Source organism: Lactuca sativa, chromosome 9 (assembly GCF_002870075.4).
Source record: "Lactuca sativa cultivar Salinas chromosome 9, Lsat_Salinas_v11, whole genome shotgun sequence".
Classification (NCBI taxonomy): domain Eukaryota; kingdom Viridiplantae; phylum Streptophyta; class Magnoliopsida; order Asterales; family Asteraceae; genus Lactuca; species Lactuca sativa.
The window spans coordinates 198005000-198077088 of record NC_056631.2 but is presented as its reverse complement, the minus strand read 5'-3'; the positions used below and the strand labels follow the sequence as shown (position 1 = coordinate 198077088).

At 35.9% G+C, this 72089-nt stretch overlaps 2 protein-coding genes across 2 annotated transcripts; both read left to right on the top strand.

Moving 5' to 3' along the window:
• The first annotated feature begins 50109 nt into the window (after window positions 1-50109).
• LOC111918246 (serine/threonine-protein kinase HSL1) lies at window positions 50110-51241 on the top strand. The gene has a single exon (XM_023913927.3). The coding sequence runs from the start codon at window positions 50276-50278 to the stop codon at window positions 50990-50992; it is 717 nt and encodes a 238-aa protein (XP_023769695.1). The 5' UTR covers window positions 50110-50275; the 3' UTR covers window positions 50993-51241.
• Window positions 51242-67969: 16728 nt separating this feature from the next.
• LOC111918191 (uncharacterized) lies at window positions 67970-68827 on the top strand. The gene has a single exon (XM_023913848.2). The coding sequence runs from the start codon at window positions 67970-67972 to the stop codon at window positions 68825-68827; it is 858 nt and encodes a 285-aa protein (XP_023769616.2).
• The last annotated feature ends 3262 nt before the right edge of the window (window positions 68828-72089 follow it).

Genomic DNA, 72089 nt, shown 5'->3' with positions numbered 1-72089 from the left:
GAACCTGCTAATGTTTCCACAAGACTATCTAGAAAAGTCCGTGGTCGTCATCTAAACTCCGCTAGATGACTAAATCAAACAACAACGAGGCCTCTCATCTGTTTATTACACACCAACTATCTACCCAACATATTAGTAGATAAAAATATACATTTTTATACATAGTTTAAAAAACCTGTATAACATGCTTTAATCAATACATATTCCACATAACAGATGAGGCACACACACACATAACACGTATTTCATAGAGAATAAATCATATCTATGAGATAGAAGAAAGTGAATACACATTCACACACATAACCACAAAATTATACACATAATACGTATTCCGTATAAAATACTTCATAATTATGCGTTAGAAGAAAGTAACTACACACTCACACGTATAAACAACAATATACTTAATACACTCAAACCATACTTGTATTATTATCGTGTTTGTGAAAGGTAGTATACACTCACTTGATCAGAAGATGATCGGACAGCACTACGACTTGCAGAAGTAGTAATCCTCAGCAGATCTGGAAGATCTTCACAAAAATTGAACTTCTCTCGGGCAGAGTTTCGGCTCGGGAATCGCACTTCTCGGGATCTTCGGGATCTCGGGACTTGCTTCGGGGCTCGAGAATATTACCGGGGCTTCGGGGTACTTCTGGCACGCAAATCAAGGTAAAACGGGAGAGAGAAGAGAGAAAAATAGCAAAGGAGTTGGCTGCCTTCGGATCCTATTTATAGAGGCTGGAACCTCGGAGTATGTGGGGCGTACTGCTCTGAAACGTCACTGCTTACGTATCTGAAATACTCGAGTGCAAATGTCGACATACCTCGGTGTACGCGGGGCGTAGGCTAGTAGGCAGGGCGTACTTCGGATGAGTCTGATGACTCGTCTTCGGATAATACCGGGATTTAATAATTAAATTTAATTATTAATTATTTAATAAACTTCGAAAATTCATATCTTCTTCATAAGAACTCCATTTTCGACGTTCTTTATATCCACGCGAAGGTGAGAATACGCTCTACAACTTTCGTTTAGACCCCGTCGGCTAATTTTAATTTTATTTTTATTATTTATTTTTAATAGGCCGGGACAGAAAAACTTCGTTATAAATTCATAACTTCTTCGTTTGACGTCCATTCTCGCCTAACTTTTCATCGCTTCGATACCAACAACGAGATCTTCGATTCTTGTTTAGATGGCTTCGGCTAAAAACCACTCGATCTCAAATCGAGTATTTCAGACTGCATACCGTTAAGCCGAAACTTCGATAAATCATAACTTCCTCATACGAAGTCAGATTTGGGCGTTCTATATATATTCGGAAACCTCGTTTCAACTACTACAACTTTAACCAAAGATATCAAGTTTATTTTACACTTAAATTTTGACGCTTATTTTTATTCTTAATTAAGCAATTAATCACAAAACACATAATACTCAAATAATACAATCTTATTATTTCAAAACGGGTTACAAAGGTTAACCTAGACTATTACATTGCTAAAAATGGCAAGCCCGGGAACACAGGCGTTACAATTCTCTCCACCTTAGAATGATTCCGTCCCCGGAATCACACATCAACAAACAAATGTGGATAGCGACTCAACATGTCACTCTCTGTCTCCCAGGTGAGATTCGGCCCATTCATGTGTTTCCATCGGACAAGCACTAACCCAACCATTTTGCGTCGCAACTTCTTAGTCTTTCGGTCAACAATTGCCTCTGGTTCTTCAATCAACCTTTTGTTCTCATCAATTCTCAATTCAGAAATTGGAATTATATCAGGAACTTCTCTCGTGAACTTCCTCAAATAACACACATGAAAAGTGTTGTGAATTCCATTCAGTTCTTCGGGTAATTCGAGCTTGTAAGCTTGGTTCCCAACCCTCTGAAGAACTTTAAACGGTCCAATAAACCTTGGACTCAACTTTTCCCTTTTACCAAATCTTATAAGTCCCTTCCATGGCGAGACTTTAAGCAAAACCGAATCTCCAATTTCAAAAGTCATCGGTCTTCGCTTTTTGTCAGCAATGCTCTTTTGACGATCCTGAGCTGCTAACATTCTTTCCCTAATTATTTTCAACTTTTCAGCAGTTTGATGAACCATCTCCGGTCCCATAAATTGCTTTTCCCCAGCCTCAAGCCAACAAGACGGCGTACGACACTTTTGTCCATACAAAGCTTGATAAGGTGCCATCTTAATGCTCGAGTGAAAACTATTATTATAGGAAAATTCTACCAATGGTAAATGTTCATCCCAATTACCTAGGAATTCCAAGGTACATGCTCTTAGCACATCTTCAAGTGTTTGTATCGTTCTTTCACTCTGACCATCAGTCTGCGGATGGTAAGCTGTACTTAAACATAACTTGGTACCCATTTCCTCTTGTAGACTTTTCCAAAATCTTGAGGTGAAACGGCTATCACGATCCGATACAATCGTTAACGGAACACCGTGAAGCCTCACAATCTCCTTTACGTAAGAATTTGCAAGCTTATCCATAGACCATTTCTCCTTGGCTGCTATGAAATGCGCACTCTTAGTGAATCGATCAACGACCACCCAAATCATGTCGTGACCATTCTTTGTTCGGGGCAGTTTAGTGACAAAATCCATAGCAATGTCTTCCCACTTACCCATAGGCACAGGCAATGGTTCTAAACTCCCGTACGGTTTCTGATGTTGTGTCTTTACTCTCGCACAAGTCACACACTCAGCCACATACTTTGCAACATCAAGCTTCATCTTCGGCCACCAGTAGTAGGGTTTCAGGTCCCTATACATTTTAGTGCTACCAGGATGAATCGAGTACATCGTTTTGTGAGCTTCTTCCATCAGAAGATCCCTAATTCCTCCTGACTTAGGTACCCAAATACGATCTTGGAATACCTTCAGTCCATGACCATTTGTACCAAACACCAACATTTTACCCAAACGTTCCTCCTTTCGGTCATTTTTCTCAGAAGCTTCCTCTTGAGCTTTCTTTATACTCTCCACAATTGTCGAGACCACTTCTATTCTCAACGCTCTTGGCCTTTTCCTTTCAAGATTGACTTGCCGACTGAGAGCATCAGCAACAACATTAGCTTTACCGGGGTGGTAAAGTATCTCGTAGTCGTAGTCTTTAAGTAACTCCAGCCAGCGTCGTTGCCTCATATTCAATTCTTTCTGATTAAAGAGATATTGGAGACTCTTATGATCAGTAAAAAGTTTGCACTTCGTGCCATAGAGGTAATGCCTCCATATTTTCAGAGCGAAAACTATCGCTGCCAACTCCAAATCATGAGTCGGGTAATTCTTTTCATGCCCCTTCAGCTGTCGAGACGCATATGCTATCACCTTTTCTCTTTGGGTTAAAACACCACCCAATCCAACCCCAGACGCATCGCTATAAACAACGAAGTCTTCAACTCCGTCGGGTAAAGAAAGTATCGGTGCCTCACATAGCTTCTTCTTTAACTTCTCGAATGCTTCTTTATGCTTATCACTCCAAGCATAAGTAGCTCCTTTGTGGGTCAAAGCTGTTAATGGACTAGCGATCGAAGAAAAGCCTTGGATAAACCTTCGGTAAAATCTGGCTAATCCTAAAAAGCTTCGGATCTCCGTGGGACTTTTCGGTTGCTCCCACTTCATTACAGCTTCAATCTTTGCTGGATCAACCATTATCCCTTTTTGGTTGACCACGTGACCCAAGAATTGGACTTCACGAATCCAAAAATCACACTTAGAAAACTTTGCATACAGCTTCTCCTGCTTCAAAACTTCTAACACTTCTTGCAAGTATCTTCCATGCTCCTCCTGGCTTTTCGAGTAAATCAGAATGTCGTCTATGAACACTATCACGGATTTATCAAGGAAAGGATTACAAACCCTATTCATTAAATCCATGAATGCTGTCGGAGCATTGGTTAGTCCAAACGACATAACCAAGAACTCGTAGTGTCCATATCTAGTTCTGAATGCAGTCTTCTCGATATCTTGCTCTCTTACTTTTAGCTGATGATATCCTGACCTAAGATCGATCTTCGAGAAATAGCTCGAACCTTGCAATTGATCAAACAGGTCATCAATCCTTCGCAACGGATATCTATTCTTTATTGTTGCCTTGTTCATCTGTCTGTAATCGATGCACATTCTCATACTTCCATCTTTCTTCTTTACGAATAACACCGGACCTCCCCAGGGCGATGAACTAGGTCTAATGAAACCTTTGTCCAATAATTCCTGAAGTTGCATCATTAGCTCCTTCATCCCTGTCGGTGCTAATCGATAAGGTGCTTTTGCTATTGGCCTGGTTCCTGGTAACAAGTCAATTCTGAACTCCACTTGTCTATCAGGTGGTAATCCAGGAAGATCTTCGGGAAATACTTCCGGATAATCACACACCACTGGAATACTCTGCATCACCTTCTTTTCCTTCTTAGCATCGATCACGAATGCTAAATATGATGTACATCCCTTGGTCAAACACTTCCTGGCTTTCATTAGAGAAATGATTCCAGAATTTACTCTGCGTTTGTCTCCATACACCATAAACGAATTTTTCCCAGGCGGGTTTACTTTAACTATCTTCTTCTTGCATAAAATTTTGGCATCATTGGCGCTAAGCCAATCCATTCCCAACACGATGTCGAAACCATTAAGTTCGATAGGCAATAATTCCTCGTGAAACTTATTCCCATTAAGGTCAATTAAGATGTTTTTCATACGATGGCTAACAGGTACAAACTTGCCACTAGCAACTTCGACTAATAAAGCATTATCTAGCATATCAACAGGCAAAGCTAGTTTTCTACAAAATTCATGCGAAATAAAGGAGTAGTTGGCTCCAGAATCAAACAAAATTTGAGCAGGTAATTCGTTTACGAGAAAGGTACCTGAAGCGACATCAGCTTCATCTTTCGCAGCTTCAAGTGTCATCTGGAAGGCTCTCGCCTTCGGCTTTGGTGGAATGTTGGGCCTAGCCGCCTCCTTCTTTTTCGGACAGTCTTTCAAAATGTGCCCCTCTTCATTACAACCAAAACACATCCTTTTGTTGTTCGGACACTCATTGGCAAAATGTCCAACCTTTCCACACTTGTAGCAGGTTACATCCTCGCTACATTTCCCAAAGTGCTTTTTCTTACACTTATCACACCATTTCGCTTCGCCTCCTTTTCCTCCACCAAACTTTTTCGAATCAGATTTCGAAAATTTGTTTTTCTTACCGGAACCAGATGTTCCCTCAAACTTTCTCTTATCACCAACCTCAACCTTGTCGGTGGTTCTCCCCTTAATCATGTTCTCAACAGACTTGGCAGCCCAGATAGCTGCCTCTAGAGTATGTGCCTGACGTACTGGCACCTCGTACCCCCATGGGAGTCCCTTCGCATACCGTTCCACCTTTGTCAACTCGTCTGGGACGATACGCAAGGAAAACTCCATCTTATCGGTGAAGTTATTGGTGTATTCATCAACTGACATGCTGCCTTTCGTCAATGTCAGAAACTTGTTCTCTAGTTCTAACAGATTTTGAGCCGAGCAGAACTTGCGCTTGAACTGCACCAAGAACTCTGCCCATGTCAATTGTAGTGGCTCATTAGGGCTTAAAGTCTTCCATAGAGTGTTACACCAACGAACAGCTCCACCTCGGAATTGACGCACTGCATAGATAGTCTGCAACTTGCCTATGCAGCCACAAGTCATGAAGGCCAATTCCATTTCTGAGATCCAATCCATAACTCCAATCGGATCCTCCTTACCATTGAAGGTCGATGGTTTGCAAGTTAGAAAGTCTTTGTACTTGCATCCCATTCCATCATTCCTTCCATCATGGTTGTCTTGCCTAACTATCGGTGGGTTGGCTTGAACAACAGACCCACTGAAGTTTCCACCTTCTGAGTGCCCTTCATTTAATTCAGGCTCTTCCACACGAATAGACAGTTCTTCACGATTCTGTTGAAGCAACCGTCTAGTTTCATCCATCTGGCGATCCAACATTGTTTGAATCATCATTTGCACACCATCCATGGTTATTGGCTCAGGTGTTGCTGCCACGACAGGTATTTGTTCAATCACTGGTGGTTGATTCCTGTTTTCATCAGCATTTCCAACTCCACTTCTTGTTCTCACCATTTTTGATCTATACGCCGAATAAGGTGAAATTAGATCCTCAATCACGATAGATATTCAAATCATCCTTATCACTCCGAACGTTTACATGCTAGTTCTAATATCGTAGACGTACTCTTAGAATCCTACACACATAAGGTTTCTAGATCCGGTCGGCAACAGACCATAGATCCGAACAAATAATATCATATATGACAACATATAACATTTAGCACATAAAAGCATTTTAGGCAACTTCCCTAAAATAAACTAGTGCTCGTGTCTAAAACATAACAGACACACATCTCAAAACTTCACTTAGCATTCTAAGTTTAAGTCTAGAAATCATTCAAATTCCTAGTTCGCTTAAACAAATGCTCTGATACCAACTGTGACATCCCCAAAATCTCGGCCAGAAAAGACCGATTTTCATTTATGCTTTTAAAATAATTTCAGAGTAAATTCTTTTGATTTGAAAGAGTTGCGGAATTTGTTCCCAAAAACAAAACGTGATAAAATAATATTTACCAAAGCATTTCATAAAAGAAATGTATTTTCATTATATAATCAAAACTCGGGATGTCATGTTCCGATACAGACCATAAAGCATAAACGATAACATTACAAGTCATTCAACAAATATATACATATACAGACTTGTAAACAAAACAACTTGATGGTTCATCCATCTTATGCCCTTACGCCACTTCCTGTAATACAAATAAAACTGAGTGGGTCAGGCTTGGGAGCCTGGTGAGCATATAGGGTTTTCAACCCACAATAAATAATTATATTTAATTTCCACCAACCAACAATAACCCAATTACCCATTCCCGTTATTCTCACTTTATGTCCCTAAGACAACTAACATAAGGGGCCTAGTCTAAGAATATTTCATCGGGGCGACAACACATGCTTCGGGGGTTCCTCAGCAATATAAGTCAAATAAGGCAACCATGAGGGGGATGGAGTACAGCGAATGAACACCCAAGTTCATTAACACCTACAGGTGGCGAACCTGCTAATGTTTCCACAAGACTATCTAGAAAAGTCCGTGGTCGTCATCTAAACTCCGCTAGATGACTAAATCAAACAACAACGAGGCCTCTCATCTGTTTATTACACACCAACTATCTACCCAACATATTAGTAGATAAAAATATACATTTTTATACATAGTTTAAAAAACCTGTATAGCATGCTTTAATCAATACATATTCCACATAACAGATGAGGCACACACACACATAACACGTATTTCATAGAGAATAAATCATATCTATGAGATAGAAGAAAGTGAATACACATTCACACACATAACCACAAAATTATACACATAATACGTATTCCGTATAAAATACTTCATAATTATGCGTTAGAAGAAAGTAACTACACACTCACACGTATAAACAACAATATACTTAATACACTCAAACCATACTTGTATTATTATCGTGTTTGTGAAAGGTAGTATACACTCACTTGATCAGAAGATGATCGGACAGCACTACGACTTGCAAAATTAGTAATCCTCAGCAGATCTGGAAGATCTTCACAAAAAGCGAACTTCTCTCGGGCAGAGCTTCGGCTCGGGAATCGCACTTCTCGGGATCTTTGGGATCTCGGGACTTGCTTCGGGGCTCGAGAATATTATTGGGGCTTCGGGGTACTTCTGGCACGCAAATCGAGGTAAAACGGGAGAGAGAAGAGAGAAAAATAGCAAAGGAGTCGGCTGCCTTCGGATCCTATTTATAGAGGCTGGAACCTCGGAGTACGCGGGACGTACAGCAGTACGCGGGGCGTACTGCTCCGAAACGTCATTGCTTATGTATCCGAAATACTCGAGTGCGAATGTCGACGTACCTCGGTGTATGCGGGGCATACTTCGGATGAGTCCGATGACTCGTCTTCGGATAATACCAGGATTTAATAATTAAATTTAATTATTAATTATTTAATAAACTTCGAAAATTCATATCTTCTTCATACGAACTCCGTTTTCGACGTTCTTTATATCCACGCGAAGGTGAGACTACGCTCTACAACTTTCGTTTAGACTCCGTCGGCTAATTTTAACTTTATTTTTATTATTTATTTTTAATAGGCCGGGACAGAAAAACTTCGTTATAAATTCATAACTTCTTCGTTTGACGTCCGTTCTCGCCTAACTTTTCATCGCTTCGATACCAACAACGAGGTCTTCGATTCTCGTTTAGATTGCTTCGGCTAAAAACCGCTCGATCTCAAATCGAGTATTTCAGGCTACATACCGTTAAGCTGAAACTTCGATAAATCATAACTTCCTCATACGAAGTCAGATTTGGGCGTTCTATATATATTCGGAAACCTCGTTTCAACTACTACAACATTAACCAAAGATATCAAGTTTATTTTACACTTAAATTTTGACGCTTATTTTTATTCTTAATTAATCAAACCACATAATTAAGCAATTAAGCACAAAACACATAATACTCAAATAATACAATCTTATTATTTCAAAACGGGTTACAAAGGTTAACCTAGACTATTACATTGCTGAAAATGGCAAGCCTGGGAACACAGGCGTTACATTTGCTATGAAGGACCTAGGAGAAGCTGCCTATATTTTAGGAATAAGGATTTTGAGAAACTGGAGTAAAAGACTAATTGGACTTAGTCAGAGTACATACTTGGATAAGGTGCTGAAGAGATTCAGCATGTAAGATTCCAAGAAAGGAGAGTTACCTATCCAGAGTAACACTAGACTGAGTAAGACTCAGAGCCCGAGTACTGAGGATGAGATAGCAGAAATGAGTCGGGTACCTTATGCTTCGGCAGTAGGCTCGATCATGTATGTTATGACCTGTACTCGTCCTGATGTAGCCTTTGCTTTAAGCATGGTTAGCAGGTATCAGGGGAATCCTGGTAAGGCTCACTGGACAACGGTAAAGAACATTCTCAAGTACCTGCGGAGAACTAAGGACTGGGTCCTTACCCTCGGTGGGAGTGATGACTTGAGAGTTGTAGGGTATAGTGATGCTAGCTTCCAGACTGATAGGGATAATTTCCGCTCTCAGTCGGGCTGGGTCTTTACCTTAAACGGAGGAGCAATCTCTTAGAAAAGTTCCAAGCAGGGGTCAGTGGCTGATTCAACTTGCGAATCAGAGTATATAGCGGCAAGCGAGGCGGAAAAAGAGGCTATGTGGCTAAAGAACTTCATCAGAGAACTTGGAGTTGTTCCTTCTATATCGAAGCCTATAGAGATTTTCTGTGATACTGAAAGTGTTTTTGCCTTAGCCAAGGAACCAAGGGATCACGGGAGATCCAGACACATTTACAGAAAATATCATTTCATCAGACATCGTATAGAAGAAGGACTTCTCATGGAAAAGAGGGTGTCATCGGATGAGAACCCGGCAGATCCCCTCACGAAGGGACTGGGTAGGGTTAAGCATCTCCAGCATGCTAGGAGCATAGGGCTGAAGGATGATATTAGTCTTAGTAGTTAGATAATTTTGAAATTTGTAAAATGTAATTGACATTTGATGATGAATAAAAGTTGTGTTTATTTATGAGTAAAGTGTTGCTATCTCTTTTCAATTGTTTAATAGTATTTCTTTTGCATGTTTTGACTTCCAGAATATTTATGTTGTTTTACATATTATTCAAATTATCCACAGTCAGTAATATGTTGGAAGTAGATATGAAGTAAGACTGTCATGAGTTGGTTGTAGAGGTCTAAGTTGTTGGACATGGCCTCAACACTCATGAGTGCTCATAAGTTCTGAGTATTGGATTCAACCCACGCTCGCTGGTATCACTTCATGGAATTTATCTCGAGTGATGGTGAGACGGTAATATCATATAAGTCTTCAAACCTAGAGATATGACTTGTTAACTATGAGTTAGTTATGCATTGAACGTGCGAAACCGCATTGGTAACTCGATGTTATAAAACGTGTGTTTGTGTGTAATTTAACAAATAGTAGAACAAGCATATGAGTCAAAGTTTATCTGTTCCTTCTTGGATTAGAAGCTGATATATAGGCCCCTCGATGATTTTGTTTTGACCTATGTACCGGGCCCGGTCAGAATTAACTAAGTTGATGTGTTCAATTAAGTTCTATGTCAAACAAATCGGAAATCGGGAAACAAACTGCTGGACAATAAGTAAGACATTGTTCCATGTATTTGTCCGGCTGATATCTAAGAACAGAGGATTATATGATCCCTTATCTGAAATGGCATACCATCATCTTCTCAGTTCCGAGAAACCTTGAAAAGAGCTACGATTGCCGATCGGTTCCTGAAGTCATACTTGCAGTTATAGTTATTAGACTTATCCAAGTGGGAGACTGTTGAATAAGGTGTCTAAGTCCATAACTATTTCTGGTATGTACTTGACCCGACCCGGCATGGTCCATTTGGGTTGCATGGCACCATGCAATTGGATAGACTAAATGAGAGAAATAACACTTGTGGTTTATTAATATATTATAAGCTCTAATATATTAATAATATTATTTAATTAGTTTGATCAAGAATTAATTAAGTGATCAAAAGATAACTAATTAAATATATGGGTTGATTATGTAAATCATCCATAACTTATATAGTGGGCTAAGAGGCTCCATGGATAATCAAGTTGGTTTGAACCCATTGGATGCTCCATGGAGGCTCAATGGGAGTTATAAACCTATGGGTCATGGAAATGAAGAGTCATGACACATTAGGGTTTACATGGTATAACCCTAAATGTGTCAACACTATATAAAGCTCATGTTTCTCCCAAAATCGGTTACACATGCATGCGTGAGGGCTAGAGCCGATTTTTAGAGTGTTATACTTTCTCTCCAAGTTTACTCCATAGCATTTGGTGTTGTGTGAAGCATTTGAGGCATCACACTTGGGGTGCTAGGCTCACAAGGTTTTAAGGATCAAAATCAACAAGGTATGTAGTTCTATCTTTTATTCAAGTTAAAATTGTTCCCCATGTATGCTAGATAGGATCATAGCCTTGGAAATCAACTTTGCATGATAATTAGACAAACATAGATCCAAGGTTATTAGGGTTGCATGTACACTTAGGAAGTGTTAGAATGCTCAAAACCCATCATATTCAACAAGTGATCAAGCCATAAATGAAGAATGAGAATAAAGATCACAATAAAGTTAATAAATGAAGAACAAGAAGAATGTTTGAAAGGGGATTGAAGTAACTTAGTAAATGCCAAAATAAGTGAAAGATATGTCGTCTTAACATTGCATTAAAAGCTTTTATAAATAGGAGTGTGTGAAGCATGGTACAAACCGGTAAACATACATAGTACCGGATAAAAGTAATGATTCTTACATGCAGATTGTCCAATTTGACAAACATACTAAGTCCTATGAAATGTCTAATAATGCAAAGAGACAAAAGTAATTAATACACAAAGTGACAAAAACAGTGACTCTGCATTATCACACATTTCGGTCATAACGTCCATTCAGGAATTTCTTCACTTCTAAATTTCTCATCTTCTACTCTCCAAGTCCGGACAGATTCCGGACTACTCTTCACTTCGAAACACTTCCTGACTTCGGAATTGACGTTTGGACTTATGATTGCTAGAGGTTCATTTTCAGTTTCCAACACCTGAAACATAACCCAAAACTGTAAGCCCAAAGCTTGATGAGTTCCCCCAAAATACCAAAAAAAACAAATAACACATAAACATTAACAACATACTATGGGCTCAATTCCCCAGGCCCCTCAATCATCGGGTTGAATGCCAACTTACAATGGGTCCAATCAACCATCGGGTTGGAATACTCCATGCCCATAAACCATCGGGTTGGAATGTCACCATACTATGGGTCCAATCATCCTCGGGATGAAATACCCTAGGCCCTCAACCATCGGTTTGGAATGCCCCGGCCTGTTGGCTTACGCACAAACCAGTAAAGCCTCAGCCACCAACCAATCATGTGCACATAATACATATAACCATACTATTAACCAACTAGAAAACAAATAAACAGATCTTACAAATCACTAAGCATAGCATCATCCTATCTACCAGGATACCGATTTAACAGATCACTATAGCATAACATGCATAACATGATATCAATCCAAGGGCCGGTATTGGTGCCTTCGACCCGCCAGTATATTGAGGAAAACTCACCTCACACTGTTGAATCACTGAAAGTCTCCGGCTTCTAGCTCACTAAAATCCTCACACTAAACAACAAAATAAACATCTAATTAATAATTGGATTACAATCCTTGACTAACAAACCACACTTAGTGTAAATGGCCACTTTTACCCTTTCCGTAGATGGGCTAATACCTCGGCCCAAAACTTGATCCAATAGGCCCAACAAAAATAATCACACACAAGCACATAATTGGCCCAATTTTCCAAATTGGGCCCAACTCCTATTTGGGCCTTACTCCTAGGTTCAACGCTTCACTTGGCCCAAAATGCTTATAAACACATGGACCAATAAAGCTCCAAGCACTTAAGTCCAAAAGGTGGCCTAACACTTTGAAGCCCAAATCGAAAACCCAACATGTTGAGTACGCGGGGCGTACACAACTGTATGCTCAGCATACACTGCATTGACCATAAATACACCCTTGACCGCCTACGCCCAGCGTACGCCTTGGTACGCCCAACGTACGCGGTGGCCCTACAAGACATGGTTAAGGACTTATTCCATTTAGTCCAACGTCCAAATATCAGATCTAGGTCCAAAGAGGTGTTCCAAACCATAAAGTTTCCAACTTTATTGTCATGTGTGTCTTAATAAGGCCCAACATCAAGATTCTAGCTTGTCTTAAACACTAAATACCTCATGCAAGCACCAAAAGAAACAAGATAGCATTTTTAAGACTTATTACACCTCATTTCTTCAGAAAGGACAAATCATTTGGTCTCAGAGTAGCATATACTCATTAACACCAAGAAAAGGGGCCAAAAACACATATTTCCCCTATGGAAAAACGTTCCAAATGAGTGGAGGCTAAAAGGTGGAAAGGAAATGAGTTAAAATGATGCTTAAATACCCTCTAAACCCTAATACTTAGGGTTTCCTTCTGATATGAATACGCCCAACGTACATGAGTGTACGCCCTATGTACTAGAGCGTGCCTAGTACGCTAAACATACACACATGTACGCTTAAGCGTACTCTTCTAACTCAATTTACCAAAATGCCACTAGGGCTTCAAGGCATAATTCTTGGACTTAGGGACCAAATTGACTTTTAAACCAAGGGGTGTATTTGAAAATACCTAAAAACCGGGGTGTTACAACTCTCCCCCACTTGAACTAGACTTCGTCCTCGAAGTCTGCTGTAGAGAACAACTCCGGATAATGCTCCCGCATCTCAGCCTCCGGCTCCCAAGTCCACTCGAAGGCCCTCTGATGCTGCCATCGTACCTTTAACAAAGGTACTTCCTTGCTAGGAAAAACCTTTACTTTCCTCTCCAAAATAGCTACGGGCCTCTCGATATAATTCAGGAGCTCGTCAACCTGAATATCATCCAAGGGCACCACTGCATACTCATCCAAAATGCACTTTCACAGTTGCGAAACATGGAAAATGATGTGGATCTGACTGAGCTCCTCAGGAAGATCCAATCTATACGCCACCTTGCCAACCCTAGCAATAATCTGGAACGGCCCGATATATCGAGGATCCAATTTCCCCCTCTTCCTGAAGCGAATCACACCTTTCCAAGGTGAGACTTTCAGCAACACCATATCGTCGACCTGAAATTCCAACTCGGATCGACGTCGGTCAGCATTGCTCTTCTGCCGACTGTGAGCAGTCTGCAATCTCTACCTGATCCGCTGAATCGTCTTTATAGTCTGAAGGACCACCTCGGTCCGCCCCATAAACCTGTGACCAATCTCGCTCCAACAGATCGGGGTACGACATCTCCACCCATATAAGAGCTCAAAAGGCGGAGCACCAATGCTGGAGTGAAAACTGTTGTTGTAGGAGAAATCCGCAAGACGTAGTTAGGAATCCTAGCTCCCACCAAAATCGATGACACAGGCCTACAACATATCCTCAAGGGTCTGTATCGTCCACTCACTCTGGCCATCGGTCTGCGGGATGGTAAGTTGTGTTGAAGTGTAACCTCATGCCCAGTTCCTCATGGAACTTCTGCCAAAAATGGGAGGTGAGCCGAACATCACGGTCTGAAACAATAGAGACCAGAAATCCATGGCGAGCAACAATCTTGCAAATATATACATCGGCCAAATTCTCGGCCGAAGAAATCTCCCAAATCGCCAGGAAATGGGCACGCTTGGTTAATCGATCCACGGTGACCCAAATAACATCAAAACCCTTTTGCCGTCTTCGACAACTTGGTGATGAAGCCCATCAAAATATGCTCCAATTTCCATATGGGAACCTCCATAGGGTGCAACTTGCCATGCGGCCTATGATGCTCGGCCTTGACCATCTTGTAGGTCAAGCACCTCTCAACGTACCACGCGATCTCCCTCCTCATACACGGCCACCAGTAGCTCAATCTCAGATCCCGGTACATCTTGGTGGCCCCCAGATGGATAGAAAATCGAGACTTATGAGCCTCCTCCAACATAATTTGTCTGACCCCACAAGACATAGGAACCCATACCCGACCACAATGGTCAACAACCCACGACTATCTGGAATAAATCTGGTGATCTCACCATTGATCCTCTCAATCTTCCAATTCTCTTCCCAAACACCCTCGGCCTGAGCCTCCCTAATCAATCCTACAAGCAAGGAAACCACTAATATCCCCATACATGACACCCTATCAGAAGACCCAGCCGACTTGCGGCTCAAGGCATCCACCACTACATTCGCTTTACCCGGATGGTAAAGGATCTCGTAGTCATAATCCTTGACTACGTCTAGCGACACGCACTGCCTCATGCTCAGGTTCAGATGATCCATAATGTGCCTCAAACTCTTGTGATCCATGTAGACAGTACAGCGGACCCCATAAAGATAATGCCTCTAAATCTTCAGGGCAAAAACTACAGCCCCCAACTCAAGATCATGTGTGGGATATCTCGTCTCATGCGGCTTCAGCTGCCACAAATCATAAGCTATCGCTCATCCTCTCTACATGAGGACCACCTCCAAACCAGTGATGGATGCATCACAGAAAACCATAAAATCCTCAATTCCCTCTGGGATGGTCAAAAGTGGGGCCTTGCATAGTCTCTACCGAAGGGTCTCAAATGTTGTCTACTACTCAGGGGCCCATCGGAAATCCACCCCTTCCTCATCAGATGAGCGAGGGGTACTACAATCTTGTAGAAATTCTGAATGAATCTCCGAAAGTACCCTGCCAATCCCAAGAAACTCCTGATATCCGAGGGAGATTTCGGAACCTCCCGCTACATCACAACCTCGATCTTGGCCACATTGACCAATATCCCATCCTGGTTAACGAGGTGTCCAAGGAACTGAACCTCTCGCAACCAAAACTCACACTTCGAGAACTTAGCATAAAGTCGTTCTCGATTCAAAACCCCCAGAAGCTCGCGGAGATGCTCCTCATGCTGCTATCTGGTCTTGGAATAAACCAAGATATCATCAATAAATAGTATAACTGAACGATTGAGCATCGGCCTGCATACTCGATTCATCAAATCCATAAATACCGAAATCGCATTGGTGATCCCAAATGGCATCACCACGAACTCGTAATGACCATAACGAGTCTGGAACGCAGTCTTCTCCACATCCTCCTCTCTTACCTTGACCTGATAGTACCCGAACCTCAGATCTATCTTGGATAACCAAGATGCACCTGCAACTGATCAAATAGATCATCAATCTGTAGAAGGGGATAACGGTTCTTTAACGTAGTTTGTTCAAATCCTGGAAATCAATACACATCCGGTGTGAACCATCCTTCTTCTCGATGAACAAAATCGGCGCTCCCCACGGAGAACTACTCGGTCTGATGAATTGCATGCCTAGCAGTTCCTGCAACTGAGATGACAAATCCTGCATCTCAAGCAATGCCAAACAGTGCGGTGCCTTCGCAATCGGGGCCGCACCTGGCACGAGGTCGATCTTGAACTCGACCTGTCTCTCAGGAGGCACACCGGATAACTCCTCCGGAAATACATTGGCAAACTCCCTGACCATCGGGACCTTTGAAACTGAAACCTGATCCCCAATACGCGTATCCACCACATAAGCCAAATAACCTGCACACCCGTGCTGAATATAATGTCGAGCCCTGGCTGCAGAACAAAACCCTAAACCCATCCTAGTGCCTCATCCATAGATAACTAGTTATCCCCCATTTGGGGTTCGAACTACCACACGCTGACCCTCACAATCAATCATAGCACCGAAAACGGCTCATCCAATCCATGCCCACAATCACACAGACATCCCCCATGGGGATAGGGATCAAATCAATCGGATAAGGCACCCCGAAGATCTCCAAAATACAACCCTGATATACTGAAAACACAGAAACCCCATGTTCATTGGCGATAGAGACCCGCAATGGACACTCTAACTCCCCAATGGGAATATCAAACTTCCTACTGAACGATCGAGATACAAAAGACCAACTCACACCTGAGTCAAACAACACTAGAGTAGGCAAAGATTTCACTAGAAACGTACCTAGTAGAGGTACAAACATAAGCATAACAAAAAACATGATCAACAGGATAAGGGATGGAAACATGTTGGTCACAACATCTGGTGCTGCTCTGGCCTTCTCGACGGTAAGATGGAAAGTGCGACCTCGAGCCCTCGGGGGATCCGCCCTGCCCTGACTCCTATCTATGATCCTCAAAGTAGCCGGCGTTGGAACCTGCGTCGACCTGACAACAAGAAAGGGACATTGGGTTGTCATAATGGCCCACCAGATCATAATGGTAACAAAGTTTGATGCCAGAAACTGGAGTCTGCTGCCGACAATCCCTCATAATGTGCCCCTGCTTACCACATTTGTGGCAAACCGAAGAAGATCGAAAAGCTCCATCATGCACCTTGTCGCACTTCCCACAAGTGCGGATCCTATGACTTCCCAACCTAGAGTCAGTGGCCCTGAACCACCTCAACGCAAGTTGCGACTACGTCGGCGCCGGTCTCAACTCCGTCGTTTGCAAATCAGTCTCGATCTCACGCCGCCTGGAGGCCTCCTACATCTCCAATAATGAATCATAGCACTAAGTAGAAACAAACTGTATGATCTTTGTCTTGATCATGCTCAAGTAATGGGTCATCTGAGCCTGCTCGGATGCAGCAAAATCGGAACAGAACATAGCCCTCTCCGTGAACATCTTGGTGATCTCCGTCACCGTCTCAGAACCCTATCTCAATTCCAGGTACTCATGAGCCAACCTCTCTCGCTCCACCAGCGACACATATTGGGAGCGAAACATCTCAGAGAACTGCTCTCAAGTCACAGTAACTCTGTGCTCAGCAGAACAGGAACTGGTAGCGAGCCTCCACCAATCCTTCGCTCCGGTCCTCAGAAGGTTTAGAGTGCACCTGACCTTCTGGTCGGCAAAGTATAAACAAGTGAAGAAACATCCCTCCACATCAGATAACCACCTCATGGAAATGATCAGGTCATGCACTCCATCGAAAGTTGGGGGCTTCATATTGTCGAATTCCTGATACTGAAAAACCCGACCTGGTCCAACACTTGTAGCTATCACGGCTCTGGTGGCTGCAGTAGCAGCAATCTCAGCAACGACTGCAAATCTGTCATCAAAAAACTCCATCATCGCGGTCTTAATAGACCCGAACAACTCCAGTATCTGATCCCGAACGATGGCCATAACATCCTTATTGAGAATCTCCCTAATCCTGGCATCCAACTCATCTGATCCAATCTGCCTGGTAACTCCTGATCCCGATCTAGATCCCGTCTCAAGTCATCTCGTAGTCACCATAGTGAAAATACATCGGGGATATATCAGATAATACACATAACATAACAGGGGAACCAATTCCCAACAAAAACCTAGGGGTTGTGACTTCCTTGCTACGCATACGGGTCCGATGCTTTCAGTAGTACGGGCCCATACACCTTCCACACCTACCCGTATTTGTCTCATAGGATCATCACAACACCCTAACAATACTCACAAGCATAACCATACACTCAATCCTCAGTCCCTATAGGAAAGGCTAAACATCTCAAAACTGGCCGGCTGACCCCACACGACTCATCCATGAAGCTTCCACCAACCCTGCAGCACTCGTGTATGCTAGCCATACATAACGATAGACCCTATATAAATTCGAATATCTAATCCTACCCTAAGCCCTTCATTAAACAATAACAGGAAATGAATCCAAACCAAACATTCTCTGGCTATAAGATCTTAGTTATATATAACCATGATGCATACACTAAGCAACTACAGTAATGATGTCAATTCCATAAAAGAAAGTCCTAGGATATCAGGCATCATATAATCAGGAAATTCTATCATGCCGTTCCTGAAGATCCCTAACCTGTCACTAACATGATGTTCTAACATATCATGATAACAATATCATAGTGGTATTTTTGGATCTACTTAATGGCTCCGGTTGATCGTACACCTTGCTTCCTCCTCGTCCATTTTGAAAGTTGTTTTAAAAAATTTCTTTTGAAAATCTTTATCCTTAGTTTGAGACTGGATTCACACGAGTGTTCCTCCAATTCACTCAAACCAAGGTTCTAATACCAACTTGTAACATCCGTAAAAATTCATAAAAATTTAAACTTTTTCAACCAACCAAAAATCATAATTGTTTACATTGTAGTTTTTAAAACAGTTTAAACATCAGAGTTTTTCCCAAAATCACAAAACACAACATGAGGAGGTGCACAGTCAAGTCTTTGCCTTCCCACAATCATCTGAGGTACCTAAAATATAACCCAAATCTGTAAGCCCAAAGCTTAGTGAGTTCCCCCAAAATACCAACAAAACAAATATCACATACATAGTAACAGCATACTATGGGCCCAATCAACCATCGAGTTGGAATACCCCAGTCCCCTCAACCATCGGGTTGGAATGCCAACATACAATGAGTCTAATCAACCATCGAGTTGGAATACCCCAGGCACCTCAACCATTGGGTTGGAATGCTACCATACTATGGTTCCAATCATCCTCGTGATGGAATACCCAAGGCCCTTAACCATCATGTTGGAATACCCTAGTCAAGTCTTTGCTTTCCCACGATCATCTGAGGTGCCTGAAACATAACTGTAAGTAAAAAGCTTAGTGAGTTCCTCCAAAATACCAACAAAACAAATAACGCATACACAGTAACAACATACTATTGGCCCAATCAACTATTGGGTTGGAATACCCCAGGCCCCTTAGCCATCGGGTTGGAATGGCAACATACGATGGGTCCAATCAACCATCGAGTTGGAATACCCTAGGTCCCTCAACCGTCGGGTTGGAATGCCACCATACTATGGGTCCAATCATCCTCGGGATGGAATACCCCAGCCCCTCAACCATTCGGTTGGAATGCCCAACCTGTTGGATTACACACAAAGCAGTGAAGCCTCAGCCACCAACCAATCATGTGTACATAATACAAATAACCATACTATTAACCAACTAGTAAACAAATAAATAGATCCTACATATCACTAAGCATAACATCATCCTATCTACCTGGATACCGATCTAACAGATCACTATAGCATAACATGCATAACATGATATCCATCCAAGGGCCGACTGCCTTCGACCCGCCAGTACGGTGAGGAAAACTCACCTCACACTATTGAATCTCTAAAAGTCTTTGGCTGCTAGCTTACTAAAATCCCCACACTAAACAACAAAATAAACATCCAATTAATAATTGGATTACAATCCTTGACTAACAAGCCACAATTAGGGTAAATGGCCAATTTTACCCTTTCCCTAGATGGGCTAAGACCCAGGCCCAAAAATTGATCCAAAAGGCCCAACAAAAATAATCACACACAAGCCCATAATTGGCCTAATTTTCCAAATTGGGCCCAATACCTATTTGGGCCTTACTCCTAGGTTCAACACTTCACTTGGCCCAAAATACTTATAAAAAGATGGACCAATAAGGGTCCAAGAACTCAATCCCAAAAGGTGGCCCAACACTTTGAAGCCCAAATTGAAAACCGTACACTGCATTGACCAGAAACACGCCCTTGACCGCCTGCACCTAGCGTACGCGGTGGCCCTTCAAGACGTGATTAAGGACTTATTTCATTCACTCCAACATCCAAATTTTAGATCTAGGTACAAAGAGGTGTTCTATACCATAAAGTTTCCAACTTTATGGTCATGCATGTCTTAATAAGGCCCAACATCAAGATTATATCTTGTCTTAAACACTAAAGACTCCATGCAAGCACCAAAAGAACCAATATAGCATTTTTATGACTTATTGAACCTTATTTCTTTAGAAAGGACAGATCATTTGGTCTTAGAGTAGCATATACTCATTAACACCAAGAAAAGGGGCCAAAAACACATAGATTTCCCCCATGCAAGTTCTAAAAGAAATCAAGGCAAGACTGAAGCTTTATACCTTCTAGAGCTTCTCAAGAGGGTAGAAATCCCAGATCTACAAGTTGCTCCTTCACCAAAGCTTCCCCAAGGATCTTCTTCTTCCTCTAGCACACCAAAAATCACACACTAGAGCTCAAAAAGGCATACTAAAGGACTAGGGTTTGCAAAAATGTTCCAAAGGATTGGAGGCTGAAAGGTGGAAAGGAAATGAGCCAACATGATGCTTAAATACCCTCCAAACCCTAAAACTTAGTGCTTCCTTCTGATGTGAGTACGCCTAACGTATGTGCGTGTACGCTTTATGTACTAGGGCGCACCCTACTATGCTCAGCGTACACACATGTACGTGTATCATACTCCTCCACCTCACTTTACCAAAATGCCATTAGGGCTTCAAGCCATAATTCTTGGATTTAGGGACCAAATTGACTTATAATTAAACCAATTGATGAATTTGAAGATACTTGAAAACCGTGGTGTTACAAAAACTTAAAAAATGACTTAATCGACCCGACAAATATGAGTTCGTCTCTCATAAAGCCATGAAAATAATTTAGGAACTAAAATGACCAATGCTAAAAAGTTCGTAGGGAATTTGTCATTTCCCTTATTTTTATCATAACAAAAATAATATCTCATTATAATTTTTTTATTCTGGCATATTGTCGGGTAAAATAATATCTCTATTGGTACAAAAAATATATATATTATTAACATGTCTCTATCTGTACAAATATATATATATATATATATATATATATATATATATATATATATATATATATATATAGGCTTAGGTTATTCTATTATGACTAATTATTATGTGGTTGTAGGAATGATTGTGGGTCAATCATTTTACTTATTTTAAGAAAGTGAATAATACATATTATTAAATTAAAGAAAATTAGAAAATACCTTCTAATTTTATTTTAAGGGTATTTTAGTCAATTAACATAAATTTAAAAAAGGAAAATTGCATATTTTAAGGAATAGTAGATTCTATTAATTTTAAAAATCTGATTGTAGAGATGATAATTCTCGGATATTCTGACAGAATATGTTTATCAAGAATAAAAAAATTCTTAAACCATAAAATAATAAAAATATTATTGAACCTATTTCTTGATCATGACTTTAAAAACTTCTTGTAGAATAACAAATTCTTGAACCATCAATTGAAGAGTAAAAATAAAAATTACATTAATTCTTATAGAATACGGATAACAATTGCTAAGAATTATATTTATTGTTAAAGAATAAAATTAAAAAAAAAACATTCAAATCCGGAAAAAAAAAACATCAAAATCTAACAAAGACACTAATACATTCTAAAAGAATAATGTTGCTAAGAATCACTTTTAATTTCGTGATCTGTTCTTCAAGCATCAACTTCTGTGAAAACAAATCCAATGCATAAATCAGTGAGAAAATATTCATATTTCATTCCAACAGAATTGGAATTCGTGATTCCATTCCGATAGAATTGAAATTCAATATTCAGTTACTGTATGCATTCTAATGGAAAAATATCCAAGTAAAAACTGCATAAATCAGTAGAACAATGGAGATGAGATGCACAATCGGTAAACATTCGATAATAATTCCATCACTAACTAGGGATGAGCATAGGCGGGTATTCGCCTCATTTGGCAAGAACTGGAACTGACGGTTCTTAGAAAGTTAGAACCGGAACTGGAAACGCTCTAGGCAATTCTTAAATGTTTGGAATCAATTCTAAAAGCGGTGGTTCCGGTTCCGAGAGCGGGTAACCCGGTTACATTAATTTTGTTAACTTTTGTCGATAAAACCCCAATTAGTTCGATCCAAATCAAATCAATTCGGACCAAAGACAAACAAATATATTCTAAACCGGTCTAAGTAACACATATATTTATATGAAATAATATATATATATATATATATATATATATATATATATATATATATATATATATATATATATATATAAACCAGTTCCGGCGGGTACCCAACGGGTAGCAATTCCGAAAAAACGAGAACCGGAACTGAAACCACTTAAGGCGGTCCCATAACTTTAGGAACCGGAACCGCTTAAGGTGGTTCCATTTCCAAGACCGGCAGTTCCGAAGCGGTTCCGGTTCCAAAAGCGGGTACCCGGTTCCGATGTTCATCCCTATCACTAACCATAAATACAATTTGAGGTTGTCATGACATGCTAAAATTCATAAAACTGATGTTAGAATTATACATAATATATTTAGAATATACTTAAAAGATATAGAAAAATGAAAAAAAAAACATACTATTACATTACTTTATACAAAGAAATCACAGAAAAATTACATTTAAAACAACCGTGGAAAGTTTTATGAAACATATATGACACGGTCGATCTTTCACCTCGTAAACCTACAATTCATATTCAAGTTTTATGAAATAGATATGTAACAAAACAAACACATATTCATGAATTTTAAGAAATAAATGTGTAAACAACAAAAAGTAAAAAGTTCATATTCTTTAATAAGTGATTTAACAATTTGAGCCCTAAAATTTTATAGCACCCTAAGATATTTAACAATTTCCAAGGAGAATTAACAGTTCAAATAATTGAACAAAGTAACACCAAACCATGACATATTTTAAGAGACAATAACATATACGCAATACCCATGGACAAAAATACCCTTTCGGCAATACATTGAGACGATTTCAATTGGATTGATCAGCTAAATACTAATGGCTGCTAAATTTTTCTCCAATTGAACCAGATTGTAGCGACATTTTTCTCCAATTGAACCAAATTGTAGCGACATTCATCATGGCATACATGAGATACAAAATAACAAAATGATAAAAACTCAAACCTGAATGCAGAAAGCAAGTCCCAATGTTAGCCAACCAATGCTTCGTCTGTCCACGTTGTTGATTTTATTCAGAATTTCTGCAAATTCAGGCTGTTGATTCAGGGCTTCGTCTGTACATGTTGTGCTCCTTAATTTCCTTCAGCACTAGCCTCCAGTGCTTGGTCAATTTTTGTTGGTTTTTGCGCCTTCAACTTATGGAATCATCGGCGGAGATTATCTTCAGCTTCGATGTGTTGACAGAACAACACACGAACATGGAAGCGTTTCGTCGTGGTCTTCGGCAACGGTGGCTATAAGGAAGGAAGAGGGTAGTTGCGACGGTCGTTTGTGATGCAGATGATGGTGGTGGTCAGCAACCGGAATGACAAGAACATGGTGGTGGTCGTCGACGATGAAGACAAGATACAGATGGGCCGATGTTTCTTTAGGGTGGAATGGGTTTTTTTTTAAAGTGGCGGTTGTATAGTCAAGAGACTATAAATTAGGTAATTACCCTAGTGTAGGGAATATTTTTGGAAGTTATTAATCAAATTATTTGATTACCCTTATTTATTTATTTAATAATTTAATTTATTTATAATGTTTGAGGTCCACAATCATCATTACATCCATACAATACTTAGTTAGAATACCTGAACATATATATATATATATATATATATATATATATATATATATATATATATATATATATATATATAGGTTCATATATAAACACTATATACTGTGTGATTGTATAACCAATTTTTGACAAATCATTTAATAAAGGTATGAAAGTAATTAACATATAAATCAATAAATGCATTTTCAGTTATAATCTTGTAATTATTGTAACTCGTTTCATTTAACTTCGCTACTTTAATTTTGGTAAGTAGTTTAAATTGAATTCTTTAATATACGTATCAAGAAAGTTGGTGACTAAAACTCATATATAATGCTGAATTGAATGTTCATTCTTTCAGAATTTATACAAATAATATATTAGTTTATTGCATATTCTTCAAGATTATGTTACGCACTGTAAAATATTTCTATATGTAGAAATAATATTTTCTTATTCTTCTAGAATTTTCAGTTGATTGATAGTTTTAGTGAATTTGTGTAAAAAGAATATTGCATACACTTAAAAAAAATATGTTATAAAGTATTAATTGATCGTTCTTAAAGAATGAATTTTTTTTTACCTATATCAATAATTTTATGAAAGTAGTTCAAACTATTTATTAGTCAATGCATTCCTAAAGAATGAAATGTGATTCTTAAAGAATAAAATAAGTATCAAATAAATTCTTGATTTTTAAAGAATACAATCGCTCGATTCTTTAATTTTGTACTTTTCTGAACATTATATAAAAACATTGTCTTAATATTTTGTAAAACTAATAGTGAAATCGCTTAATTTTATAGAAAGAAATATGTTATCAAACTAAGTAATTCTTACAGACTTAAATCTATTTCGTTTTATGTGATTACCGTGTAAAAAAAATATTGAAAATTTTTCAAAAGATGATTTTCTATGGTTTGGTTGTAAAAATAATAATCTGGATTTTATTTATATATTTGGCTTGGTTTCCTAAAATATGGTTACTTCTTTTTTATCTCATTTAATAAAATGTCATAATTCCTCTTTAGTAACCTTAGAATTAAATGAATTTAATTAAATAGTAATTGTTATCCTACATTAATACAATGCACCCTAAAATCCTAGTCATTAGTTTTTATTAATCCAATGATCATAATTGGGTCACACATTCACACAATATTCGGAGTTCATATTTAATCCTAACCATATATATATATATATATATATATATATATATATATATATATATATATATATATATATATATATATATATATATATATATATATATATATATATATGGCTCATGCTAAAATGCAAATAATTTACGAAAACAAGGAAAACGTATGAAATTATGTCACTTTAACCTTATATTTTGGACAAAATCCATCTAAACTTTAAACTACATGATGATACTCGTTTATACATGATAAATTGTTTCATATTAGCAAAACATGTTTTTTGACATTTTTATTATAAAAACTTGAATTTATAAGTGGTTAACGATGTGAAAAAAAATGGTTGTTAAAACCAACTTTAAATATATATTATCATAACATCCTCCGATGTAAACTTATTATCTTAAATTTATTGCTAATAAATTAAATTTTAAAGTACATGTGTTTGATTTTTGTAACATAAAATCTATTTTCGCATTTTCAAAAATTATTTATGTTTTCGCATGAACATATATATATATATATATATATATATATATATATATATATATATATATACACACACACACACACTTAAGTTCAATTGAGAAAATAAAAAAATTTGAGAACGGAAGAATCATTCTCATTCACTCATTTATTTTTGCCACAACAACATCCGTCGTACCAACGGAAATGGGAAAAAAAAATACACATGTGTTTTCAACAAAAACATGTTTTCTTAAACTATGATAATTATTACCTTAATTTACACAAAACATAGTTTTTTATTTTTTTTAATTTTTAATAAGCTATTTTTATCGAAAAATGATTTTAGACATACCAAACTTCATGATTTTTTATTCTCTACAGATAGACATCCATATTGATATAGTTTTAAGATAAAATAATTTTTTTTTATTTCCATCTATCGTTATTTATAAGTGAATAAAAATGCATCTAATTTTTAGTACAGCACATTCGTTATTCACTTATGAATAAAAAATATGGTTACTTTTTATACAGATTAAGTATCACTCATACATAAATATAACATATAATAAAGACTTTACAGCTTACATCAACTCTCGTCACATTTTATATTCACTTATGAATAAAGCGTGTATTGACTTTCCTTACAAGTTATATTTATATACGAAAAACACATTTATCATAATTTTGTTACAATTCATTTGTTATTCCTATATGAATAAGTAGCTCAAATTTTCAAAGCATTTCATCTTTTTTTTAACATATTACTTATTTATATATGAATAACGACAATTAAAACACGTTTTATTCATATAAATATACCGTGTGACGAAAGATGATGTAAAAAAATATATTTTATGTAAGAAAACTTTATAGCGTGTTATATTCATATATAAACGATACTTAAACTGTAAAAAAGTTAAACATGCGTTTTATTCATAAGTGAATAACGAATGTACTGTAATAAAAATCTGATTCGTTTTTATTCACTTATGAATAACGATAGTTGAAACTCTAAAAAAATATTTTTTTTATTTTATCTTAAAACTATATCAATATGGATGTCTATTTATACAGAATAAAAAATTATGAATTTTGATATATTAAAATAAATTTTCGATAAAAATAGCATTGTAATAATTAAAAAAACAAAAAAATGTTTTTTTTTTGTGTATATTAAGGTAATGATTAACATAGTTTAAAAAACATATTTGGTTAGAAAAACAAATGTGTATCCATTACTTATTTCGCCGTTACACCTAAATGTTTTGCGAAAAAATAAATGTGTAACGTTCCCTCATTCTCAACCTTTTTTTCTCAATTAAACATTCATATATATATATATATATATATATATATATATATATATATATATATATATATATATATATATATATATATATATATGGTGAGGTTCAATAGAGAACCATAATTAACCAAGGAACCAAGGAACCAATCTTTTCTTTTAGCTTTTAGAACTTATTTTATATAAAAAAAAACTAAAAATACAGAAATTTATAACTTTTTATCATTTTTCAAATAATATCAAATTCGATTTTTTTTTATGTCAAATGCACAATGTGAATCTTTGAAAATTCACAATGTGAATCCGGATTCACACGGTGAATCCGAAAAATATTTTTCACATTCACAATGTTAATATATGAATTTAGATATTTTTAGATTCTTTTTTGATAAAGAATAAGCTCTAGAAATTAAAAAAAAAATTGGTTTCTTAAAAAACCGATAATTATGATTCTCTATTAACTTTTATATATATATATATATATATATATAGACACACACAAAAAAGCAGAGTCGGTCTTTCTTTCTCATCATTTAATTTAGCCCTAAGACTTTATTTAAGTCATTTTTGTCCTTTTATAAAATGATATTTTATGCTTTCTATTTTTTAAATTTATGCTGTTACCCCCTTTTATGTATAAAATTTTACTAAATTATCACATATATTTTTTCCCTATTCTAAACTTTTGTGTTTTAAAATTTATTAAATTTATGCTTTCTACTTTTTTTTTTCAAATTTACACCCCCTCCTCCATGCATAATATATATATAATTTGATTTTTTTATAGATAGTACCCCTCAATTTTATAAAATATCACTCTCATTCCTTGGATTTTGAAAGAGTTCATTTTCTTAAATACTTTATTCTCGCGGTACCTTGCACCTTCTTTATTTTTTAAAATTTCATGTTTACCCTCCTACTATATATAATATATGATTTTCTTATCCATTGGCTTTATCTATGTTTGAGCATAACTTTTTTAGGGTTCCTACTTATTTTTAAGTATTTTTCTTGACATGATTGTGGTCCTGACTTTTATGCTGTGACAACTTAAGCCCTCTTTTGTTTCTATGTATGTATGACTTTGATCCCTCACTTTTTTGGTTTCGCAACTTAAGTCCTCCTAAAATTATATTGCTATTGAAAGAGTTTTTCTATTTAAATCCATTAATGTGGCAACAACGTGTGGCGAGTAAAATCTTAATTTTAACGCAAAACTAGAAAATAACGTTGGAATATATAAATTACTAATTCTAATAAATATTTAGAAAAAAGATATTAAAAGTTGCTTTTTTAATGGACATAGTCAAAAGTTGCAGACAATAATAAGCAGTTGCGTGGCACTATAAACCTAAGTTTATACACTTACTAGATTATCCTTCGACTTTATTACAAGTACTCATTTTCAATTTTATAAGATTGTTTGGTATGGTTAATGGTAACGACGGCTAGATTTTTATTATTATTATTTCTTCAACTTGTTACTTTATCTTGTTAGATTGATTTGATGCATCTCCTCTTTGTGTAATTATCTATAAGACTACAATCTCTAGCTTTTGTTATTATGAAATTTTCAATTAAGGTTGTAAATAATTATTAAACTTGATCCTTTAATATTGGATTAAGGGGCTCTTTGGATTTGATAGCCTTTTCATTTTTATAGCATATTAATTTTTAAGAGAAAAGTTGTATCCGAGTAATATATATATATATATATATATATATATATATATATATATATATATATATATATATATATATATATATATATATATATATATATATATATATATATATATATATTCAATTAAGATTATAAATAATTCCAAAAATATCTTAATTTTCCAACAAACATTTTTCTTTCTTGTTTTTCTATTTCGCACGACCACACACATTTCCCACCCATTAATCTCTCCTACCTCTTAAAAGTTCAGCCTCTTTTAAAAATTCAAATTCTACAAAACAACTCCTAAACATAAGTATGGTCTAACCTTGTCATATCAAGCTTTTGTCAGCTTCGTTTACAACATAATTAAGGGGTTTAGGTTTAAATGTATAAGTCATATTATTTCCTTGATATGTGCATAAGTTTCAAAATAGAGATGATTTATATATAATAATTTTTCTTCATACAAATTGTTACGTATATCAAAAAATATTATATACAAATCATTTTCCTTTCAAATTACAAATACGGAAACCCTTTTAGACTAGAGGTAGTTCATATGCATAGTCATGTAAAGACATAAGTCAAATCTTTCTTTGAAAAAGATAAAGAAATTTTTTAGTTTAAGAAAAAAGATATTAAATTGTAAATGCCTAATTGGGAAGTTCCCTACACAGGCCCTTTCACAATATTTAAATGACACTTGGAAGAAAAATGTCTAAACTCCCTTATTGGTTGGTGGGAGTGAGAGTGGGTTGATTGAATTGTGGAGCAAATAATCTCTTTCAAATTTGTATGGTATCTCTTTATCAGTCGTAAACTTACTTAAGGTGTTTGTTTTTTTACTTAATATATGCAATATATAAAAAACTTACGGGGTTCAGTTGTTTTTTTTAATTAATATTAACGAAGGTTTAAGGGGTTAAGTTTTGAAATTGGGTCCTTAAATGTTGGTTTTATATATTTTTTTTTCTAGAATTACGTGTTATAAAATAGATTTTTTTATTCATAACGAGGATTTAACCTAATATAAATAGGAATACAAAATAGGCTATTGGCCTAACCCAGGCCGTAATAGGTATTAAGTTAGCTCTAATCACTAACATCCCCATCAGTTTGATCAGGATTAGACAATTTAACAATAAAAATATAAAAACATAGATGAAGACGGCAACAACGACTCTGACGATGGCGGGTAACAACGACTACTCGTTGGAGAAGAAGAGAAAAGAAGCGGCGGCCAAAGGCGGTTCTGTTATAGAGAAGAAAAGTGTTGTGACGACAAACGACGATCATGGAACTGACGACAACGGAGTCCAAAGAAAGGCAGTAGAAAAGAAAGAGGGTTCGTGCTACGGCGGACAAAGCTAAATTCGGCAAGGTGTCATCGGAGGAAGGCAACAGCAGCAACATCGGAAGAGGCTGACTCGGAAAGGAGATCCGAAGAAGAATATGCCAAACTAGGAGGAGATCAAAGGCTCGGAGGCAGGGGTCATCTAAGGAAGAGGTAGAAGCAGATAAGACAATAGAAAAGGCCTAGAAAGGAGCTCTGGTTTGGTGTGTGCGACTATTTATTATTTAGGAGGAGAAAGAAAAGGAGAAAAACATGGAGCATAATGAAGGAACTTCCTACAACTATTAGAAAAGATCGACGAAGGTGGAGGGCGGAGGCTACAAGTTGCAGTCATCAGTATGGTTTTAACTTAGAGCTTTTATATTATGTTATAAAATTGTAACATCCCAAAAACCAAGTATAAAATTTTGAAAATCAAGGTACAAGTTTTATCAAAAGGTTTCATTTATATTCATTACTAAATCATGAATAACTAACAATTCCATATTGTTGGCATTCTTTTACCCCCTATTGTGACATCCCAAGAACCAAGTATAAAATGTTGAAAATCAGAGTATAGGTTTTATCAAAAGGTTTCATGTATATTCGTTACTAAATCACAAATAAATAACAATTCCTTATTATGGGAAAAGTGGTGTTTCAGTATGTTCAACAATCATATTAAAGTGATATTGCAAATTAACATATGATACTAACGAGTCACACTAAAAACAACTTGATATAATTGATTATTCATTAGAAATTGGTTTTAATAAATTCTCAATAAACGCTCATAATTAAATTGGAAATTATTTATTTCTAGGAAATAATAATTTTCATTAGCAAGTAACGTTATAAAATTCATCTAGTAAGAATTAATAAGTCATGCACAACATTTTGGACTAGACAAATTCTTTTGTCTTTTACCAATAAGTTGAAGTTTATATTTTATAAATTTTGTTTATGAAATATAAAGGTTTTGTGTAACATACACGTTCAGTTCTCGTGTTTTGTCGTTTAAAAATAAATAATATTATAAAATATTATATGATGTTAGCGTTGAGTTCTAACAGATAGTTTTTACTAGAAATGAAGTAAACCGTGTTTAGAATCACTCGGAAAATATTGGAATTTAACGAAAACATAAAATTTGAAATAAGTACAATTTTATTATTGAAAGTTGTAAAGAATCTTGTTAGAAACATTTAGGCGAAAACCACATCGAAATCCGAGTTATAACGAAGAAGTTATGACCAATCGAAGATCCGCGACAAAACCAGCAAACACTATTTAGCGTAAAACAAACGAGTTTTTGATAAACTACTTTTTAGTCTTAGTGATCTAAATGAAAGTAGTAGTACTCGTTAAACTGAGAATTTTCAAAAAAAGAACGTCCAAACCTTGTTTGTTCTTTTGATAGATCCCATTTTGTAGAGTTTTAGGGCTTTTCTAAGCCATTTTGTAACCAACCATGATTGAAAGCATGGTTAGGGGTTGATGTTTCAGATTTAGGTCCTTAGAGGGGGTACAAGGCAGAAAGGGAGTGGCTTTTTCACTCAAAGAAGGCCCCATGCATTGTAAGAGCTTGTTTTAGGACCTTTTGAGCTCAAAGTCCCATGCAAGCAAGTAAAGGTTGTAACTTTACGTGCTAGATCGATTGTAGAAGCATAGATCTATCTTTTAATTAAGGGTTGTACGTCAGAAATCGAAGATTTAGTGAGAGGATGTGGCCGACTCGACTAGTCCATTCTTGGACTCGGCGGGTCCAAGGTTTCTATCCCATATCAGTTAAGGGTCAAAAGGACCCAGTTGAGTGTGGAAAGGTTTTAGGGAGTCCCGGGGAGTGACCCAACGTTCTGGACTAAGCCATTGTTCTGGAAGTTCATGGGACTCGGCGAGTGCATGAACAGACTCGGCGAGTCCAAGGCAATCTTCTAAGGATGAAGATGAACTCGACGAGTTGTTCATACAACTCGGCGAGTCGGATGAGGATTCAGTCGATGTTCAATTAGAAGGAAGACTCGTCGATTCATCGCCTAACTCGACAAGTAGAGACGGGTGTAAGGACAAATGGAAGGATAGGGACTCGGCGAGTTGGCGAACCAACTCGGTGAGTCAGGTCAACTAGAAGTTGACTTTGACTTGGTCAGGGGTAAAATGGTCATTTTAACCTAAGAACAATTAGCAGTGTATGACTAAGTGTTTTGTGGGAATTATAGTAGGGGGATTTCCGGAGCAGCGACGGCAGCAGTCGGAGGATTCCCACACAAATCAGCAGCTACTACGAAGTGAGTTACCTTCCAATAGCGGTGGGGCTACGACCACAATGCCGGTCCACCAGTAGGAGTTGTATGTTAGATGATTGTCTTTGTGATATCATCTAGGTTTGCTACTACCTGATATGTTATATGTTGGCATGACTTGATATATGTGATAGTGGTAGAGTTCGATTGTTAGGACCGAAGGGTAGGTCAGGCACCCCAGATATGTCTGACAGTATGTGATTATATGTTTATATGTTGACATGATGTGTTAAATGTGATAGCGGTAGTAGGAGGGGAATAGTCCCAAGTTCGGTTGTTAGGACCGAAGGGTAGTTTGGACACCCCAGATATGTATGATAGTATGTTTATGTTGTAATATATATATATATATATATATATATATATATATATATGTTTATGTTGTGATATATGTGACGGTAGCAATAGGGGTGGAATAGTCCCCGAGGGTCGGTTGTTAGGACCGACGGGTAGGTCAACACCCCATAATGGCTTGACACGGGTAGGTCGGTACCCCAGAATGGTCGTACCGGGTAGGTCGGGCACCCCAGAATTGACAGGCAGTATGTATGTTATGTGATTGTATGGTATGTGGTACGATGGGGGAACTCACTAAGATTTGTGCTTACAGTTACAGTTTTGGTTTCAGGTACCTCTTCAACGAAGGGGAAGGAGCTGGCGCGGTAGCGGCACAATAGACACACACATTGTTTTCCGCACTATGAGTTATTCTAGGATTTGTACTTTGACATTATTATGTTTTTACGTTTCGGTTTTCAGACACGAGACATGTTTTTATGAAATGATATGATCGGTTGATATTTTGTTACAAATGTTTTACAAATTACTTAATCAAAAATGAAATTTTTGGACGTGAAAATTGGGTCGTTACAGTCGCCCTTGCTCATGAGCCTGCCCCGTGTTTGACGTGTGTCGCATTCTTCTTGAGTCTTAAGCGCATCCCAATTAGCTTCTAACGCGTGTAGCGTCCGTGGAGGCGCCCGAAGATGAGGCGTGCCTCGCATCGCATCCACCACCTGCCCTCGCCTCGTTGATGCCGCGTGTTCTTCTCCTTCCTTTGGAACCGACCTCTCGCACACTATATAAGGGAGGGTGTGAACCCTCCTGATTTTGGTTGAATTTTTGCTTACTTTTACATCTTACACCCTCTTTCAAGCTACTTTTAATCCCCCGGAGCCTCGGGAACCTACCAAACACCCGAAGAACGTCCCGAAGTGCTCGAAGGCCCCAAGAAATTTATTTTTTTGGTTTGAAGCTCAACCTTCGCAAGGCCTGGTTTTCAATAAAGCTCCTGGATTTCATTGGAGAAACTTATTTATTAGAAAGAAGTGCTACCCAAATTACTATTTTAACCTCCGGTTATTTCACGGTGAGTTCCATATGTAGGAACAATTGTATGTTATGTGTTATATGTGCTATGTGCTTTTCCATGTTATTTTCCCATGTTATTATTTCATGCTATTTTGATAGCAAAGCTGTACCTTTGGCCGTGTAGAGCATGTCTCGTAAGAGAATGACTTCTACCACTATGGCATTGGCATAAGGTTAGATAGGGTTAAAAGCCTGAAATCTACCAAAATGTTAATCAGAAATTAGATGTCTTCTGTGCCATTTGGACCGAAGCTTTAGTTATGTATATCAAGTATTGAAATTGTTATGTCTCATTGATTGTATATCTTTGAATCAAATCATCGATTGATATGGAAAGCTTTTAACATGATTCACATATGCATTTGTTGTTCATTGTTCCTCTTTGCTTCTGCCACATTGATGTATATATATGACATAATGTAATATTGTATCTATTATTGAACTTACTAAGTGTCACTGCTTACCTTCTCAGTGTTTAAATTATTGCAGATGATAAGCATCCAATATAGTTAAATACTATTAGAAGATGTAGAATAGATAATATTATAACTTCTGTATTTAATGTATAAATTCCTGAGAAATTATGTAATATATATATATATATATATATATATATATATATATATATATATATATATATATATATATATATATATAACTTTATAAAAACCTCGTTAGTCGGCTTGTAATAAGATCATATATATGTATAAAATGTGTTTATAAATATGCATGTAACATGTTTTGGAGTAACTTGGAGTAATAATGTTAAATTGTGAAAGGGTTCCTTTCATTTTACTTTCTTTCTTTTATTATTTTATAAAAATAAGAGTAAAAAAGGAAGAGTATGGGTTTTAATTATTTAAATGAGAGAATGACTATTTGATTATTTAAATAAGAGTATGTCTTTTTGAATATTTAAATGAGAGAATTACTCTTTGATTATTTAAATAAGAGTATGACTTTTTGAATATTTAAATAAGAGTATGGTTTATCTTAAGAAGCATGGGTTTTTGACTTATTTAATCAAGAGTAATAAGAAGCATGAGTATATATATATATATATATATATATATATATATATATATATATATATATATGTGTGTGTGTGTGTGTGTGTGTATGTGTGTGTGTGTGTGAAAAGCTTTCACTTAGGTATGCTTTTGTTCTCCCCTCAAAATCGTAACACGCATGATGCATAGGTTTCTCTCTTAGTTTTGATCATCTTATGAAGATATCACTTGCTTTTATACTCTTTTGAAGTTCTACTTTGGTTATGAACTTCAAGCTTAAGAGTTAAGAGTTTTAGACTAGCATCTACATTAAGTTGGCTTGTTGTTGCTATCTCAAATGTTCCACATTCTCCATCAACTTCTAAGCCTCCCCTTGAGGATTCAAAATCTATAAAGGTTGTTAAACACTTCTTCCTCTTTGGTGCTTGTTTTGTTTCCAAACTTTGCAAGAAAATCATTGGTGGGTATAAACTTCGTTTATGTTTATTCTAATTTTAAAGTCTTCCTTTGCTAAATTTTATGTTTTTGAAACTAATTTTTGAATATTAAAAAAAAACCAACAATTGGTATCAGATCCACCTTGCAAGTTTAGTTAAATTTTCAATTTTTGGAAATCTTAGTTTTTGGATAATATGGATATTTTGATTTTGTATAAAAACAAGTTCATACCTATTTTCTTTGAAAACTTTTTTAATTGTTATTTTATGTGACAAAAGTTTCATGCATATTTTCTCATTTAAAGTTGTCTTAGAAAAACAAATGTTGTCTTATATGTATGTTGATATGTATGATGTGCATAAACTAGCCAATAATCATTGTATTTGTTTTGTTTTGTGTTGGTTGTTTTATAAAAATGGTTGTAATAATTTATTTATTCATATGGTACGTAGTACATTAAATAGGTTAGTTTTTTTGATTTATTTTTGTAATTAATAGATTAGTTAATATAAATAAGTTATGTGTACAAAAATGTAACAAGAAATGAAGTTGGAGCCATTTTTGAAGAGCAAATAACAATTTTCGTGATTAAGAAACATGTTGAAAGTTAGTGACAGTTTCTGAGAAGTGTCACTACTGTTATTTCTTAAGGGTTGTTGGACTTTTAGCGACAGTTGCTGAATTTTCACTTTCAAGAAGCTCTTCAAATCTTTTGTAAGCAAATGATGTTTACTCAAGTGGGAGCTTCTACACCAACATTACAAGAAATTTTTGGTCCCTTAAAATGTCCATTAAGGAATGGACTTGGCATTTTTTGTTGGCTCACAAAAAATATTATTAGTTGGCTATGTTTACGCACATATAATTTTGTGAATGTTTGTGTTGTTTATTTTATGCAATGATTATATGTGGTTGATAAATTAGTTTTTCACATACTAAAATAATTTTGGACAAAATAAACATCACATGGAGTTTGGTTTTCAAAATTTATAATGTGGACATAAGATGTAACAAGTTATTGTTTTAAAATAAAATTTGGTTTTATAAAAATGTTAATCACGTTAAATTTTGAAATATTCAAGTATAAGTTCTAAAATGGTGATTTTTATAACTTATACAAACTCCATATATATATATATATATATATATATATATATATATATATATATATATATATATATATATATATATATATATGGAGTTTGTATAAGTTCTAAAATGTATATATATATATATATATATATATATATATATATATATATAAGTAATTAAAGGAAGTTTTATTAAAGATATAAAAGGTTCAAATGCACTCAAACTTAATATCGGTTATTAAATTTGAATCGCGTCAAATTATATAAAAATCGTCTTTTTATGTAGAACCTTTAAAATTGATTTTCTTTTGAAAATTGGTATCATGGTTTATTATATGCATGTAATAACCATGATATCGTATGTTTTTAAAAACTTAAATTATAAAACATATAAAAGTCCTTTTTTTACGAACCTCAAATCTATGCAATCGCTTTAAAGAACAATCGCACATCTCTTGTATGCACTAGTGAGATAAAGGATACCTAACCACTTAGTGTTAACTTTTGATGGTCGGGGTGTCTTTGCAATTTCTAAAACCAAGTTATATGCCGATTACACATGTTTTTCAAATTGAACGATTTGATCGGAAATCTTTTGTGATAAGGGATATATAAGAAAGAGAGTTTTGAAGCATAGATGAGATCAAACATGTCAAATTAAATTTTTTATTAGCGATCCCATAAATCTAGGAATTATATAGTAAGATATAATTGATAATCGATATCTTCCTGGTTTAATTCAAGTGAATGAGATAAATGATACCTAACCATTTATTTGTTTTGCAACTTGGATCCTAGACTTTGATAATTAATGTTTTTGGAAACTAAAAGGGTGTAACATCCCCCTCTGGTACATATCACAATATTGTCTGCTTTGGGTCACTCAGCACGAGGACTTCCCAGGGGGTCACCCATCCTAGTACTAGTCTCGCCCGAGCACGCTTAACTGCAGAGTTCTTATGGGATCTGCTACCCTCACGACTTTAAAACGCATTGTGACAAGGAAGGTATCCACACCCCTTATAAGGAAATGTTTCGTTCTCCTTCCAAGCCGGTGTGGGATCAGGTGCAACCCACCTTCACACCCCCCCCCCCCCCCCAATTTTAGGGTTCGACGTCCATGTCGAAAAAATCGAATCGTGCCCTAGCTCTAATACCATTTGTAACATCCTCCTCTGGCACGTATCACAATATTGTCCGCTTTGGGCTCCCGACACGAAAACTTCCCAGGGGGTCACCCATCACTGGATTTCTCTCACCCGGGCATGCTTAACTGTAGAGTTCTTATGGCATATGCTGCCCTCATGACTTTAAAACGCATTATGTTAGGGAAGGTATCCACACCCCTTTTAAGGAATGTTTCGTTCTCCTTCCCAACCGATGTGGAATCTAGTGCAACCCACCTTCACCCCCCATTATAGGGTTCGACATCCCTGTCGAACGCATCGACTCGTTCCCCAGCTCTGATACCATTTGTAACATCCCTCTATGGCACCTATCACAATATTGACCGCCTTGGGTTTCCAGCAAGAAAACCTCCTAGGGGGTCACCCATCCCTGAATTGCTCTCGCCCGGGCACACTTAACTGCAGAGTTCTTATAGTATTTGCTTCCCTCATGACTTTAAAACGTGTTGTGATAGGGAAGGTATCCTCACCCTTTTATAAGGAATGTTTAGTTCTCCTTCCCAGCCGATGTGGGATCAGGTGCAGGTAACCTGCCCGCCTTCACCCCCCATTATAAGTTTCGACGTCCCCGTCGAACACATCGACCCGTGCCCCAGCTCTAATACCATTTTTAACATCCCCCGCCGACACGTATCATAATATTGTCCGCTTTGGGCCATTCGGCACGAGGGCTTCCTAAGGGGTCACCCATCCCGGTACTACTCTCCCCCGATCACGCTTAATTGCAGCGTTCTTATGGGATTTGTTGTCTTCACGACTTTAAAACGCGTTGTGACAAGGAAAGTATCAACACCCCTTATAAGGAAATGTTTCGTTCTCCTTCCAAGCCGATGTGGGATCAGGTGCAACCCACCTTCCTTCGTTGGATACCTTCCAAGCCAAAGAAGGTATCCACACTCCTTTATAATGGGGGTGAAGGCGGGCAGGTTAGCTGCACTTGATCCCACATCGACTGGGAAGGAGAACTAAACATTCCTTATAAAAGGGTGTGCATACCTTCACTATCACAAAACATTTTAAAGCCGTGAGGGAAACAGATCCCATAAGAACTCTGCAGTTTAGCATGTCCGACGCGAGAGCAATTCAGGGATGGGTGACCCCCTGGGAAGTCTTCATGTCGGAAGCCCAAAACGGACAATATTATGATATGTGCCATAGGGGGATGTTACAAATGGTATCAGAGTTGGGGCATGGGTCGATGCGTTTGACGAGGACGTCGAACCCTATAATGGGGGGTGAAGGTGTGTGACATCCCCATTTTCACGGCAAAAAAAGACCGATTTTGTTTACGCTTTATAAAAATCAGAGTACTTCTTTTCATAAAAATGTTGCGGAATTTGTTCCCAGAAAAATACAATAAATACTTTATCAAAACATTTTCGAAGAAACTTATTTTATTCATTTTAAAACGTTTGGGATGTCATCGTCAATACAGGAACATAAGTATAAACGGAACTTACATTTATTTACACTAGTGATCTACATCTCTTTAACCTCTCAGTGTAATGTCACTTCATATCGACACCTGTGATATAAATAAACTGAGTGGGTCAGGTTGGGAAACCTGGTGAGTACATAGGGTTTTCAACCCACAATAATATAATTATTATGTTTAATCATTAAATAGTTAACCCAATTACCCATCCCCGTTATTTTCTTTATTCTTAAGGATATACCCTAAGAATCAGCTATTTTCTTGTTCATTCATTCCTAAGGAGTATCCTAAGGAATAGGTACAAATTCCATCGTTGTAAATGACACATCTGTCAAGCACAACTGCTAGTTCTGTCACTTAGGCACAACTGCCAAAATTATGACATTCTCTATGGGGCGCATCTGCTGGAATAGTCCTTTAGGCGCATCTGTCAGGGTTATGAGGTTCTCTATTAGGCGCTTCTACCGGTAGAGTACTTTAGGCGCATCTGCCAGGGTTTTATTGACAGTATCGTTTTCAAGAGTCCACTCGCAATACATATCAATGAGTTTTTTTTAGAGTACACCGGTGAACACATCGTTCACAACACCGACAGGTTGCGAGCCTGCTAGTGTTCCACTGGAATGTCTAGAATAGTCCGTGGTTGTCATCCATACTCTGCTGAATGACGGGGCCATCATTTGGGAAAAAGGATTCTCACATCGTCCACCTCTCACCCTCACCTCACGGTCTATTGCACCTCTCAACTCATCATCCAACTCATATTTCATCTATTACATCTACCCATGTTTTACCCCAACATTTTCATAGATATAAAATACATATACAGTTTAAATCATTTAAAACGTGTATATAATCATTCATCCAGCATAGACAGCAAGTACTCAGGTAATATGCACACATAGCACGTAATTTATATAAAATACTTCATACGAAGTCAGATTTGGATGTTCTTTTTATGCACACTCTTGGTTTAACATATACTACGACTTTAGTTTAGATCGCTATGGCTAAATCTCACTCTATCGTAAATTCACTCTTTACGCCTCCCGGTATCGTGTCGGTTCCGTCGCAAAACTTCGACGGGTCATAACTTCTTCGTTATAACTCGGATTTAGACGCTCTTTATATGTACGGAAACCTTGTAACATATACTACAACTTGGTTGAGATTTATTCTTAATAATCTTTTGTCGAAAAGTCATTTTCGACCCCTATTGCCTCTAAATTGACTAGCCCGGATCTACGGGCGTTACAATTATCTCCCCCTTAGGATGATTACGTCCCGAAATCATCAACGAAATAGGATTGTATAATGACTCCATATGTTATCTCTTCATCCTAGGTAATAATTGTAACTTCTATGTTGCTTTGAACGAGTATCTAACTCTTAGACTCCTTGACTACAAGCGGTGCTCGAACTTACACCTGCTCGTTAGACTTTCAATCATGACCTTCATGTCACAACCTCATTCTTTATCAGAGACTCCTTCTTCTTCTTAACAAACTTAGGATAAGTTAATTTGATTACTACAATTGACCGATGTGTCATATTCTAATAGGGGTGAGCAAAAACCGCACCGCAACAAAAATTAACCGCAAAAACTGCAACCGATTAACCGCAACCGCAATAAAAACCGATGGTGAGGTTTTCTTTTTTCCAAAAACCGCAAACTTGCGGTGCAGTGCGGTTATTGGTTTTCAAAAACCGCAAAAAAAAAAAAAACCGCACCGCACCGTGTATATTATATATAATTTTTTTTTATTAATTATTAACATATTAAATATTAAAAATACGACAGGTTTCATGGATGAAAGATGGATAAATACTAGAAGACAAAAGTATTTTTTGTTTAACTTTAAAAAAGGGTGAAATTAGACAATTTTAAGATATTTATTGTTACTATTGGTTTGATGTTTTTAAGTTATTAGTTGTTTGTGATTTAAGTTAATTTTCTTTTACCTTAAGGTTTTTTATATTATTACAAGTGATATGTTTGAACTCTTAAAACCGTCTAAGCTCTAAACTGTGGTTAAAAACCACACAAAATAACGACACCAAATTTATGCAGTTAATAACGGCAACAAAAAAAAAAACAAAACTGCACCGCAAAAATTACCGCACCATGCGGTTTTGAAAATGGATTAACCGCATTTGCGGTTAGTGGTGAGGTTTTATCTAATAACCGCACTGAACCGCACCGCGCTCACCCTTATATTCTAATGACATATCATCGTATGTAGCAATGCTTAGACCCAGGTCTCTTAAAGTCAAATTCCGGAATGGATTATGCATTCTTTCATGGTCTAATGTGATATAATCACATTTTATCATGTAGCATTTCTAGCCACCAACTTCTTTAACAACAAGTGCAATACTTCTATTGATCGCTTTGATTTCAATCGTTTGGTTTAAGTCAGACGCTACATCAAACTTGGTTCTCTGAACCACGTAACCTACTCATCATAGTCGTACTCAATGTGATATGACCACTAGGGTCGGGATAACAACAATCTTCTTAGTCATTACCGAAACAATGGCGACATACTTGAATAAAACGAAATCAATTACTAGCTTCTTGGTAACCTTGTGACTTTCCCTGATCCAAGTGTGAGTCCTGTGCTTCCGGTAGTATAGGCCTCTACTACCATTCACACCTACTAATACTCGTCCCAAGTATTGTCTCGCAGCTTTCCAAGTCACTATACAAGAAAAATCACATAACAGTTTAACACATCAGATAACAAAACGAAGGCTTTATTATTTCTCAAAACTATTACATAGGTGTTCAAGTTCACCCTAGACTATGCCTCTAATAGGCTACATCATATGGTTCTATCTCTTTGGCTACCTCATAACTCGATCTTCGGGTATGACTTCCTCATCCTTGGTTCCTCGCGTTGTTTTCCGGTTCGTCGAGGATCATGTGGAATGCTCTCGCCTTTGGCTTTGGTGGCACATTTGGCTTTGTAGCCCCCTCTCTCTTTGGGCAGTCATGCTTGAAGTGCCCTTCCTTGTTACATCCGTAACACACCCTTTTGCTGAATGTACACTCGTTGGCATAGTGCCCATGCTTCCCACATTTGAAACAAGTCACCTCCTCATCGCATTTTCCAGTGTGTTTCTTTTTGCATTCTTCGCACCATCTTTCTTCACTTCCTCCTCCTCTTTCGAACTTCTTCGAGAATTTTCTCTTCTCCTTGGACTTTGAAGATCCTTCAAATTTCCTTTTCTCTCCCACCTCCGCTCTCTCCAGACCCTTCTCTCGTATCTGGGTCTCCACATTTTTAGCAGCCCATATGGCAGCTTTCAGAGTGATATTTTGCTTGACCATTGGACCAAAGTCCGCTGGTAATCCGAGGGCAAACTTGTTAACCTTGGAGAGTTCAGTTGGGACGAGGTGAGGAACAAGCTTCATTTTCTCAGTAAAGCTTGCAGCGTATTCAGTAACTAAAATCCAATGTTTTTAATAAATGGAATAAATTTTTTCAACAAATGTGTTTAAATCTTTATAATTTCTTTCGACCATTTGGTTAAAAAAAATAGATTGCAGTTTAAACAATATGACTTTTACAATAATATTATTATCACAAACAAAAAATCATAAATTAAGAAGATGGACGAAAATGTTGTCATCACAATAAAAAGGACCTTATTTGTTTAAAGTCATATGTTTTAATGTGTTTGTCTATTTTAATACCTTTACAAAACTTAGAATCGACAACAAGTCGAAGAAAACTTATGTTAAATGAGTCTTTAACAAGGTGATTCGCTATCTCTAATTATGTTTATTTTGGTTATAAAATGGTCGTTTTGATGTATGTCAGAGACATAAAAATATATCAAAGTAGATATGAGTAACCTTCAAATATCTCACTCATAATTTTGTAGATGATACAATCTTAATTTTTAAAAGCATGGTTGACAGATAAAATCAGAGGAATTCTTAGGTTATCAATATGTTTTTATTTAACTTTCGGGCTTCAAATAAATATTCTCAAAGTATATATAGAGTTGGTATTTATTTTGAGGTTTTTGGCACTGTAGCACATCAATGTTTGGTCAATTTGCACATTTAGTCACTAAAGTTTTTTTTATGCTCAATTGATCCTTAATGTTAGTAAATACCGGCTAATTACCCCCTTATGCACCCGGTAAACGGAACAACCGGTGATATTGCTTACGTGGAATAAGTTTACATTATATATGTAGCATCTGGTTCCTGGTACGTAAAATTTATCTTAGTGTTTTTCATTTTTAGCCTTGGACTCGGCGAGTTGTAGGTCCGACTCGCCGAGTAGAGACGGGATCCGGAACACGTTTAAATTGGCGACTCGACGAGTCCCCGCTGTCTGATGAAACCCTAAATTTCAAGGGTTTGCACCCTATTTAAACCCTCTTATCCGCCCCCAAGCTCGCCCCCTTCACCCTCAGAGCTCTATACTTCGTCCAAGCCTTGTTCCTTGTGAGTTTGAAGCATTTTGGTGTGTTTTCTTGAAGATTTGGAGAGGGAAGGAGAGTAGATCAAGAAGAAGAGGAGGAGGCCAGGCATCTTTGAGCTATCTCAGTGTTTTCCTTAAGGTATAACTCGACTTCCCTCTGCTTTCATGCTTATAGTCCCTTTTAGCTCCATGGAAGTCCTTCTTGAGTATTTTCCCAAGCTTGATTGTGCCTTATGGTTTGTAATAAGTTGCTAGCCTCTAGATCTAGGTGTGATTGAGCTCCAGGAGCTTAGACCTACTGCCTTTATGGAGCCATATTGCATGAAAGCCCTAGATCTACTCTTTTGGTGCATTTTGAGCCCTAAAACCTTTATTGGTGATTATTTACACGTAAAGTTGGAAACTTTACGTGTTATTCATGCTCTAGAAACCCAGATCTATGAATAGCATGAGCTGGATTCAAGCAGAGTCGCGTGTATAGTATTTGCATGTAGCCGACTCGGCGAGTCGTTCATCTGACTCGGCGGGTCGAGTCGTGAGTCCCTGAGTTTTCCCCCTTTTCGTGTTTGCGGGGTGGAGTGGTGAGTCGTGGGATAGGACTCAGTGGGTCTGAAGCTAGACTCACTCGCGAAGTAACTCGGCGAGTCAATGCCATGACTCGGCGAGTTCAAGGCAATCTTTTTGCCTCAAGAACAACTTGGCGAGTTGTTCATGCAACTCGGCGAGTCACAGCATAGAGTGTTCTTCGGATGAAGATGAACTCGGCGAGTTGTTCATACAACTCAGCGAGTAGGATGAAGGACTAGTGGCCTTGGGTATAGAAGGAGAACTCGTCGAGTCAATGCCTAACTCGACGAGTAGAGACGGATTTATGGTCAGACTAAGGGAAAGGGACTCGGCGAGTTGGCAAGCCAACTCGGCGAGTCTGGTCAACTGGCAATTGACTTTGACTTGGACTCTTAGTTGATTAGGGGTAAAAGGTCATTTTACCCTGAGGTCGGTTAGCAGTATTTGACTGAGTGTTTCATGGGAATTATAGTCGGAGGATTCCCGGGGCAGCAGCATCAGCAGACAGTCAGTTCCCGCACAGATCAGCAGCTACTTTGAGGTGAGTTACCTTCCAGTAGCGGTGGGTCTACGGCCACAATGTCGGCCCACCAGTAGGAGTTGTATGTTAGATGATTGTCTTTGTGATATCATCTAGGGTTGCTACTACTCGATATGTTATATGTTGGAATGATATGTATATGTGATAGTAGTAGAGTTCGGTTGTTAGGACCGAAGGGTAGGTCAGACACCCCAGATATGTCTGACAGTATGTGATGATATGTTTATATGCTGGCATGATATGCTATATGTGATAGTGGTAGTAGGAGGGGAATAGTCCCCAAGTTCGGTCGTTAGGACCGAAGGGTAGATCAGACACCCCAGATATGTCTGATAATATGTTATGTTATGATATATGTGCTAGTAGCAGTAAGGGTGAAATAGTCCCCGAAGATCGGTTGTTAGGACCGATGGGTAGTCAGCACCCCAGAATGGCATGACATGGGTAGCCAGCACCCCAGAACGGCTTGACACGGGTAGGTTGGCACCCCAGAATGGCCGTACCGGGTAGGTCGGGCACCCCAGAATTGCCCGACAGTGTGTATGATATTTAATTGTATGGTATGTGGTAAGATGGGGGAACTCACTAAGCTTCATGCTTACAGTTTTCAGTTTTGGTTTTAGGTACCTCTTCTTCGAAGGTGAAGGAGCTGGCACGGTAGCGGTACATCACACACATGCTTGTATTCCGCATCATGAGATCTTCCTGGGGATTTGGACTCTGATACTTTTATATTTAATCAAAACGTTTTCCAGACATGCACTATCTTTTGTGAAATGATATGATTGTTGAACGTTTATTTCTAATGTTTCGCTAAGTACATGTTTTAAAAATGAAATTTTTGGCTCGTATTTCTGGGACGTTACAATATATGTCATTTATTTTATCCATGTAGGATTTAGAGGTCAAAATAAACACATTTATTTATCCAGAACACTCCTTCTTCATTCTTTCTTTTTCTCATCTTACAGTGAATACGAAGCACTAAACCTAGGGTTCGAAGTCGTTTTCTCCGACCGAAGTCAGTGAGTAGTCAACCAACCCACAATGTCTAGCTCGACGCCAAACCCTGATGGACTCTACCCTATAGTGGAGCTGAACTTCAAAGGTGTTTTTCTTAGAAATCCTTTCTAGTATAACCATGGTATCAGTTTCACTTTCAATGATCATGATTTTTTGGAATGACATACGGTGAATGTATCACATTTCTCGAACGGTTCATGCAAGAAAGTATAAAGAAGTTATACTATTGTGAACCAGGTAAGCCCTTAATATCTGGGATAACTGCTATCGCTAATGATGAAGACTATGGATGTTTCATTTTTCAAGCATATGGGACAAATGGTAAAATTTGTATGTATGTGGACCATGATGGTCAAGGAATAGAAGATTGGTTTGGTTCTGAAATAGAAGAGGAGGATGGAGATGATTCTTGCATTGATGGTGGTGAGAATGAGGACGAAATGTGGATGTGGACTTTATGAGGACATAGTCACTATGAATAGGACAAAGGGTGATGAATTTCTGAATAGATTATGTGGCGAAGAGGAAGAAGGAAATGATAACAACATAGATGATGATGATGGGAATGAAGAGGATGCCAATTTAACTCAACAACATTCCATTTTTAATGAGTTAGTTCCATGGAAAAAGCATATCCCAATACTTGGTATGAGGTTCAAAGATCCATCTCAATTAAAATCAATGTTATGCAACTATGCTGTTGTGAATGGGTACCAACTTTGCTTTGAGAAAAATGATAGGAAAATATTGTTGGTTAAGTGTTGCAAGGGTGAGTGCACATTCAGGTTGTGGGCATCTTGGATGAGTGATGAATCAAGCTTCCAAATTAAGTATTTAAATCCAATCCACAAATGTGCAAGGAACTACAAGTTAGGGTCCATGGTCACGTATGCTTGGATAGGGAGTCATTATACAAGATAGTTCTTACTTAGACAAAAGATGAGTGTTAGGAAGCTAAGAACGGTTGTATCACGGAAGTTTGGTATTCATGTTAGTGTTGGTCAATGCAGGAGAGCTAAGAAATATGCACTCCAACCAATAGATGGTACCCTAGTTGAACATTATGCAAAGTTATGGTCGTATGCATAAGAGATTAGGAGATCAAATCCAGGTAGCACTGTGAAGCTTGATGTAAATCATATGCCATATGGGAAGAACTACTTTAGTAAGTTCTATGTTTGCTTTGATGCATTAAAGAAGGGGTAGAAGGAGGGATGCAGGAAGATAATAGGTTTAGATGGTTGTTTCCTTAAAGGGATCTGCAAAGGGGAGTTATTATGTGTTGTTGGAAGGGATGCAAACAATGGGATTTATCCTATTGCATGAGCAGTAGTATGTGTGGAGAATAAGGAAAATTGAAGGTGGCTTTTGGATTTACTCATTGATGACTTGGGACTTAACTTGGGCTATGGATACAGTGTAATATGGGATCAACACAAGGTAATTTAATTGTTTGTAATTAACTTTCCTATCTATTTGCATCCTTATTCACTATATTTGGAATTTGTTAATAGGGTTTGATTGAGGCTGTGAAAGAACTCCTTCCATATGTAGAGCATAGGCAGTGTGCCAAGCATATTAGCCAAAACCTTAGGAAAAGGTATAGTGGTGCCCAATATGAAAGCATATTCTGGAAGGCATGTAAAGCAACAACAGAGGTAGATTTTAAGGTTGCCATGAAAGAGCTTGAAGTGCTAGACCCAAGTGATCATCAATATCTGATGGACAAAGACCCCAAAACATGGTCAAGGGCCTACTTCCAACCAGGAAGATGTTGTGATGCTGTGGAGAATGGAATGTCAGAAAGTTTTAATGTTGTGATTGTTGATGCTAGGAAGAAACCAATTATCACAATGTTAGAGGAGTTGAGGATGTATATGATGGATAGGTGTTCAAGAAGAAATGCAAGGGTCTAGGATGGGGCAACCAAATTTGTCCAACAATTAGAGAAATAGCGAATGACATTAAGAAGGGTCTAAGACATTACCAAGTCTTACCCAGTGGACTAAATCAGTTTGAAGTAAGAGGAACTACAGATGCTTATGAAGTGGATCTTGAAGAAAGAACTTGCTTATGCAGGCTTTGGCAACTTAATGGAATCGGTTGTGTCCATTCTGTTGTGGCTATTAGTTTATTGAATAGGGATGTAGAGTCATATGTGGACTTTTAAATGGACCAAGTGAGTTCCTTATGGCCGACAATGTGGTACCCACACTTTAATTTTTAAAAGGAGCACATGCATATTATGAAATTCAGCAAGGTATATCATAACTAGGATCTTTCATATCATTCATTGAATCAACACTAAGTCATTACAATTGCTCCCATGTACTGCCATCCCATTACATCTACATTCCATTACATCTAACATCCCATACACACACTGATCAAACAAGCATTCAACCAAAAACCTGACTATAGATTACAACTAGGATTTAACAATGACCATGTACCCATACACCCATGCACCCATACACTTCCCAAAAAAGCAAATAACTTTTAACATCTACCCATACACTTTCCAAAAAAACTGGTTGGAATTATATACCATCAACCATAAACACCTATTTGATCTGCTACACTTTTTAAGTTCATTTCAACCACATGGCAATGACTATAATTACCATAACAAAAATCCCACACTTCAACATTCTGTTTTGCTTCATCAAATCCATCAACTGTGTCTCAAACACTAGCTTATCTACTTCCATAACTTGCTGCAGTTTAACCAACTTCTTTTGAACCTTCGAAACTTCACTAAACTCTTCTTTCCTTTTCAGCTCAAACCTCATCTTGCGAAGTTGTTCTTTGTAGTAACCATCCTCAATTTCTTTGTCTTTCCACATAAAAAAACTTGCATTTTGGACCTTCAACTGACTGATTAAAAGGGAAAACCAGAGTTAGGGTTAGGGTTGCAATTAATGAAAATGTGTACATTTCCAGCTCAAAATAACAAGTACGGTGTAAGTAAACAAAATGAATACTCACCAAAGAGTTTTTGCAGTTCCAAAACCTGCGAGCTACATTATCGTCGGTCCAGACAGTCATTTCCACGCTTATTGCGTCTTGACAATCGCAAGGTGGACAGAGGTCATCATCAAGAAGGTTTCCGACACGCATGAGGTTGATTGATCGACTGGAAGAGGCATACATTGTTCTGGTTATATCGATTGAGTGTAGAGTATCGGGAGGGAGGCACTGACCTAATTTGGGGTAACAATGTATCCTCGATGGTTCAATATAAGGTTCAATTATGGAAGGTTCCACGTTACACATGACATGGTCAAATGTTTGTCCATATAAGCCAATACACGTCAGCGATGACCCTTAAACCGGTAATATTTGCTCTCATTCCTTTAACTAGCCGGTATTTACTAACATTAAGGATCAATTGAGCACAAAAAAACTTTAGTGACTAAATGTGCAAATTAACCAAACATTGATGTGTTACAGTGTCAAAAATCATTTTCTTTTGCTCAAAGTAAAAAGGACACCCGTGTTAATCAATTTTGAACCAACAAAATTAACATATATTTACTAATGTATTTCTATTGGAGGAAACATAATAAAGAAAGTTGGGTGGAAATCAATTTATGATAAGTTAAATTTAGGATTTTCATTTAGTGTACAATAACAAAGTATGCCGGCAATAGATTAAAAAAACACTCAAGATAACGTATAGAGAAATTCAGATACAAGGGACAATTACCACTTTATGATACGTGGCAATTTCTTAGTTAGTAAGGAAGAAGAGTGACTATGATGGCCCATTTATGTTTCTTCAAATGTGACCATTTTATTGCCACGTACTTATATCCACTCCATCCCCTCAACTTGTCTGTTATATATATTTTTTAATTATTTGGATTTACTATTATATTTTTAAATAATCAAATAGTTTTCTTAAACCTTTTTAAATTACGGTACTTTTTGATGTATTTATGAAAGATACGATGTTTAATTTAGTTTTTAGTGTCATTCATGACGACCAAGAAATACGGTATACAACTTATACAATCAATTACATTATTGCTGAGTTGATGCAACTAAAACAGAAAGTTTTGTATTTTTATAGATTGTCGGATTATTTTTTGTAAACAGTTAATCTAAAATATATTTTACAATAAATATATAACGTTTGTTTTTAATTAGCTTGTTACTTGGAATAAATTATTGCATCCATCGTGCATATTCAATACAGTTGGCATATTTGACTATCATTTATAAGATCTTTTATATTAGTCTTGTTAAGTAACTTTATAGAGGTATTAGAATAATACAAGTAGGCGTATTCATATTTTCTAAACCAAAAAATTACATTATAAATTTATAACTCAAAAAAGATAGATAAGCTCCTTTTTTCTTTGTTAACTTTTCTGTAATTATCATTAAGTAAAAGGTCCAATGTTAAGTGATATGCCATGGACTTGTGCAATCATTACCAAAACATGAACATTATCCTCTTTAATTATGTTCTAAACAATATTAAAATCTCTTTTTTTAGATAGTTTTATTTTATGTTGATATTACATTTTAATCAGTTATCATGGATAAAAAGGATCACAAATACGTGGGAATGGAATTATTAATGTTTGTTGAAAAATACAAAAAAGTATAAAAATAGAATAATAATGGAAAGTAAAAGTAGAAAAGAAATGCAAATAATTCAAATTCTTTTGAGTTTTGAAGTTTATAAATACACACCCCATTCTCAAAACCTTTCCATTCCAACCCAAGAAGAAAACAACACCACCAAAAATGGCCATCACTCTCCTTGTTACCCTAACAACTACTCGACCAAAGCCTTTCATCGACTAAAAACTCCATTAACGAATCTACAATCGACCACTGAATCCTATCCATGGACTCAAAACAAGTATCGAAGATGAAATCTTTCGATATCAAACTGGAAAAGACCAACGCCATTTTGAAGTACAAGAGGCTTCACACAATCACGACTCTGTTCCGATTCATGGAGATGATTGTTTTTCTCGTCATGATTTCGTCTCAACTACCGTTTTCCTTTTCCGTTAAAGTTTTTGGTGATTATTTCAGAGGAATCACTTTCTCGGCATTTAGCCCTAAACTCGTCTTCTTGATCGGAAACGTGATAATACTGATTCTGTTTTTGAAATCTCGAGCTTCTGAAAACAACGATGGCGACAAAATTGAGGATTTATGCTACGAATACGTTAACAGCTGCGAGAGAAACGTAGTAAATAGTACTACTGTAACTGTTCTTCCTCCTCCTCCTCCTCCTCCTTCTCCTACTCCTACTACTACTACTGCGGCTGCTGTCATTATTCCGAGTAACAGAAGGAAGATTTCGAGATGCCGATCGGAGAATCCGATAAGAGTAGAATGCAAAGAGAATCAAACTCACCGGGAACTGAGGCGGTCGGCGACGGAGATGGGCAGATCGAAGAACTGCGATAGGGCGGCGGAGAGGGAGAAGAGTTATTTGGAGGATGAATTGAGCTGCGAAGATTTCCGGCGAACGGTGGAGGCTTTTATCGCGAGACAACAGAAGATCTTGAGAGATGAAGAGTTCTCTCCCATGGTGTATATCGAGTCATAGAAGCATAGACTTTGATTTAAAAAGAATTTTTGTTTTTATGTTTTCGCAAAAGAACAAAAAAGAAAAAGAGAAATCTAAAACACCACTTGGATAAAGAGTCTATACGAGTCAAGTTTTATTGAGCTCGTGTGAGTTATATTTTATTCAGTTTTTGAGTGCACGAGTTGAGTTTTTAGATATTATGTATGTATGTATGTATGTATGTGTAAATATTTTTGGCTTGAATCCAATCAAATTTGTACTGTTAAATATATTTATAGTCCTAAGATCGTGTTACACTTTACTTGAAAATTATTTGTTATCTTTGTGTGAAAATCCATGCATATTTTCACATGATAATTCTTAAAATAAACGCTTGATTTCTTAGGCGCAAAGAAAAGAAAGTAAAATCTGGACTTGTATTGAATTGTTCATAAAAGTGGAGCGTCATAAATATTTATAGTCACAAAATATATATTATACATAAATGTTGGTTTTAAAGACTTATAAGTAGTTGTGTAAAAGCAAATTACTATTTGTTTGATCGTTACAAGAAGATGTTTTTCTAGGAGTATTAGAAATTGACAAAGAGATGTCTGCTTAGTTAAAAAGTTGAGGTTCAAAAATATAGTTTGTCATACATATAATAAAAAACTATTTTCTTGATATGAGTTTTGTTTTAAACATAGCCTAATTGAACGAGAGAGTTTTATAGAGCATTCTGCTACGATAAAAATAAACTAATTTTAAAAACAAAATAAGAAAAGACGTTAACCATTTAACCATCGGATACGTCATTTAATAAGATGGGATACGTCATTTAATAAGATGTTAAAATTAATGAAATTATAAGATAATACTCTCTCCGTCCCATATTGATAGTTCACTTTTGAGTTCTAAATTCTTTTTTCTTCAACTTTAACCTTAAATATTTTTATTTGTGTTACATATTACTTGATAAAACTTATAACAATGAACAAAACATTTAAAATACAATCAATTCATATATTTTGCATAAAGTATTATCTACCAAAAACAAAAATATTTAAGGTCAAAGTTGAAGAAAAAATACTTCAAAAGTCAAAAATGGACTATCAATTTGAGACGGAGGTAGTAATATTTTGGATCACAGTGTAGACCAATAATTTAACATGTTTCAATATTTCGTTTTTTTTTTGTTATACCTGCTTTGTTTTGTTATGTTTTATATTTTATTTTACTAAAAACATGCTATTTTTTAATGAAATTTCTCTCTAGTGGAATGGGTTGGGAACACATAACAGAATTGTTTTTTTTAACTTGAATTCAAGTGTTTATTAAAGTTATAGATGCAATAAAATGCAAAGACTTATTTTCGTTTAGTTTATTATAATATATGATTACTTTTTTTTAGTGACTTGTTTCTTTATTTTAGAGAATTTCGTATATGTCATTCTTAAACATTAAAATATCGTATTTGTCCAGTCTAATTTTGAAATATATATTTATTCAAATCTTTATTTTTAATACGTTTTTAAAATTTTGTAATAAATTTTAAAATTTTAAAATGACTATGTTTAAAGAAAAAGTTAAAATACCAATATTTTCCCTAATCTTATATTGTTGGAATTTTCTTCTATATTACAATCACATCACACACTACATTTAGGGATTTCTAGAAGTTAACATGTGGCTTAGAGATATATTTAAATTGTTCAAAAGTCAAATAGTTTATTAATATACAATTATGTAATGCTTATACTAATTATAATTTCATTATCTTCAAGCAACATTGATTCGTAATTTTACTACTCTTTATGTTGTTAGTATACATTTATAACATTAATCTAATAAAAAATCTCCATTAAAGATGCTTTTAAGTTCTAAGTTTAAAATGATTATAAAATTTTTAAAAATATTAAATTTAAAGATTGGGCAAATTTGATATTTTAAAATCTTATAAAGGTTAAATATGATATTTTGAAATTAGATTGGGCAAATATGATATTTCGATGTTTAAGAATGATATATATATATATATATATATATATATATATATATATATATATATATATATATATATATATATATATATATATGAAATTCTCCCTTTTTATTTTTGGTTTTTTTATTCTTAGTACAAGAGAACTAGGATGTAAGTAAGCCGAGCTATTTGGAACTAACTCGTTAAAAGCTCGACTCGAAATCAAATTAAACAAGTCACAACCAAGCTTCAATCAATGAGCTTGGACATTATTATTATTTTTATATAAAAAAATATTTAATTAGGGATTTATGGTATTAGTAAATGAGCTTGAACCGAGCTTAAGCTTATTTAGGCTCATCAGACAAAAAACAAGCCGATCTCAAGCCCAAGCTAAGCATGTATAATTAATTCTTCACAGCACGAGCCGAACTTCGTGCAATAAAGCTCGAATTGAGCCTAGCTCGAGCTCGATCCCCTCATAAATTAAACGAGCTCGAGCCGAGTCTGACCAAGCTCAAGTTCGGTTCGACTCGGCTCAGTTACACCCCTAAAAAGAACCATCAGAACTGTGTAACAAAACTCACAAAGTCGGAACGATACATTTCCCAATAAGTGAGATAGTATATCCATGGAACACAATTTAGTTATTAGACTCTTAAGATAATATCATTATGTAAAATGTTTCGTTTATATTTGTTTCTAAAACAATGTTCTTTGGAAAAAGTTGATTATGAATACGAAGATAGCGACTATATCTAAGTAACTTCTAAAGAAGATAAACAAACAACTTAAAATATTTATAATGGTATTTATTTTACAGTCATTGGAGTGAATAACTCTTAATTGATTCTTATTGATGCATGACAATGCAAGCAAACATCTTATAGGAATTAATATCTCTATAGTTACATATCGAATAAGCGTCTAAGAACTACATGAGACTCATAAGAACAATTATATAGAAAGTCTTCAATGAGTATGAATTTTCTTCTTCAGCTAGGATCACTATGGAACTAGCACAGTAACACTAAAATAGATTTCAACATGCCACAGTGTTTAGAACAATTTGATTAAGGCACAACTTATATCTTATATCAGTGTATTTGGTTATTAAAATGTATGTAACAATTTGATTTAAAGTAGGCGGTGGACAGACATGTGTTTTAACCGCTCTCCAAGTGTTTCCAATGTCTAATAGTGTAACGTCCCATTTTTGTTTTCAAATAATTTTTTCATTTTAATTAAGAATAAATATCGTTTCCCAAAAATCAAGTCAAGAGAAACATAAGTATCAAATACAATTATCCCAAAATATCAAAGTATCAAATCAAGCAGAATCGCAGAAACTACATGTGTATGTGTACAATCAATCATTCACCTTCTTGCGATCATCTGAAGTACCTGAAACACAATAAATCAACAAATGTAAGCATGAAGCTTAGTGAGTTCTCTCAAAATACCACATACAACATATATTTGTGAGCATCTTCCATCAAATTTTATTGGGTCTCACCCGAATAAGGAACCCAAACTATGCCATGCGGAGTCAATAACCCACGACTAACATAATCAAAAGAAGAAACTTGACCAACAATCCTCTCACTCTTTCGATGCTCCTCCTTGATAGCCTCAATCTGCGCATCTCGAATCAACTCTAACAAGACAAAACTACAAAATTGGTCCCTATAGTTTGCAAAAAACTGTGGATAGGATCCAAAAAGTTTTCAAGTTGTATAGAAGGTCCAAAACAATCCCAGGGTCCGTATCAACCCCAAGTCTGTAATGACTCTGAGCCTAGATCAGTTGCATCAAGTCCGTATCAACCCGAGCCCATTTCATGCAATGCCACCAATAGTCAAGTCTCAAATCCCTATACATCTTCATCACACTAGTATGAATCCAAAACTTTGATTTGTGAGCATCTTCCATCAAATTTTATTGGGTCTCACCCGAATAAGGAACCCAAACTATGCCATGCGGAGTCAATAACCCATGACTAACATAATCAAAAGAAGAAACTTGACCAACAATCCTCTCACTCTTTCGATGCTCCTCCTTGATAGCCTCAATCTACGCATCTCGAATCAACTCTAACAATGGAGTAAGACAAAACTACAAAATTGGTCCCTATAGTTTGCAAAAAAATGTGGATAGGATCCAAAAAGTTTTCAAGTTGTATAGAAGGTCCAAAATCAGGAATTTTCCTTGGTTTTGGTCCTAAAGTTATGAAATTCTCGTGGCTTTGGTCCTTGGAAAACCTGAAATGACAATTTTTGCCCTTTTCATTTCTTTATATATATATATATATATATATATATATATATATATATATATATATATATATATATACACACATATGTATGTATATATATATATATATATATATATATATATATATATATATATATATTCCCTTTAATAATTTATTAATTAAAAATAAAAGAATAGTGTCCACTCCCTCTCCCTCTCCCTCTCCCCCCCTCTCTCTCTCTCTTTATATATATATATATATATATATATATATATATATTTATCCACCTACCGTTTTCCCCCATCCCTTCTCTTCTTCCACCCCCTGAATCTCAATCTGGAAGATGATTCCCAAATTCAAAAAACTTGTAACCCATCTATAAAATGATACCCATTTATCATCGTCTTCTCAAAACCATCATTAAAACTCAACTTATAGACGCCCCTGTTCCCACTCCCTTCTTGTTATTTGTTCATGGCCACCGTATTCAATTCAGAACTTGCAGGTTCCTGGTCCGAAGTCATCAACCATTTATTCCAGTCAAGTGTCTCCTGAAACTTTTGATTGTAAATAATATCTAGATGATTTGTGAAGCTAAGGTACTCCATATCCCCACTTTATTACATAAATCCCAGTAGTAGAGGAAACAAAATATCATGTTTTTGATATATCTATTGCAAAATAAAATCCAAAGATGTTAACAATTACCACCCATATCTCGGTATCTCCCTTCTCTGATGAAAGTGAAACCAGACGCAGATACACACACACCCCAGATACCTGCAAGTCGATTATAGGAAAAGGGTTCATGACCCAGTTTCACTAGAGTTGGAGAATTCGTAATAGTCGAAGAAGTAGAATTTAATAGAGACGGAGAACGGAGAATTCGTCGATGGGACTTGAATCACAATAAATAGAGAAATTAGATCTATGGTTATCAAATCTAGGTTTTTTATTCACTTTTTGTATTTAATTTTATGAGTATGAGTATTTCTTCAATGAGGTATACGGTCAGATAGAGACGAAAAAAAGGGGGTACCAATGGAGAGGGGTGGGGTGGGATTTTGTTTTTTATTTATTTTTATTATTTAGATACTAAAATAAATAAAGAAAATTTAAAAAAATGAAATGAAAAAAGGTAAAATTGACATTATGAGTGTATGAGGGACCAAAATCACAGAAAATTCTTGATTTTGGACCTTTCATGCAAGTTGAAAACTTTTTGGACTCTATCCACAGTTTTCGAAACCACAAGGACCAATTTTGTAGTTTTGTCATGGAGTAACAATAGTCATTCTCAAACACAAATCTATGATAGGGGTACTAGTTTAAAGATTTATATTTCCAAGATCATTATAAAATGATATTGCTAGATAATATATGATACTAAAGGGTTACACTAACAACAACTTGGTACAATTGATTATTTATTAGAAATTGTTTTTAATAAATATTCAATAAACTCTTATAGCTAATTGGAAATGATTTATTTCATGAAAATATTATTTTTCATTAGCAAGTAACATAATATATCATGTTTATGAGTTATTAAGTCATGTACATCTTTTTAGACTAGAAAGACTTTGGTCTTTTAGCCAAAAGCCAAAATTTATAAAGAGTTTGGAAGTTTTATAAATTTGGGGCTTTCTTTTTGCTTATGAAAATCGTAGGTAGACATAAGATGGCAGAGTATGGACTTTTGATTTGTTTAATCCAAAGTAAAGCATGACTTGTAGGCATGGGCGACATTAGACTTTAGGAACATGATGTGCTTAAAGTATTAAGGACTTGTGTGTAAAGAACTAGCTTTAAGTAGAGGCTAGGATCTCTTTCTTCTTTTGCTAGACAAAACTATAGCATGCATATATGTATGCATTCTCTCTAGTTTTTGTTAAAAACTTGAAGATTACTAGTTTCTTTTACTCTCTTTAAGTTCATATTTTGATATGCACTTAAAGCTTAAGAGCTTAAGAGTTTTGGATTAGAATCTACATATCGCCGCCCTGGAACTCCAACTCTGATCGGAATCTGTCGGCATAACTCTTTTGCCGACTCTGAGTTGTCTGAAACATTTGTCTGATTTGTTGAATAAGCTTTGTCGTATGAAAGGGATGGATCTCCTGATAAAGGAATGGATCAAGTGACAAAGGAACGAATCTTCTACTCCTTATGGAGCACTTGGAAGTGGAATGGAGCATCATATGCTTAGATGCACCACTTAGAAGTCAAGGTGCGCCAGTATTAGATCTTGATATGCCATAAAGTAACTTGATATGCCACGAAGTGACTTGAGAGGCCACCAAGTTTCATGATATGTCATCAAGTGACAGGATATGCCACCAAGTGACATGATATGCCATCAAGTGACAGGATATGCTACCAAGTGACCGGATATGCCATTCATGAGGTGGATACACCATTGTGGATTAGATGTTTATATATGCCAACCTTGGAAAGGATATGTCATCCCTTTAATCAAGATGTACCATCTTGATGCAAGGATACGCCACTTGGTTCCTTGATATGCCAATGTATCCCTTGATGATTTGTATGTTATGAAGTCCCTATGATGTTCAAGATTGTTCAATGAAGCTTAGAATTTGAAGATGCTCAAGGATTATTGTTTGATATGCCACCAAGATGCTTGATATGCCATGGTGATCCTGATATGCCACTCTTGCATCATGATATACCATTATAGATCATGATGCTTCATCATGTGTGTTGTTGGTGCTCATACAAGGATGAATGTGTCAGAAGATGTTGCATGGTGGATTGTGATTGGTTGACACCTTTCATAGGCCTATGGTCCAATGGGTTTAACTCATTAGGTTTTAGGTCTGATCTCTCGAGTATAGATAGGGATGCATACAAAGTCATTTGGTGTGTCTTGTATCTTGAATTCTAGAGTATTAGGCAAATCTCTAGTGAATTGTACTTGTAACCTCTGTTTGAGAACTCTAAAATAAAGAATACTCTCCTCCTGCCGGTGGACGTAGGTCACCTTGACCGAACCACATAAATACATTGTCTTTGTGTGTTTATAGTTTTGATTGTCATCGTTTTTAATTCCTAACAACAAAGGATATGCAATTGGAGTTAACGAAGAAGAAAAAATAGTTTGAAGTAGGAAAAATAATAATTTACAAATGCTGTCTTACTTATAGTTGTTTTAATCATGGTAGCTGTGGTTTTCAAATTTTGTACTTATAATATTTGTTTTTTCTTTAAAATGTTTGTAATGGTTGTGCCATAGTTTTTTATTATTGAAAAATAGCTTGAATGTTTCGTGGGTTCATGTCAATAACCGATCACTTCATGAATTTTAAGTTAAAACGTTTGTAGCCACAAAAATAAATAAATAAATAAGAAGAAGAAGAAGAGCTCGCAAGGGTCTTTATCATAAATATATTCTTTATTAAACTTAAAAATGACGATGTTACTGCAATCGGTTGTCAGTTTGGTTTTATTTTATAAGAAGTATTATCACGGATCCGTGATGTATTATTGTTCCTAGATATAGGGATCATTTTGTTAAGTGATTATTAGAAATGGTTATCTGGAAACATATGATATGCTCTTATGGTATTATAATGAATAACTATTTATTTTATCTTTAGGAAAATAATACAAAATCCATGCCATACTTTTTTGAAAACCTGTCCTAGATCTTTTTATTGTAATTAAACCACTCTTAAAGTTCAACCTATATTAACTGAAATTGCAACCTTCTCACACATTGAATCAAGAAACAAAAATGTACATCAGAAGCAACACAAATCTTGTGGTTTTGAATCCCTAAACTTGACTTTTAGAGTTATTAGAAATTTGGTTTATTATTTTACTATGATCAAACAATAAAGGATAATCTACATTAGAGGCAACACGAATCTTGTGGTTTTGAATCCCTAAACTTGACTTTTAGACTTATTAGAAATTTGATGGTTTCTTATTTTACTATGATCAGCTTATGGGTGTGTTTGGCACGGAGCGTTTGAGAGCTTCTAGCTTCTAGCGTTTGACAAAACACTCCGTTTTGAACAAAAAGCCCCGTTCGGCACTACAAGTTTCTAGCATTTAGTTTAAACAAAATGCTCAAAATCCAAATGCTACTTCATGTAGTGTTTAACAAAATGATACAAGCTACAAGCTACCCGCTACAAGCCATCCGCTACCAGCTAATTTTACCAAACACGCCCTATGTATTTTCACTTGTTCTTAAAAAGGTTTATGTATCATTCCATGATCCATACTTTTCTTTTATGATCAAAGATGAAAACCCATTTATCCAAGTTCACATTGTCAACATTTGTTCATCAATCAAAGGGGTTATATAACTCATTTGAGAAACATGGTCTCTTTGATCCAGACCAATATCGGGGGATAGGGATGCAGACCCCTTGTCGTCATCTTTCAAACCTATTGGTGTCATGTTAGTGTAAGTTGTTCAAGGAGTGTTTAATAAACTATATGTCACAACTAGGAATTTCGATCCCTTGTAAACATTGAACAATGATAACAAATATGAACCAACAATGTGAAAGCATGTATGATGCTTATTCAATAACAACAAAACTTCAATCAAACACTTTATACAAGCACATCAAATAGTCAACAAAGGATTGGAAACCCTAGAAATCTCGGTTTAAGTCCATTTTGGGCTAGGATTTCTTTATTGGGCCTAATGGACCAATAAGCTTCCAATTTGACTACTTTGGGCTTAGAACTCTTATAGGGGCTCTAATTTGGACCCACTTTCATTTATTTTAACATTTTGGGTCATATTGGGCCTAGAATGAAATAAAATACACTAATGGACCTTATTAGACCACAACAAATTTATATAGCCCTAATGGGTCATAAAAATCATCCCTTGAATTGTTTGGGCCGAAAATTTACTTAATTGAACCATAATATGGGCTTAAGCATACAAGGCCCAATTTTCTTTCTTCCTTTCTCCTCTTCTCGGCCCAACAACCCAGCATGGAAGAGAGTTGACTTTTATTTGCCACCTCGTTATTACCTCTTGGATCTCCATGCAATAACTCATGTTCCTATGCATGGTCACTTCAACATTCTCTCTTCCTCTCTCTTTTCTATCCTCGGCCGAGAACCACAAGGAAAAACACACACACATTTCACTCAAACACTCTTAAAGAACTCTCTTCATCCTTCATCAAATTTTCGAAATCTAAGGGCTTTTCAAGGAGATTATCCCACAAAATTCATCATCTAAGGTAAGTTGATATTTATTCTATAATCTAACTACTTCATTTCATCAGAAACCTCCTCCTAATCTATTCAAACTCATGATCACCATCTTAGAATCCTCTAAGTTCGAGATCTTCCAAGAAGACTTGCTAGGATCGAATCTTCTTCATTTCTCTCTTCAAAAACCGAACCCACAACTCAAGGTGAGCTTATACCCCTCTCCTTTTGGTTTTCATGAGTTTTATGTGGGATAATACAAGCAAAATTTGTAGATCTATGTGTATGTGTATGCTATGTATGATTTTATGCATGTATGTGTGATTTTATGTGTTTTTGTGCTGAAAATGTAAACAAAAAGGGAAGAAATCTCGAGATCTATGACATAAGAAGGAAATCAAAGCATGATCTAAGTTATTTTACACTAAACTAGTCAAGAAAAATAATTTATAAGATTGTGATAAACATATTTCACCACAAAACTCATTTTTGGGCTTAAATTGTCAAATATACAAAAGTTGAGCTAAAAGTTGCCAATTCACGTTTCTTAAAGGTCTAAAGGGTCAAAACAGTTACAATAATTGTTTTTCTGAACAATAAGATCTTCAAAGGACTTCAAATGTAAATATTAGCTTAATGGGCTAAATTTTGGGCTTTTCGGCCCAATAAGCCCAAAATTGCGAAAATATGACTTTTAAAAGGGATAAAGTGGTAAACTCTTCAAAACAGAGGATAAAAAGTGTATCAAAACTATTTCAAGGGTTAAATATGGTTTTCATTTCCAAAAAGGATCGAAAATGTAAGGTTTTTGGATTTTGGGCTAAAAGTGTAAAAATTGCAAAAGTTGGGCTTTAACCGAAAATTTTTATTCTGGAAGGGCTGAAACTGTTAACAAAATAATTTTTGGGTTAAAAATATCATTTCAAAAAATCTATGATGCAAAAGTGTCAAGAAAATGTTTTAAGGGCTTAAAAATAACTTTTCTCTTATATAAAAGACTAAAATTGTTATTTTATAAAAAGAAAAGGGGTTGGAAAGGGTCAAACCACATATTTAAACCAATTATTTTATTTATAGAATATTGAGTTAACAATACCAATCTACGGCTTACCAAAAATCGAAAGACAAATACACGTATAACTCCAAATTATCGTTATAAACAAATCGATCGGTCTCGAATCGATACAAAATAACACTCGTTAAATCGAACTCTCTAGTAGATACGCGATACCTAAGACAAGTAAACATTTGACACTTGGGCTTGAAAGTTTTCAAATCATGCTTGTTGGACCTTACAAGTCCATTAACATGATCTTTGGGCCCAAGGGATAATGATTATATGTTATTGGGCCTTCTATGACCCGATTCCATGTAAAGGGACCTTAAATGGCATTTAAAGTGTTATTGGGCCCTAGTGATCCATTAGTATTGTCATAAGGTCAAAGTAATCAAATGCGAGATGGGCCAACGTGTCTTTGGCATCCCCGATAGCCTAAAATAACTCACGGAAGTAGCAGGACTTCGTACTCCTCTTCTCCTCGTTTGTTAGGCTTATGAGTAATCAATGTAAACAGATTCAGGATGTTAATCAATAGTAATCAAGGTTGTTTGGATTAAGTGAGTGATAACGGGCGACGCCTCTAAGGATCGTTTGTAAGTTTGTAGTTATAACTAGTCATTATCAATGCATGATTATAACGACTCACAACCCTTAATTAATCCAACACCACCCGAGTAATCGAGGAAGAGTAATAAAAAATCATTCATTGTGGTGGTATCACAGTTTGAGAAATAACTGTATTTTATGTTTTGGAAAACATCGGGTTCTCCGGGGGAAGTTCAACATTTTGCACTTGTGCGATTAATACAAAGTTTTTCAATTATACATGAGTTGAAATCATCATGCATATATTTACGGATCATCACACCTTTTTATAAACAATGGTCTTTTCAGAAAATATCGGATTTTCTGGGTTTTACAAACTACACAAATCATTTTATCACAACATTGCTTATGAACTCACCAACATTTCATATGTTGACGTTTTCCAAAATAACTTGTATTCTTAGGTAACAGGTAAGCGGAAGGGTAATATCAAGTAATGTTAGGATGTTATGTTGTTGAAAACTCTCAAACAATTTATGTTATGAATGTGTAATATTTAAAACATTGTACTGGATGTAAACAATATCAGTTGTAATACATTAATGCATGGTGATGTTTATGTTATGATTCATGTATATTCATTGTGATGATATTCAATTTAAGTCACGCGAGCCCTCAGACGTTTCCGCCGTCTGGTTCGATGGTGTGACACTATATAGTGTTGGATGTTTATAAACTCTTAATTCATTGACTGTTGAGAGACTTATTTCCTTTCACATGTCTTCAGAGACTGTATCAGACTTGTTGAATTTTGATTATAAGACGACCGTTAAATAAATACATTCAAAATATCAAACTCCTTACGGGACAAGAGGTTACATATTGTAAACATGGAAACTTGTTATTTTAACAAAAGTGCAAAAATGAAAATCATTGAGGCTTTATTGATAAAAGAAACTTTTAGAAAATATGTTAAAGTACAATGGCTTTTTTATGTTTAATATAATATTAATTTTTTAATCATTTAAATACAATTTTAATAATAAGGAGAAATTATTTGTATTTTTTGTTCGGTGGCCCTATAATATTATTTGGAACAACTCTGTTTTTTCGGATCATATGATAATTTTGGTTTTATACTTTAATAACTTTATAAGTGAACTCCATAAAAATCCAATATATTATTTTTGTCTATTAAAATTATTTTATATTTTAATTTTATCCATATTAATGTTTTAAAACCATTTTATAGCAATGTACTTGTACTAAACCAATATAATTTCTTTATAAGAAACCGATGTCAAAATTTCTTTAAAAATTCAGAACATAAAATTATCACGAAACATTAATTCAAACAAAGATAAAATATATAAATGTTTAATGGATAAAAACACATAATAGTTTCATTAAGCATTAGGAGATAATTATAACCACGTAAAATGTTATCATAACAAAACTGATTTTTAAATATAAATGTAAAATTATTTGTTTATCTATAGCTACAATAAAATAAGGGTGAATTATAGTTTGGGAAAATGACTCTTGAGGGTAATTAACTTTTGTGTTTGTACTCATTTGGTTTCTTTTCTTTTTTTGTATTCAATATACCATTGAACTTGTTGTTTGTGTTCACCATAACCCTTTTAATCGGCTTTTGACCTGTGATAGCCGGTCAAAGGGTTATGATGAACATAAAAAACAAGTTCGATGGTATATTGAGTACAAAAAAGAAGGAAGAGGATCAAATGAGAACAAACTCAACAGTTGGTTACCCTTCTGAGTCATTTTCCCCAAAAAGTTAAATGAAATTAAAGTTGCAAAATTATCAAAGACTGCAACCTTCTTTGGCTATAAAGTATATGAAGAGTGTTTCAGATGGGTAACTTCATTAAAACATGGTTTATGCTATGCTTATTATGGTTAGCTGTCAACACCTCTCTTCAAAAGGATATGATTGTGTATCAGACGTATATTTATCAGCATAAACGTTTACCTCAAGGAATATTATGGTGATGTGTCTGCAAAAGTAACATGATATTCTACATATTGATGTTGTATCTCATCCCATGAACTCGATCTTAAAGCTAAGTAAACTCAAAATCACAGCACTTGTGATTTCACTCGTTTGTTGACTTGTCTAGAATCCATGATACGATAAATCATTCAATTGGAAATGTAAATGTAGTCATGAAATGCGACTGCTTAGTCAAGATTCCCCTAACAAATATTCAAGTGCATTACAAAGTTGTACATGTATGAATAGTGTTCTTTCGTGGGTTATGTTTTAAAGAGAAGCAATAATGAATCTCATAAAGTCATTAATATCAGTAGGAGATGACGTGAGATTTGTTGTAAATGAGTAAAGGGAAAATGACTTGAGAGGGTAACCAACTGTTGAGTTTGTTCTCATTTGGTCCCTTTCCTTTTTTGTACTCAATATACCATCAAACTTGTTATTTGTGTTCACCATAACCCTTTTACCGACTATCACAGGTCAAAAGTCGGTCAAAAGGGTTATGGTGAACACAAACAACAAGTTCGATGATATATTGAATACAAAAAAAAGACCAAATGAATACAAACGCAAAAGATAATTACCCTCAAGAGTCATTTTTCCCTTATAGTTTTCCACCATGTACCATATATTGGGGATGACATCTGTCCAAAAGGAGTATCTAAACAAGCGCTACCGAAAATATTAGGATATACAAAAAGCTAAGATCGAATACCGAATCTCTAAATATTATTAAAAGAGAACCTTTAATTATAAATTGAAAAAATCAGAGCCATTAATTGCATTTATATCCTATATTTTCCACCATTGGATTATTTGTTGACATCATTTTTGTAAATCATTTTATTTTTATCCACCAAATTTATAAAACGTATATTACATTTTAAATTAGGAATTTTATTAATGACAATTAAATTTCATCAAAAGTAAATTTAATTAAATTAGGAATTCTATTAATGATAACTAAATCTCACCAAAAATAAAATGAATTAAATTAGGAATTCTATTAATGACAATTAAATCTCACTAAAAATAAAATGAAAAAAATATCCCACCGCACCCTTATTACCAGTACCTCTACACTCTCTCCTCATTTTTTTTACATAATCTATCTAACCTAAGTTTTGTATTGGAAAAGAAAATAGGGGAAAGAAGAAATAGAATAGTTGTGGGCTTCGATCTGTATGAATCAATCTTGTGTTCGATCATCATGGAAGAATTAGGAATGATATAGAGATAAATTTTATTTGGATTCTATTTTAATTTGATCGTAGTTTATATCGATTTTGTACTTTTAGTTAAGTTTTTAATATATGTTTATTTTATTCTGTTTCAACTATTAAGTTCCAATCTATAAAACCTTTCGATTTAAGTTTAGATCGATAATGGTTACGTTTTCTAAATCTGCTTCGATTTTTCTTCTGATGATTTGTATTGTTGATTTTGATTTTTTAAGTTATAGGTATCTGATAACAAAAGGATGGACACAATAGCACCACTACCTCTCATCCATTATTTCGATTTGGAAGATATGTCTACCGGGTAGTGAATTTGTATATGTCGATTTTATTTTTTATTTTTACATTTATTGTATATGTCTTTAGTCAATGATTTTTTTGTGGCTTACGAAATTGTGAATGGAAGATACACCCGAGTTAATGTCTATAATGCTTTACCCATTTTATTCCTTCATGGATTTAGAGATGGAATTCAAACCCTTATACCAGTGAATGATCTACATATCCTACAAATCAGCAAAACTCAGTAGTGATATTTGTTTTAATTTATAAAAACACAAATTGGGCTCGCATAAAGGAGTTATTCACCTATCCATTTTTAATATTATAAAACATCTTTTAGACTCAATATCAAATAAAAGACAAAGGTTTAGTATACCATGTAAATCAAAGTTTTAGTATACCATGTAAATAGATTACATCGATAAACCTTATTGGAAAATGTTTATGATTGATTACTTTTGGTTACTTAATAGGATTTTTTTTTGGAAAAACTGTCTTCTAAATTATCTATTACATATTATTCTGTTTTTTTCAAAGGAGAGATACATAGAACTCAGATTTCTAATTTTCGTTTTGTGTTTTTGGAATACATTTTAGTTGTAAACTTGATGCTATGCAAGTACTTGCGTTGTCCGAGCATGCTAAGAAGTATAATAAGAACCTTGCACAACCTTATTCTTTCGTTTAACTGGTTTGAATCTTCTTATTGAGTTTACTTTCTCAAGGATAAATAGGTATACCCTACACTCTTGAAAATAGGGTTGGGAACATTGTAAGTATCTAGGTTTTCCCAGCAATAAGATAAGACATTAGTATAAAAGTTGCAATATAAACCTTTTTTAATTACATAATAATAACTAAACAAAGATATGTGAAGGATTATCTTTATAATTTAAATTGCAATATATAACATAAAAATCGTATTAAATTTTCATTATGTTCCGTTCCATGCCTCACAAACATGTTTCTGGAACGGAATTACTCATTCTATTATCTGAATTTTACAATTACCTATCATTTTCATTTCTTTGTTGTTTTATTCTTTGCAACCTCACATATCTCAAAAAAAGTAATTCTGAAATCCATCACAAAATAGAAATTTTTTATAAACTCCTATAAGGGAAGAAGAAAGATAAGACTAAATGAGTGTATGGTGTTAATCTAATTATGATGTTCTTTCATCTCTATTTGCATGTTTCTAGCTTGTTCGTAGTATTGTCTATAAAATATTGTTGTTATATTTGAAAGTTTATTTTCCCATTTTCATCTTTTTTTTGTATATTTTAATCTTTCAAGTTTTTTAGAGTATTTGATGGACCTTTTCTACTTGGGTTTGGGGTGAAGTCGAAAGCCCTAAAACTGGAGGGTGGTTATATTCAGAATCACTTGAATATTGAAGATTTTTGTTGACATTAATTTCAATAATCATTTGTACCCTAGAAGCGATATCAGAACTATAGTTTATTTTTTTATAACGTTTCTTGTATTTTTTTTTTAAATGTTCTACAGGTGATGGCTATAATGTATGATCAGCCCTATCTATGATCATGGGTAATTTGGTAAATCTTTAAACATTACACTTTATTAAAGAGTACAAATGAATATTTTTGACTTTTGGTTCCTTATGAAAGATGCAAGGGTATAATGGTCCTTTTAATATAAATTGTTTATTTTATTGTTTATTACCTTCTGTGTCTACAACATAGTTACCACCGTTTGATTATGCTTGTTCAATATGTCATAATATTTTATTTGATTTAAATTTATGATTTTCATTGTCTGGAATTGTACGAGTCGGAGATTGTTTTCAATTTTTTGACGTCATCGATTATTTCAATAAATTTTGAGTTGTAAGTGCTTTAGATGGACAATCGAAGCTTTTGATTATATTTGATAATGTACTTAAAGGGGGTTTTTTTTAGATTATTGATTATTATATTGAAACATTTTTTTTAAATTAATAACATTATCTTTACCATTCAATATGGAAACCATCATTCATGAACTCACTACCATAATAGCTTTTCCCTCTCTTCTCTCTTCCATCTTTCCCAACTCACAACACATGGAAGTCTTCGGATTGCTACCATCGGTCAGACTGCGGGGGTGTATTAGTCAATATATATATATATATATATATATATATATATATATATATATATATATATATATATATATATATATATATATATTGATATATTAGATATATATTATGTTTTATTGTAAATATCTTTTATTATTTTGATGTATACGTGTTTCCATAGTTATAGACCTGATTGTATTGTATATATCCCCTATGGGCAAATCAATGGAACAACAGGGTTTCCTACTTTCATGGTATCAGAGCGCAGTCGCCCTCTACCCTAGGAAACACATTGCCGCTGCCTGTTCACAAGCCGCCTCTGCCACCTTTCCTTCAGGCTCTTGATATCGATGGGTGATGCTTCTAAATCACAGCTGTTAGTGGCTACTCTCCACCCCGTCTATTTTGTAACTAATATCCAACATAAAGTCAGGATATTGGATGGATCAAAGGTTTCTTATGCTACATGGGTGAAGCTCTTTCGCCTCAATGCTATTGGGTACAAGGTACTCAAACACATTGATGGAACACCTTCACCAGCTCCCACCGACCCGAGTCACACATCATGGAAGGAGATTGATGCAATCGTTTTACAGTGGATCTATGCTACACTGTCAGACGAATTGCTTGTACGGGTGCTAGAGACTGAATCTACTACATACCAGGCCTGGAATAGAGTGCAGAACATCTTCCACAATAACAAGGGATCCAGGGCTGCTGCACTTGAACAAGAGTTTGTCAATCTCACGCTCCGCTCCATGCCCTCCCTCGAGGCCTATTGCCAACGATTGAAGGAGATTGCTGACAAACTCACCGACATAGATAACCCGGTTACCCAGACCCGATTGGTTCTTCAACTTGTTCGTGGTCTTCCCCCTGAATTCGATGTCACAGCCTCTCAAATCAATCATGAATTGCCTTCATGGGAAGATGCCTGTGATATGTTAGACCATGAACAACGACGCCAATTGGCCCGTGATTCTGCTCATATCCCAACACCTGTCATCGCAGCCGTCTCGCGGGATCAACCGACACCTGCTCCTGCCCCTGCTCGTCGTGACTCAGCTCCTCGCAACAACCAGCGCCGCCCCTCCGGCCGCCGCAATCAGCCACCATCAAACCAATTTGGCTCACGACCTTCAGGTCCCAGGTCTGTTGCTCCTTATGCAGTATCGCCACCACCTTGGGCAGCCCAGCACTCCCAATAGTGGGCCCCATGGTGGGCAGCTCCACCACCATGCCCATATCCTACTCAATCGGGCTGGACTCAACCTCCTTCGACCATGCCACACTATCAGAATCGTGGACCTACTCCACCACCTCCACAACCCGCAAATGCTCCACAAGTTAATCTCACTGACCTTAACCCCTTGGACGTTAATGACCTGGGTCAAGCTTTCGGGGCTTTGAATGTTCAACCAGAAACTGATAATCAGTGGTTTATGGATTCAGGAGCAACAAACCACATGACATCTGATGCAGGTATGGTTACTATTCCTTCCTCTGTTACATCTACTAAGTCTATATATGTTGGTAATGGTCAATCACTGCCAATCCAAGGATCTGGCAATACCTCCCTACCATCATCTTCCAAACCATTGCATCTCAAAAACGTGTTGTTTTCTCCTCAAATTATCAAAAACCTTATTTCTATTAGACAATTTACCACTGATAATTGGGTTTCTTATGACTTTGATCCTTTTGGCTTCTCTGTGAAGGACTACCAGACTGGGAAGATCCTCAGCAGACATGATAGCACAAGCCATCTCTATTCGTTCACCTACACTTCCACTGCTTCCGCCTTTGTTGCTGATAACAACTTGCCATGGCATGCTCGTTTAGGACACCCGGGACATCATGTTATGGATTATCTTCGTGTTTTTAATTTTATTCCATGTAATAAGACTTCCAGTTCTACTCTTTGCCAATCTTGTCAACTTTCTAAGCATAAACGTTTACCTTTTCATGAATCACAATCTATCACCTACTTACCTTTTGATATTATACATTGTGATCTATGGACCTCCCCCTTGTTAAGCCATGCTGGTTACAAATACTATATGGTACTCATTGATGATAAAACTCAATATACATGGGTTTTTCCCTTAAAATACAAGTCTGAAACATTCACTAAATTTGCCGAATTTCATAAATATATTTAGACACAATTTCATACCAATATTAAATCACTCCAATGTGATTTGGGCGGAGAGTTTGATAATACACAGTTTAAGACCTTTTCTAACAGACATGGTCTTCAGTTTCGGTTTTCCTGCCCACAAACCTCGCAACAGAATGGCAAAGCGGAACGCATGATTCATCGCCTTAATGAAATAATGCTTTTCCTTCTTACTCATGCTCTGATACCATGAAAGTAGGAAACCCTGTTGTTCCATTGATTTACCCATACGGGATATATACAATACAATCAGGTCTATAACTATGGAAACACGTATACATCAAAATAATAAAAGATATTTACAATAAAACATAATATATATCTAATATATCAATATATATATATATATATATATATATTGACTAATAACATTATCTTTCTCAACCCACTCAACTAAAAAAAAAAAAAAAAAAAAAAAAAAACCTAAGGTAGAAGTTTTAAGACATAAGGTACAAGAGGGGGGAGAGAGAGAGAGAGAGAGAGAGAGAGAGAGAGAGAGAGAGAAAGAAAGAAAGAAAGAAAGAAAGATAAAGAGGATAAAGCGGGTTAGTGAAGCTACATAAACAACCTACTGCTCCTAGCCCACTCAAGCTAGAGTGGTGTCTTGGAGGTACCAATGGTACCTCCCAATTTTACCATTACTCTATCCTCCCTAAACATAATATATTAATTGCTTTCATTCAAATGTTTATTATACGAGGAAAATAACAACATTTGAAAATTGAGATGCTTCTTTCATTCTTTTCTATACGAATCAAATTTGTAGATTTAATCAGCATGATGGAAGCAACATATGTTTTGCATCCATATTTCATGACAGTGAGAATATATAAACAATTAATGATCGTTTGGTTATCGTCTATGAACAAAAAAAAAGCTCAAAGAAGAGTGTGTATGTGTAGAGAAAGGGAGATCGGTGTACTTATTGCTAACGTTATGGAGAAAGTTGGCAAAGAAGGTACCCACTCTATACTATTGTTATCCATTATATAGTATCTTATCTTCTAAAGAATCTAAAAATGTTAATTTTTAGTTTTTTTTTCAACATTTTGACTATTTTTTTATAGTTTCTACCCGACAAATTAGCTGATGATGTCGAAGCCTTTTCAAGTGTTGGAATTGGTTATCGTTTGAATGTCTCTTATGTAAATTTTATGTAATTATTGTTTATAGTCATTATTTTATTTAGAATTTTCTTTCAGGTTTTAGAGCCATAGTAGCACATATGATAAGTACTATTAAATGAAAAAAAAAACTTAGCAAAATTAAAACAATAAAAAAATGGTGTTGATGTTGTCTATACTGTGTAAATCACAATTACAATTGTAACATCCCACAATTGAAGACTAAAAATTTCTTTTAATAAAACATCACTTTAAGCAAATTCATCTTTTCAAAACATAAACAGAGTAATAGTTTCCAAAATACATGATCGTTATCAGAGTAAACATTCCCAGACTGACTAATTTATGGTGTGTGTCATGCGATCACCCCGAGCTCCATCATCCGCTACCGGAAGTACCTGAAACCAAAACTGAAAACCTTAAGCACAAAGCTTAGTGAGTTCCCCATCCTACCACATACCATGCATAACCACATACTGCACATATTGGGCCACGCCCGCTATCCTGGGCCTCGCCCGCTACAACGGCCCCGCCGCTCCAGGCCCCGCCTGGCTTCAAGCCCCGCTCGGATACATATCTGTTTTATTTAGGCCTCGCCTGTCACAGGGCCTCGCTCACTAACATATAATAGCACATAAACATATCACATCACATCACATAAGCTTAACACATTCTAACGGATCTTGACCTAAGGCCTTGCCTATCTCTGGGCCCCGCCCTTGTCCCGCTACTGATGAGTCATGGAACCTCGTCCATACTCCTGCTGATAGTGAGGTACGGGCCCATCCCACCCTCACTCCTTCCCTAACTTGGGCCTCGCCCCTGATCTGCTGCTATTGAGATGTGAAACATCATCCACACTCTGCTATTGGTGAGATACGGGACCTCGCCCACACTCACCTCCCTACCAAGCACATACAAGTATCACACAGACAACAAGTATAAACCATGGTGCTCTCTATCATTGGACCTCGTCCCGAAAATCATACTAGCATACTATGCCTAGGGCTAACCCTCGGGTCTTCTACTCATAACTACATGGGCCGGCATTGTGGCCGTAGACCCATTCATACAAAGGGAAACTCACCTGCACTGGCTGAACTCGCTGATGATACCACTGGCTGCTGACCGGCAACTCTCTGAACTCCTGCTCCACTAGCTTCCCGA

Coding starts and splice junctions, on each gene's coding strand:
- LOC111918246 (XM_023913927.3), top strand. CDS start 50,276: ATGGACTCAAAACAAGTATCGAAGATGAAATCTTTCGATATCAAACTG.
- LOC111918191 (XM_023913848.2), top strand. CDS start 67,970: ATGGGTGATGCTTCTAAATCACAGCTGTTAGTGGCTACTCTCCACCCC.